Here is a 72,089-nt window from a genome sequence, read left to right as displayed (position 1 = left end):
TCTATTGGTGTACATGAGCCTTTTCCTCGCTTTCACTCATGAGTCTCTAGCATTTTTCAGTCTCTTCCTAGAGGTGTTGCGCAGCGTGGATTTTGCCATGACTCATATGGTTTTGGTCCATGTGTAAAAGGCTTTGAGTCTTAGTGCTTTGGCGGACTATGTTTTCCTCATCGTGGTACTCACCCTCAATGTACTAGACCTATTTTACCTGCACCTGCTTTTACCACTTCAGGGAGGATGACCCAATACTGAATTCCTAAGAGGTTTTTGACTAACCCCAGTACTGAGTCATCCACCTATTATTCTTCTCATATGCAGGTGGCAGGCGGAGGCCTAGAGAATAAGTGACTCATTGACTCTGGTTGTTCATGCCACATGACCAGAGATTCATCATGATTCTCCAACCTCACCCTCGTGAAGTGACACGAGTACATCATATTCAGGGATGATCAAAAAGGAAGGGTGAAAGCCAAAGATATGATAAAGATGAATGAGAATTTTACTCTCAAGGATGTAGCTTTGGTGGAGCATCTAGGATACAACCTTCTTTCTGTATCTAAATTGTTGGATGAGGACTTGGAAGTGTGTTTCAAATGTGATACTTCTTGAGTTCTTGATTCTTCTGGCGTTTTGATTTGCAAGATTCCTCGAGTTGGGAGAGTTTTTTGGAGCTGATTTTTCTGAGTGTCTTGGTTCTTCTCGTTGTTTGATTGCTCAACCTTCTTCTAAGCTTTGGATGTGATATAGGAGACTAGGGCACATGAGTTTTAATTTTCTTACTCGTTTGAGTGCCCTAGGCTTGATCCGAGGATTGCCCAAGCTCAAGTTTGAGAAGAATCTTGTTTATGCTCCTTGTCGGCATGGCAAGATGGTTGCTGTCTCCCACCCACCAGTCAATCTGGTGATGACTGAATGATCGAGAGAACTTCTCCATATAGACGCTGTTGGTCCTTCTCAGGTTTATTCTGCGGGCGGGAAGTGGTATGTTCTTATCATTGTTGATGACTTCTCTCGCTACTCTTGGGTCTTCTTTCTTGTGAGCAAGGATGAAGTATTTTCACACTTTCGGAGCTTAGCTTTGAGATTGTTCAAGAAACTCCCTGGTGCATTGAAAGCAATTCACAATGATAATGGCATTGAGTTCAAGAACTATCTATTTGATACTTTCTGTCTTGATCATGGCATTGAGCATCAATTTTCTTCCACATGCGTTCCTCAACACAATTACATGGTTGAGAGGAAGAATCACACTTTGGTTGAGATGGCTAAGATGATGCTCGATGAGCATAGGACTCCTAGGAGGTTTTGGGCTGAGGCCATTAGCATAGCATGCTGCATCTCCAATCGAATTTTCTTGCGCTCGATCTCGAATTTGACTTTTTATGAGTTGCGCTTTGGGAGGAAGCCGAAGGTTTCACATTTGAGAGTTTTCGATTATTGTTGCTTCATCCTAAAGCATGGCAATCTTTATAAGTTTGAGTCACTTTCTTCCAATGACATTTTCTTGGGGTATTCTCTTCATGGTCATTCTTATAAGATCTTTAATCTTGACACTAACACCATCATGGAGTCATGTGATGTGACCTTTGATGAATCAACCCCCTGTGCTAGTTCTATCTTTGAGTATGCAGATGATCAGGAGATGAGCGAAAGCATCTTTGTAGATGATGATCTTTCCGCTCTCGGTGAGGACGAGGATGATCCACTACTTTTCTCGACCACACCTACTTCAGAGCTGGCACCTGTTTCTTCTACTCCAGCAGAGGGTCCTGCAGCATTTACTTCCACTTCAGATGCTCTCGAGCCTGCACCATCACAGGTTGAGGGGAGCCACTATCTCCCTTAATCGACCTTACAAGAGCTTTTTTCTTCTCTCCTTCACAAAGTTCATTTTGCAACTTGCATCTTGCTTTGGTTATCAAAATTCTCCCCCTTTGTTAACAATCTCCCCAAAAGGATATATGCATATGTTGAACTTAAAGGGAAAAATATTAGAGCACATGGGAGAGAGCTTCACAAATCATGATCCAATTAAAAGGATACCAATTGTATAGATATTACTACAAATGAATGATACCAATTATAGGCTATAAAAGCACATAGATCATAATTTATAAAACTCACATAATATAGTCAAAATTCTCCCTATATGTATACATAAATATGATGAGGAAGAAACATATGCATAACTAGACAATATGTCAAGATAGGAAGTTTAAGCTATATTATGCATGGATGTAGCTTAACTAAAAGATTTGACAATGATACTAATTAAAGTATTTAAGCACTGCATACCTCTGAGGACATATTAATTGCTCTATAAGACTACAATAGATACAACTTGGAACACATATTAGTCTCAAAATCACAACCTATAGGATATACTCCACCTAAATGTGTGCTTACAAGTGCTGAATACTTATGAGATATATATATGCACTTGTTATTGATAATAATGAAGATTTATCCTATAGATTGGATCATGGCATATAAAAGATACCAAATGTAAAAACTAGTACCAAGAAATAAACCTACAACTAATAAACCATGTAGGTTGTTCATGGGTTAGAGATAAACACAAGCAACCTACCATATGAAAACCTACACTAGGCATGAATAAATTAAAATAAGCATATACAATCCTAGATGAGGCAAATAAGCTAGAAACAAAAAACAAAATGCATGAATATAAGTCTAGCTACCATTTACCTCTTTTACCTTTGGAAGGGATTTAGGTACACGATGATCATGATTTTCATCAATGCGCCCAAACTTGTATACTTGACTTCTTTGCTTGAACCTTCACTTCATCTTATCCAAGTCTCCAAATCCCCATAGCCGCTTTGGGCTTAAGTCTTCTTTGGAACCCAAACCGATTGTGACCCCTTCATGTTGGTGATGACTTCCTTGGGCACCCAAATAGGTTGGCTCCACCTCCAATCCTTTCTCCCAACCATGCGTATAACCACCTTGCCATTATCATTCTTCTTGAGCTTGTAGTTGTTGCTCTTGGTCTTGATCTTATAGATGGGCTTGGTGTAGAGGTTGGAGGTCTTGTTGAAGAGGTTCGTCATATTCTTCTTTTCATTGGTCACTTTCTTCACTTGTTTGCATTGAAAGGACTTGTGGCCTTCTTGATGGTATTTAAAACATGTCATGGTGGACCCCTCCGCAAGCTTCTTCACCATAAAAACAGGGTTATCTTGAGGAGATTGACATGTCCTTTGCCTTTTAAACTCGCCAAGTCATTCTTGAGCTTCTCCACTTCTTGCTTAAGATCATCATTCTCTTATGCAATGAGGTTGTTAGATGATTCGACAATAACATTCTCAACACAAATCTCATTGCAAAAGGGTCAACTAGATAAAGTAATTAAATTATCCTAAGAAGTAGAAGCATCTACCTTAGGATTCAAATTAAATAGAGAGGTAGATTGCTTCAAAGGGACCTTAGTTTGTGATTCAATGCACTCAAACTTAGCCTTAAGCTCATCATACTCCTTGTTTAGCAAATTAAATTTGCTTAATAATTATTCATAATTAGAAACAAAGGTAGCATGAATGTCATCAAGTGCATTGAATTTCTTAAGCTCTTGTGATTGTTTCTTAAGGGCCCTTTGTTGCTCATTGATCAAATGAAGGAGTTCATCATAGGAAGGAGAATCCTCATCAGATTCATCATCACTTACATCGCTATCCATACCTTTAGCAATAAGGCACTTGTGAGATAACTTACACGATGACGACTTGTGTGATGATGACCTTGAGGAAGAGTTTTTCTTGGAGGGGAGGATGGTGAGGCTTTCATCACTTGAGTATGACTTTTCATCGTTGCTCACCTATCTTTCTATGCTTGCAAATACTTTGGCTCTTCCTCTTATCTACCTCTTGTTCTTGGTCTTCTTCTTCACCTTCTTCTTCACCTTCTTGATATGATCAATTATGTTGACTAAGTCTTCAATGGAGATAGGATGATCAACCTTGATATTGATCCTCTTCATGTTCTTCTCTAACTTTGAGAAGAGCTTGGCCATCTTAGGATAAATTTCTTCATCACTTGATATACTTTGATCATCCTCTTCATTGCTCTCTTTATCTTGATCACCAGCATCTTCGCTTGAGCTTGACTCTTACTCTTGTCTCCTCATCCTTGCCTTCGTGTGTTGGCATTGAGCTTGCTTGCTTGTGAGAGCAAGGTTCTTGATGTTGGATGAGGAAAAAGCTTCCACCCCCATGTTCATTGTCATCTCATGGACGGTGATCTTGCCGAGCACTTTACTTGGAGTTATCTTCTTAATGTCATTGTTGTCGTAGATGATGGAGACTATCAACTTGTACTTTAGAAGTGAAGGTGATATGCCTTAGAGGCAATCATAGAGATGATTGTATCACACGTTTATGTTCATGTACTACCGAATAATGTGTTATTTCAAGAATGACTATCGTTTACATTGATTGGCAAGTATGTGACTTGTTCATGAAACTCTTTGTTTATTTTATGATGTTATTCTTAGTCGATCTTTGGTCACATATCATTGTGATGATACATAAGACTAGCACATGTATTTATTGATGATCACGTTTCATGGATCATAGGTATAGAGATACCAGGTCAATAATGTGGATATTTATGTTAGAGAATATGATGTTGGATAGACCCACCTTAAGATACTATTGGGATTGTTATTTATGATGTGCCATCAGTTGTTATCTCAAATAATCTACCTGCAGGATACTTAGACCTGAGATCGTCATTGATTCCCAGAATGTGTAGTGGTATATTTTGAGCCTGCCAAACGCTATTCCGTAACTGCGAAGTCATAAAGGTAGTTTTCGGGTTTGTCATGAAACATATCATGGGGTATGAGCGATCAAGATGGAATTTTCTACTCCTTGATAACGAGAGAGATATCTTTGGGACCCTCGAGGTAGTTGGATTGAAAAAGTGTATAGTCATGCCAATATGATTAAAGAGTTAATCATGATGAATCCACTACTTGATTGAGTGAATGGTCGAGCTATCACAAGGGTGGCACATATCTCTCTTTGAGCTTGACTGGTATCGTGAGGCGAAGGGATTGGTGCATGTGTCTATTAAAGTTCAGCCGATATGATCTTTTATGTATACTCGGGACTCAACATGTCCTGCTAGTGACCACTACTAATTTCAGTTTAGAAAGGCTTTCTGAGTCATAGCCGTTTGTACATGAACATAACGGGTCGCATACTTAATCGGTTGGACTAAAACATGCGAATTGGATTCGTATATGGGTTTTTGATTGGATTGTGATCCATGAGAAGTTAGAGTCATAAAGGGCTTCCAACGTGGGAAGCCATTGGCGAGCTCTATATAAGGAGAGGTGTGGGTAGGGCGTGCAGAGGTTGAGCCACTCCGAAACCCTAGCCGCAGCCTTCCACACGATCTACCAAAACCCTAGCTACGCGTGCGGTGCTAGCACATCGGCGTTCGGTGTTTCTACCCAGTACGTGTGGATACCGTAGAGGCGCTGCTGCTATTGCGACGCTGATCTTCTCAGAGTTGGTGGAGAAGCACGACCACCTGCTCGAAGTTGGTCGAGGAGGACGATCGCCTGCTCGGAGTTGGTTGAGGACGACGACCACCTGCTTGGAGTTGGTCGAGATGCATGACCACCTGATCAAAGTTGGTCGAGGAGGACGACCACCTACTCGGAGTTGGTCGAGAAGCACGTCCACCTGCTCAGAGTTGGTCGAGGAGCGTGACCACCTGCGTGGGGCTGGTCGCGGATCTGATCGAGAAGCTGCTCGAGGAGTTTGATGCGCAAGATGTTGGATCAGTCTACTCCAACTCTTCTTCCGCTACACTACGCGTCGAGCGGTAACGATCTATGATCTACTAGCATGATTTACTGGGTGAATGCGGTAGAAAATTTTTGTTTTAGGCTAGCGTAGCCTGCTCATTCCACAACAAAGAAGAAGAGCTTGAAGTATTCTTCTCATCACTTTATCATCTTCAATTGGTGTCAAACCTAATCCATTGATCTCATTGGCAATAATATTCAAACATGAGTACATATCATTAGCACTTTTATGGAGTAATTTCTTGATGCCATTGAGCTTAGCAACAAGCACATGATATTTCTCACTGCACACATCCTTTGTGCCTTAATGTATTTCGATGAGACTAGTACAAATATCATGTGCATTAGTGAGAGAATAAACACAATTAAATGCATCAACACATATAGATAATAAAAGGATACTATTTACCAAAGCATCTAATTGCCTCTCCTTATTGGTGATGCGAGGTCTCATCCCTTCCTCGGTGACTCTCCAAACATCTAACTACCAGGTTTGCAAATAACAAGTCATTAGAATATTCCACCAGGGGAAACTTATGTCATAGCTAGATATGTGTCCTAGCTTTGATACCAATTGAAGGGATAAGTGACATCTTAAGAGTGGGGTTAATTAGGACACTTAGAATCTATTGGGCTCCAAAAACTATACAAGATAAACATATATCAATTTTTATCTAAATATGTTCTAAGTTTATCTAGTGAGTCTACTCTACCAATCAAAGCGCTTGTAACCTATCTAAAAAGGTAAATTGCAAGAATGTAAATGTGAAAACGTAAATGAGGTAGATAGAGCAACCTCAGCATAAGGGACTTTTATCCTGTGGTATCGATGGCATGAATGTCACCCCTAGTCCACATTGGAGCTCTACAAGGCCTCCATCCGAATAAGCCACCAAAGCAAGGTCTCACCACTAGCCTCTCTTTCGGTTCCTTGCCACCATGATCACTTTGAGCTTAAGCCACTAAGGCAAGGGTCTCTGCATCCCCGTACACGATTCTCGTCGTCGCTCCACACCTAGTCGAAGGGTCAACAAGCTTATCGGTGAGTCATCAAGACTCCAAGGTGCCGACGTACCATTTGTTGCAAGGTTGGATCACTCCTTGATCCACTCTCTAGGCAGCAATCACCTAGCAATAATCTCTATAGGCATATAAGCACTAATCACTCATTAATCTTGTGCTTAATCACTCTGGATAATCAAATTAAGCACTTTGGTGGCTTGGATGTCTTCTCAAGTGTGTATGAGCTTCCTCTAGACTCCAGCAACATGCCACCACTTCGAATGACTGAGTGGAGGGGTATTTATAGCCTCAAACCTGCGCACTAGCCATTAACCCAACGACTCAGGAAAGTTGTTAACATCAGATGATCTGGTGAGAACAATAGTACTATCACCGGATCATTAGGTGAGTACACTATCACAAACTAGCCGTTAGAACCCCACTCAAGCCTCTGTGAACACCAAAATCTCTGGTGTATACTTCATCTCCATCACCGGACTATCCAGTGAGTTATCCTGAGCCATCCGAGCCAAATACATCCTCTCTGTGTAAATTGCTCCGGTGTTAGCATCCAATGCACATCACTTCATCACCGTACTATTCGATGCCTTAAACTTTGTTCTGCCTCTTTGTACTGTTCATTACCCGGTGTATTTCTTGGTGTAGCCTTGCTTCATTACTGGACCTTCTGGCGTGTTGATCTTCGATCTTCCATGGATGCAACCTTCTCTGGTGGAAATACTCCAATGTGTATCTTTCTCTGATCATCGGACTATCTTGTCGGTTGTTCCATTCTGCCTTCTGGATAGAAACACTCAGGTGTTGCCATGCTTTGATCACCGGACTATCCGGTGAGGCTTAGCCTTTATTCTTCAGTATGACACCCTTCTCTGAAAGAATTGCTTCGGTGAGTACACTTGCTAATCACCGGACCTTTCGGTGAGGTTTTCAGGCCTCTCTCTCCCTTTGCCAAATCTGCTCCGGTGAGTTCAACACCCAGAGCACCGAACCATCCGGTGAGGCAAATCTTCCTGGGACTTCTTCAATTCGACCAAACTTTATCACGGCTGCGGTGGTTTCTTCATGTACTATATCTATGATACCTACTAACATATATTCTTGATAAACATGTTAGTCCCATTGACTATATTGTCATTAATCACTAAAATCACAAGCATAGCCTAATAGGGCTATTTTCGCTACAACGGGCTTGTAAGAGACACTTGAGGTTGCTCCAGGAGTTAATCTAAGTGGACTCCGCACCGAATGATGCCTAATTCAAATGGTTGGGAATTATTGGGAAATGTTGGCAAGAGTACCCCCTTGGGTGGACCTGTGTGCTCACTCAAGCCGTATGGTCCTCGAGTCTTGTGGGTAAAGTTTGTAACCCCTGTAGGGTGTAAAAATATTTCAAAATGTCGTGCTCTCAGTCATGAGTATGCTTTTGTCCATTTGCAACAGTAGTAGAGTTTCAAGTTTGGTTTGAGGTGGTTGATGGTTTGAGATGGTTCTTTATAGATGTTATTACTATGGTTCCTTTTACGTATATTTTCAGTTGATGGTTATGGGTTAGGTAGTTATGTTGGTTAAGTCTAGATGCTCACACATATTTTTGTCAAATTTGTGCTTTTACATATAAATTTACTTAATTATGTGGCTGTTTTCTTGCTAACATCCCAATTCATAATCCTTGGAGTCGGGTTATCTATAAATACCCAAGATGGATTAAGTCTTGCGAGTACCTTCGTACTCACGTTGCTCTTTCAGGTGCTACCGACTAGGAGGAGCTGGTCTTTGGCTACTTCACGCCCACCGAGGGTGGTGGTGGGCATGAGTAGCCAACTACTCGAAGGTCATGCTTTTGTGATAGAGCCTAAGGGCATATAGCTCCATCATTTTGATGTTTATAGTTTTAGATTTCGCTGCATAGTTCTCTTTTGTCTAAGAGTTGATTAGTTTCAGTCTCCTCCTAACTCTCTTTTACTGTAAATTGTAAGAAATTATAGATACTTAAGAACTTGTAATATAATTAAATTACTCGCTCTTGGTTAAGCTTTGTTATGATGTGATATGTTAGAAAGACATGTGTTACGATCTTAGGCACAAAACACGTGCCAAGATTACCGAACTGGTATTCTGTTTAATCATTGAAGTCGTGATTAAGTAAATGATTGATTTAATGATTAATTAGAATACTGTTTAGAAAGTTCCTTACACCTATTCAGATTCTCCTTCTTTTCTTTTCTTTTTTTCGTTTTTCCTTTTTTTTACTCCGAATCAAACTCTTTCTTTTTCCATTGATATATTTATATTCCAATGAATTCTTTCTCTTTCCTTGTGCACAACATGATCAATTGAACAACAAAACACAACAAGATCAGAACAATAAAGTGTGGAGCGGTGGGTGTTGGGCATTGCGCAACGAAGATGTATGAGCGGGGAGTGATATGTTGAAGCGGTGATAATGGTGTGTGCAGCAGCTATGTGATGAAAACGTGATAAGGACTCGAAACTCTAAAGGTTAGACTCAAAGACCAGCGACTCGACATGACGATGCAACAAAAGTTCGACAATGCAAATATCAAAACGAAATTGCAAGGCACAAGGAGTTTGGACAGTGGATGATCTAATGCTATTATTTCTTTGGATTTTTCTAGACTATAGGTAAAAGAATAAACTAACTATGAGAAACAAAAATTCCTCACCGATCAACCTGGAAATCTGATGGCACTTGATATAGTTATGGGTGTACTGTAGGGGTGAAAAATAGATCAGATACAGATTAAATAGTCCACTTTCCACATTTCTATCCATGTTTTAATATTAATACAAATACAAATCTAAATATCCTCAAATGCGAATACGAATCGGATAGTTCGAATCCGGATCCACATTCAAATATCTACTCGATTGGGTTGTATGTAAATATCCTACACCTTTAACGACAAGCATTTTTATTTTGGTGTATAAAAAATTCATTAACATTTTAAATTACTGGAGTTACCAAAATTTTAGAAATTTTGTTCAAAATTAATGTCAGAAATTTAAATTGTTGGTTAAATTTGATTGAAATTTGATCAAATCTGACTAAAATTTGTTCCAATTTGATTGGGCTAGAATGTATAAATTTCATTCACCTTTGAAATTTCTAAAACATTAGCGAAATTTGGTTCCCTGGTTTGCGGATACGAATATTATCCATTTCCACATTCGAATCCAAAGCAATTCTGATATCCACATTTGAATCTGAATCTCGAAAACGAATTCAGATACATTCATTTTAGTATCTTTTTTAGAAACGAATACGGATACTAATATCCATATTCATGTTTTGACGGATATGAATATCGAATAATTAGGATACATACTATCCATTTTCCACCCCTAGTGTCCTGATCTTCCGATGAGAAACTCAAGTCATTTTGGTGGAGACAACTTTAACGATCCAGCTACACTCGTACGACGATAGAGCGAATTGGCAATCACTAAATCAACCCCAAGAGGTTATTGACCATGCCGTAGGGACAATCAGCCTGAACACAAAGTTCTTATCCCTGCAAGCAACCAAAGAACAAGAAAAAATAGTTGAAGGCAATATAAAATTGTGAATCTAGATGAACGATGTATTGATGTGGTGAAATTATGCAAAGTAGTCAACTAGTTGATCGCAAGACACAACTAAAGATAATATTGTTTGATCCTAGGCAAAACTATGCTTCAACAATACTCAATTATTTCGGCTGCACCTGGCCTCTATGTATGAGCATGCAAGCCCCCTAGACGCTATAAAATAAACTAAGGAAACAATATCCAACTCTAACTCTTTATGTTACAATGGTGACTCATTTTGAGGTTTTCAAGACGTTCATGAGGAATCTGTTGATGGGGTTAGATCTTTTGAAAAGATCACAATGTAATCTTTTCAACTTGTGGCTAAACATTTTCATTGGACTCCGTATGACAGAGATATCTTCTTTTTGTTGAATCCAAAATGAATATGGAGTCCAAGTAGTAATTGCTTTGGAATCCGACTTGTCTTGGTTTCTGACTTGTTTGGAAGTTAGGATCTGACCTTCCTACTGTATGGGAACGGGTAGGAACTAGATTTAAAGTTGACAAGCTCCTGATAATTCTTGATAAGAGTTCGACTCAAGCTGTTTCTCCTAGATTTTTTGAGTAACAAGACATCACATAAATTATTTAGTAGCATTCTATCCTCATAAGTATGGTTATGAACACTGTGGAACGAGTTCACCTTATGATTTAATTAACGTGCATAAACTCGTATCATATGATATTACAATGGCGCAGAAACATCCTATTTTGCACGATTCCTTATGGCAAAGTGTGCAAATGTGCATGGCGTTGTCCTTGTCCGAACCAAGGGGCACTTATCAATTATTAATTGGATTTCTTCGAAAAAAATATTAGTAATTGGATTACGATCTTTGATAAGAATGAAGAAACTAAAATAAAAGTGTATATAGAACGAAGGAGTGATACACAAATTTTGATTAATTTCTGGGCATCTGGTTGGGCGCGAAGTTTAGTTCATTGTTGCGACGTTGTGTGATAGGTGAAACCCTGATGCATGACTGGGATCTAATTCCTTGGGATTTAGTTCAAATTAAATTCCTAGCCCTATCCTCGCAAAAAAAAAAAAAAAATCCATGAGGACGATCCTAATTAAGGAGTAGAAGCTTGGGCAAGCTACATGCTTATCTGATTGATGGGTCCAATGCCTGGTCTCCTTTTGAAGGCCTTGGTTCAGTTTGTTTTGCTTATGTCTCCTCTTAGGAATCCAATAAAGTTTATTTGCTTATTATGTCCGTTAGATGTAAATGTTATTTTCAATTACACACCTTTTCTATGTGTCGAACATCTTTTTTAATTGCTTCAAACATAGATTTCCTATGAGTTTGTGCGAACATTCTATCTTCTTAATATATTGATGCAGACCCCCTGCGTATTATGAAAAAAGAAGTGTATAAACCTAGCTAGAGCAAGGAATCAGGAGACACTATAGGATGGTGATTAGTGATTATGTATGCTAAAAATGATAAATTGTAGTATATGTAATTATTCATAATCAACTAGTATTAGAATTGATACAATGGGTAAGACAGTGATAAGTTGTAGTCAAGCATGGCAGGTTTTTGCAAGAATTGTAACAAGAATGGTAGGTTTAAGCTTTTTTATTGGGAATTAGCATTGCTGTGAAGAACCAAAGGTTGCGCATTGGTCCCTTTGCCTGCCTGATGCCTCGGCATATTGCACTTTAGGCATGCAGCGGTGACAAAACGGGCATTTCCACTCGCATGCAGCGGTTTGCTCTGGCACTGCAGTTACTGTTGCAAGAGGTCTCACTCATTGCATATATAGTTATATAGATATGTATATACATATATATACGTATATACATGTATCCATATATATACATATATATATGTATATACGTATATATACACATATATATGTGTGTATACACATATGTATATATGGATATGTATATGCATATATATGTATACATATATTTATACATATAATATAATTTTTATTTTCGGAAAATTTTAGAAAAAAAGTGGAAAAGAATATTAGTTATATCGATAAATTGGATAAAATAATCTAAAATGTAAGAAAAATATACAAAATTCAAAAAAATATGAATTTTTTTTATTAGGTTTGTATTACTGTCATCTAAATGTTAAAATTACGTGCATACACGAAAGTACTACGGTTTTCCTATAATTAAGTGAATGTGTTAAATATCAAATTTACAAATAAATATTGAGATGTGTAAAATTGATGAGCCCAAATTTATAATTTTTTTATCATACTTCGTGAAAAAAATAGATATGATATAGATGCGTCATTCAACTAGTTTACTTATGACCGGTCAAGAAACGGAGAGTGTAAATGGCCATTTACACAGTAGGCAACAGCAAATAATTTGGTACACGTGGGCTCCACGTTAACCAGAAGTATGGACGTCATTTCATGTTTGGGGTTCTTATTTTTTTTTTCGAAATTGTTTTGGAAGAAGCTGCCAAATTCAATTTAATTTAAACTAGCAAATAAAAAACATCATGTAGCGAATATGGTCCTTTTAGTCATGCGTGTGATTTTAATAATTAATGACAACATAGTTAATAGGATTAACATGTTTCTCTAGTATATGCTTTAGCAGGTCTTATAGATGCAATACATGAAGAAGTCACCAAAGCGGAACTTAAGAAAGATTGAATTGATGAGTTCTGAAAAGATTGTTAACGCGAGATGGTCTAACGCTTAGTAAATTGCACATACCAGAGTGTTTTGAATCAGAAGAGGTATTTCTGCAGAACACACCAGATGGTCCGTCATTGAGGTGATGAACACGCCGGAACATTTTCCAGGAGTGGTGTTTCTCAGTGGTAGAAGGAGTTTGAACCCCGGATGGTCTGGTGATGAAAAGGCGTATACACCAGAGCCTTCAGTGGAGTATTTTCTAGAAGATTTTCTCTCAGCTCAGTGGAGAAAGAAATTCTACACACTGAAATTCACAGAGCTGCAACGGCTAGTGACAACTGGCAACGGAAGCTGTGATGGAGGATACATACCGGATGGTCCAGTACTGAAAATGGTGCACGCTAAAACATCCAGCATTCATGAAAAATGTAACTATTGGGGCAATAGCTAGTTCGCAGATTTAAGGCTATAAATACCCCCTTCACTCGGTCATTTGAGTGTGCTAGATTCCAGAGAAGGTCATATACACTTGAGAAGACATCTAAGTCACCAAAGTGCTAAAAGTGATCATTCAAGGAAATTAAGCATAAGATTAGGGAGTGATTAGTGCTAATATATCTAGAGATAGTTGTTGCTAGGTGTTGCTGCTTATAGAGAGGGTCAAGGAGTGATCCTACTTTGTACCAAGTGTTACACCAACACCTTGGAGTCTTGGTGACTCATCGGCATCGTGAATCTTTGTGACTCAAGCTTGTCAACCCTCTGATTTTGTGTGGAGCGCCGATAAGACTCTTGTACGTGGACACGGAGACCCTTGCCTTCATGCCTCAAGCTCCAAAGTAAAGACAGCGGCAAATAACTAGAGGCAAGGTCTCTGGTGAGACATTGTCTTGGTGGCTTGGTGGCTGTGACAGCCCAAATGGCTTGAGCATGTCATTAAGCATCATAAGCATCATTAGCTTAATGTTTAATTGTTTTGAGCAATTATTAACTTGCAATTTCAATTAAACATAAATTGTGAAAATCAATGTTAATTGGTGCATTGTTAAGCAACTCACAATATTGCTATGAAACATAAGGTTAGAAACAATTTTATAAATTAGTCCATGTTAAATGAGAAATATTAGTGATTTTTTCCAAATTTTTGGGAATTACTTTGAAGGCATAAAAATTACCACAAGTTAGAAAAGGTTGCTAGTTTAGAGAATTTTAATTTCAATTTGGCTTAGGCTTATTGGGGTCAAACAAGTTAAAATGGATTTCACATGAATTATAGAATCCAACAAAATTTATCCCACAAAATTTAGAGGTTGGGAAGACCTTCATTTGGATCAGAACAGAGGGGAGATCTTTTCACCGGTCGGCTACTGTTCACACGACCCATCTCCTCTCTCTGCTCTCTCTGGCCGCCGCTTTTGCTGACTTCGGTGGCTATCAAACCCAGCACGCCGTTGAGTCACGCACCAAGGTGCTTCCAGGGGGTTCGGCCGCCCTTATCCCCTCCCCATTCGGCCTCTTTCTCTCTCCCTCCTTTCTCCCTCTCTCTCGGCCAGTTGTTCTCCAGAGCAGAGCATGCATGGCACAACGCGGTCGCTGGCCAAATCAGCGCCGTTGAGCCCACCTCCACCCCAGCCAAGCTCCCCGAAGCATTAAAGGAGGACGCTATGCTCTCCTCCGAGCTCTCCCCGGCCGATTCGCCCTCTTCCCCGCTGGATTGAAGCCTCCCGCGCCGGCCTTCTTCCTCCACTCCGGCCGAGCTCCACCCCACTTTGACGAGCCGCTGTGTTTCCACCCCTCCAGTCGAATCCAACCCATGGTGAGCTCCCATGTGCCCCATTGGTCGTGTGCGCTCACCGTTTTTGGCTTGGCCAGCCGCCGGTGTGCCTCTCCACGGCCACCGAACACCGCCGCCCGTAGCCGCCCACCGCCAACCCTGTTCCGCCTATGCTCGCTGGCCGCGTGTACCCCCACCAAGTTCCCCGTGTCTCGCTGGTGCCGCCGGTGCCCTCTGCTGGCCACGTCGCGCCGTCAATCGCCGCCGGCGAGGCTGCCCGAGTCACCGGCGCACTGTGCTTTGGGCGCGGCCCGGTTTTGACCGGAGTCAAGGTAGCCCAGGCCCGCGGTCAGTGACTGCGTCTAGTTAGGCGCCGGTGTAAAAAGGAGTCGGTCCATTTAACTATTCGGTTTAAATCAGAAAACAGGAAATGGGTTATTCGTTGCATTATTAAAACGGCTGGTAATTGTAAAATGCATAGAAAATCGAATATAGGTCCAAAAATTATGAAACCAATTTTGTTGGCCTTGTATTATCATACTCTACACATGAAAAATACTAGGAGTTATGAAGTATATAATTAAATTTATTTAATTAATGAAATGTGTTTAATCATCAATAATTCATAAACAATTATTGGCGAGTCCAAAATTGGTAAATCCAATTTTGTTAATCTTGTTAAATTATGCCCTGTTCATTAAAATGTACTCACACTCATGTTAAATGTAGTTAACTTTCTAAGTTGTTTTAAGCTTTGATTTAAGCGTACTTAATCCATAGGAAACCATTAAATGTTTAACGATAATTTATTTAAGGAAAGTTTTGATGATTTAAAACTCAGATCCTGATGCATTGCATCTCCACTGTCGTCATACACTGTGGAGTGTCTGTCATTGCACGTCATTCATGCTCATCATTGCATGCGTTCTTCAGTAGTGAACGAAGGTCCGGAGCGTGACGCGAGTGTGATCGAGGGTGGCACAGAGGCACACCACTTCTGCGAGTTCTATTCTGGAAGTATCAGGCAAACCAAAGAGCAGAAAGGCAAGCATCTAAGCATACTGCACCCTTTGTTCAAATTAAATGGAGTCTAAAATTGATAAATTATGCTTTATATATGTTTGCATGTGTTGAATCCATTGTCGGGCTGATATAGGTAGAACCTATGTTGATGCATTATCTCTACCTTGACTTATTGATGAATCCTTATCCTTGTAGCCTTGATGATATAGTTGGTGTCTAGCTTCAAGGATTTTTCGAAATGCTTAGCAATGCTTAGGTCCTTGGTAGAAGTCGAGCGATGGTGCTGCCGTTGTTCGCGAGCCTTGGGCTTAATCACTGTTCATAGATACAAAGATGAGGTTGAGATGGATGATTGAGGTGTGAGATTGAGGCGAGATGTGGGCGGTGTTAGGGGTATCTTCTGCTCAGGAGGAGTCCTCTGGGTAGTTTGGGAGAGGAGCCCGGGTGCCATACACCGCTTGCATCATTTAAGGCCGTCCGTCGGCACAGTTGGCTCTAGCACTTTTCGTACTCACCACATGCTGATCTAATGGTAAGGTAAGCCGATTATCATATGTCGTGCCGACACTTGCCTTGCGGCTCTATGACGCGTAAGAGAAAAAGAAAAGGAGAAGCAAGGTGGTAGGGAGCCAGAGGTGTCCGGGACACGCTCGCGGTAACCCCGGTGCCATAGGGGCATTGCAAGTGGGTGGTTCTGGGTATGAGAAAGGTTGAGTCGAGTATCTCCTTGTGTGTACTTTCGTGAGTAGCACAAGCCAAGTGGTCCTCGAGTCGTGTGGGTAAAGTTGTACCCCCCTGCAAGGTGTAAGAACAATTCGAATTGCCACGCTCTTGGTCAAGAGCATGCTATTGTTTCATTTGTATCAGTTGTAGAGTTTACAAATGTGGGATAAGGTTATGGTGTGATGGTTTTGGTTGGTGGTTTGTTGATGAGATACTATGGTTACTATATATACATGTTCAAATTGTGATTTACAGGGTAGAAAGGTAGTTGTTTTTGGAGTTAAGTATAGATGCTCACACATATGTTTCTAAGTTGCTTATCGCATATGTTTTACTTAACCTTGTGGCCTACTCTTGCTAACAGCTCAATGCATAATCCTTGGAGTCAAGCTACGTATATGTGCTCTATATGGATTAAGTCTTGCGAGTACCTTCGTACTCATGCCTGTGCTTTCAGGTTCTGCTGGTGAGGGTGATGCGGTGTTTGGCTACTTCGTGCCCGCCGATGCAGGTGGTGGGCAAGAGTAGTGCATCCTACTCTGGTGAGGCGTAGCTTTTGGGGTGGAGCATAAAGGCATATGACTCCACTTTCCTTTTGTTGTTGTTAAGGTTTTAAATCTCCCGCTACGTAGTTTCTCTTGTGTAAACTGTTGCAAAGGTTGCATGCTTAAGAACTTGTAATATAACTTTAATTACTCGCTCTTTCTTAAGCTATGTTGTGATATACATGTTGGAAAGGCATGTGTTCCGATCTTGAGCACAAAACATATACCGGGACTACCGGGATGGTATTCTGATTAATCATTGAGGTTGTATTTGTGAATAATGATCCTCCTGATGATTAACTAGAATACTGTTTGGATGGTTCCTCACAGTGGCTCAACCTACTTGAGGTCTAGTTAGCTCAAGAGACATTACTGGGTGTTGTCCGAGAGCAATAACCTAGGTGGCTACTCCAACGTGGACTAGAGGTGGCGTTTATGCTATTGATACCATGTGATAAAAATCCCTTACGTTGAGTTTGCTCAAACTACCATCTTTACGTTCCACATTTACATATTTGCAATCTACATTTTGCTTGTTTACCTTCTTAAAGTAGTTTGCTAGGATTAACTATAGGTTATAAATCTTTTTGAACAGTAGAGTAGACCTACTAGATAAACCTAAAACACATTTAGATAGAAATTGATATATGTTTATCTTGTGAAGTTTTTGTAGATGATTAGTTTTAGGTGTCCCAATTCACCCCTCTCTTAGGACGTTACCGATCCCTACAGTTGGTATCAGAGCGTCATGCTCTTAATAGGCTTAACATTTGAGATAGTTGTGACGTCCGAGTAGGGATGGATATCAGTAGTGCTTCACATTTTGACGGCACTCATTTCTCCGTTGGAAAATTCTAATAACTTATCATTTGCAAGCCAAATGTTTAAATATTTGTAGATTCATCGAGGAGGGGATGAAACAACATCCTACAATCATGGAAAGACAATTCGATGTTTTAGCGAAGATTATTCTTTTATCATCTTTAAGCATTGATGCATTTAATCGAGTATATTCTCTCACCAATTCTCATAATATTTGAACTGACCTCATTGAAATACATGAAGACACAAAGAATGTGCGTAATGACAAATATCATGTGCTAGTCTTTAAGCTCAATAGCATTAAACAACTTGCCCATTAAAGTGCCAATGACATGTACTCATGTTTAAATATTCTTATCAATGAGATCAATAGGCTAGGTTTGACGCTAATTAGAGATGATCAAGTGGTGAGAAGAATACTTCAAGCCCTTCTTTCAAAGTAAAAGTTGATTGTGTCCATCATCTTCAACAATAACAACATTAGCAAGATGACTCCAAGCTAAGTTCTCGGCAAGATCACCGCCCATGACATGATCATGAACATGAAGGTTGAAGGTTTATCCTCATCCGGCGACAAAAACATTGCCCTCACAAGCAAACAAGCTCCTTGCCCACACATGAAAGAGAAGATAAGAAGGCAAGAGCGTGAGTCAAGCTCAAGCGAAGATGATGGTGGTGAAGATGAAGAGAATGATGAAAAAGATGAACAAAACACCTCAAGTGATGAAGAAATGGATCTCAAGATTACCAAGCTCATCTCAAGAATAGAGAAGGACCTCAAGAGGATCAACGCCAAGATTAATCATCTAATCTCCATGAAAGATTTGGTCAACACAATTGGTCATATAAAGAAGGAGAAGAAAACCAAGAAAAAGAACAAGAGGGAGACAAGAGGAAGATGTAAAGCATTTGCAAGCATAGGAAGATAGATGAGTGAAGATAAAGATTCAAGCTCAAGTGATAAGAGCTTCACCATCCACACCTCCAAAAGAAGGTCTCTCTCTAAAGGTTGTCATCACAAAAGTCATCATCACATAAGTGCCTTATTACCAAATGTATGGAAAATGATGTAAGTAATGATGAATCCAATGAGGATTCACCCTCTTAAGAAGAACTTTTTTAATTGATCAATGAGCAACAAAGGACCTTAAAGAAATGTAACAGCCAAAATTTTCAAAACCAAGAAAATTTTAAAACTTTTTCCAAAAAAATAAAAGAGTCTTGCAAAAACTAAATTAAATTCCTAAGTGTGTATGTGTGCCTTTATGCATATACACATATATGTGAGTATGTGTGCTATATGTATAAATACATATATACATTGAGAGTTATTTTTTTCTTATAAAAGAATATCCACATATATGTGTTGATTATATGCTTGATTGATTGCTTGATTGCTTGATTATGTGAGCTAATATAAGTATATATGTCAGATATATGATGTACATATAGACATACATGTGTATATACATGACAGAATAAAGGGAAAAAAGAAAAAGCCTTTTTGGTTGTATAGGCCAAAGCCCACCTCCTCTCTTTCTCTTTTCTCTCTGTTTTTGGCCTGATCCAATCCAACTCGTCACCATCTCCCTCTCTCCCTCTCCTCTCTTTCTCTGGGCCACAGCCCACCTCACCAGCCCAGCCACCCACTTGTCCCCTACCTCCAGCCTTTCTCCCTCTCTCCTTCGCTCTCACACCACTGAGCTGCGCCGCCGAGGAAATCTAAGCCGACCATGGGAGCAAATCGAGTCCAACGTGACTACGACCAATGACGCCATCTAGAAGCTCACTGCCAAAGGAGGACACAGATACCTCAGGCGAAGATCACTTAATCTCTAATGATATCAATTTGAATCACCGAGTCGGGATCACGACCGAATCCCTCACGAGTTCTGTCCGTCCTGAGTATAAAAGGCAACCTAGACCCCTCCTCCAGAGCATCCCAAACTTGCTAGTCAGTTTAGAGCCCTAGGACTACCGGTTTTCGCTACCATCATCGGTGCCGGTGAAGAGCGTCACCACTTTCGATCTCGGTCATCGAAGCCCAATCACCGTCGTCGAGGGGTTCTTCAGCATCGCGAGAACAGAAGGAAGTTTCCCTGAGCCTCACCGTCGTCGATCGTGCGCCGTAGAGCCTTCCCCATCGACGCCCGAGCTCTGCCACCACTATTTAACATCGCTGACCACCTTCCAACCATCGTCTGTGTCCCGAGAGCACCTCGGTGAGTTCCTCGTGGCCACTTCTTGCTCCTCCAGCTCTCGCTGACAAAATCTAAGGCCGACGATGACCTTTTTGCTCAACTCTGGCAAATCCCCACCGCAAAACTGAGTCACCACCATCCCAAGGTCGCTGTCAACGACTGAGACCCACCAGAGCAAATTCCAGCCAGCCGATCCGGACTAATGGCCTAGATTAGGTCACAACATACACCTTTGACTACCAATCAGATACCGCCATGTATCCATCATAATCCAAGTCAGCCTTTTGCCACGTCATTTCTCCGAGTCAGCCTGTCACGTTAGCAAATCTACTGATGTGTCATGCCACATCAGCAAAACAGCACAGTAAGCAAGCCCAGTTAGTGTTTATTTTCTTTTATTTGTTTTAATCGATGTAATGATGTCATAATACTTAAATATTACGCAATAAATAGTTTCTCGATCAAAAATAATTCTAGATAATAATAATAAATAGTAAATTAATTTCTAATAATGTTTATTATAGGCTTATTTAATTCTGTTATGGTTTTAAAATTCAAATAAATGTTTGTTAATTTTGTTTAATGTTTTTCCTATGGTTTAAATAATGTTTTCTAGAATAAAATAATTCCATAAATAGGATAAAATCTGAAATAGTTTTAGTACTATTTAATGATGTTTCTATAATATTATTTAATTATGTTTAATGTTCTAATAATTAGAGTAATGCTAGTAAATTCCAGAAAAAATCCTAGAAAGTCCTAGAAAATCATAGATGACTTTGAAAAATTCTAGAAACTTCTTAGAAATATAATTTTATATATAGTTAATCTTTTTAGTCCTGTTTTGATCTTTAGAAAATTGTAACTTGTTAACCATAGCTCCATTTTGACCCGTTCTTTCATCGGATTGTCTAGAAAAGTGTGGTCTTGTATGTGATGATGTTTGTTGTGTGATACTTTTTCGATCTTGGTGTTTATGTGTTGTCTTTCGCTTATTTTCGCGAGTATATGCAAATGTTTTGAAGGAGCTAGAAGGACTTCAAGAACAGGACTTCACTTAAGACCGAACAGAGTCGGGTGATGGCAAGTGGTGTTCTTGATCATTTTTATTCTAGTTTTACAAATGTTTTATTTTATAAACATGTATGCTAATAATTTATTAGGAATCCCAAGTGTTAGGCTTTATCCTAGGGTTCCCTTATCATCCTTGTTGCCATAGTATGGTTTTGGGTTATGGAAGGGTAGATCATGTTTAGCCTTACTTTGGGAACAATATCATTATTACTGAGTATGACATGTGCTCACACTTGCTATATCCAAACACTCAGTTGGAAAAGAGTTGCAAGACTTCATGGAGGATGTATTCTAGGGAGGTGTTCTACATCAATTTTCCCTGTGGAGTTATCATTGAAGATGAAGACTACGTTTAGGATGCACTGCGGAGTTTATTTGGTTCTTCGACCCTTGAAGGTCACTTTTTTAAGACGGTTAATTCGATTAAGTATGGATACTATAATGATTATCATCAATAAAGTCACTATATGTTGGGATTGATTTCTAGGCTCAGCACATAGATGAAATTAGTTGTTTCTTGAACCGGTCTCAACAAGAAACAAGCTAAAGAACTTAAGAAATTCAATACCCTTAATGACATTCATGCTTCCTTTGTTTCTAATTATAAACTATTAATGATCAAATTTGAATTACTAAAGAAGGAAATTGAAGAGCTTAAGGTAAAACTTGAGGGCATTAAATCTCAGTCTAAGGTCCCTTTGAAGCAATCTACCTCTCTCTCTTTAATTTTAATACTAAGGTAGATGCTTCCACTTCTTGTGATGATTTTGTTGATATATTTAGCTCATCCTTTTGTAACGAGACATGTGTTGAAAATATTGTTGTAGAATCATGTAATAATCTCATTGCACAAGAGGATGATGAGATCAAGCAAGAAGTGGAGAAGCTCAAGAAGGGCTTAGCAAGATTGAATGGCAAGAATTATGTCCAACCTCCTCAAGGTAATCATGACAACATGGTGAACAAGCTTATGGAGAGGTCTACCGTGACATGCTTTAAGTGTCATCAAGAAGGCCATAAGTCCTTCCAATATAAGCAAGTCAAGAAAGAGACCAAGGAGAAGAAAAAGACGACGAACCTCTCAAACAAGACCTCCAACATCTACACCAAGCCCAATTACAATATCAACACTAAGAGCAACCACTACAAGTTCAAGAAGAAGGACAATGGCAAAGCGGTTGCACACAAGGTTGGGCGAAAGGATTAGGGGTGGAACCAACCCATTTGGGTGCCTAAGGAAGTCATCACTAATATGAAAGTGCCACAATCGGTTTGGGTTCCAAAGAAAACTTGAAGTTCACAAGTTGGCTCCGGGGATTTGGAGACTTGACGCACAAAATGAAGTAAAGGTTCAAGTAAAGAAGTCAAGTGTATAAGATTGGGTGCATTGATGAAGACCTTGATCATCATATACCTAAATTCCCTATCCAAAGATAAAAGAGATAATGATAGCTAGATTTTTGTTCATGTTTTTTGTTTTGCATCTAGTAGCTTTGCATTGTCTAGGATTGCATGTGCATAGTTTATTTTCTTGCAATGCTTAGTGTAGGTTTTTCATATGGTATGTTGCTTGTGTGTCTCTCTAATCCATGAGCAACCTACATGGTTTATTAGTTTTCTATATGACATATTTCTTCAAGTGGTATACTTTATTTGCCATGAGTCCAATCTATAAGATAAGTTCCCTATTATTATCAATGACAAGTGCATATCTTTCACAAGTATTTGACACTTGTATGCACACATTTAGAGGGAGCATATCCTATGGGTTGTGATTTTGAGAATAAAATGTATTTTAAGTGATATCTTTTGTTGTCTCGTGGAGTAATCTACAAGTCTCCAGAGGTATGCAATGCTTATTCTTCAATTAATATTATTGTCAAATTATTCATTCATTTAAGCTACCTTCATTCATAATATGGCTTAAACTTTCTATCTTTTCATATTGTCTAGTTGTGCATATATTATTACATATCTATAAGTGGGTCTCATCATATGTATGCACATATATAGGAGGAGTTTAGACTATATTATGTGTTTTTAATGAATTATGATCCATGTTTTTTTATTTCAAATGTTATCCACATAACCCTATCAATTGGATTCCTACAAGTGGTATCATCTTATTAGATCATTGTTCGTGAAGATCTCTCCCGTGTGTTCTAATGTTGTCCTTGAGTTCAACATGTGTTTGTAGCCTTTTTGAGATTGTTGATAAAGGAAGAGAATTTTGACGACCAAAGCAAAATGCATGATTATTAAGCAAGATGCAAGATTGTTCCTCAGATGGGAGAACTTTTCATTGGTCACAAGGGAGATAGTGGCGATGGAGAAAGGGGGAGAATTGCCTCCATGATATTTACAACAAAAGGGGGACAAAATGAAGGTAAGAACAAGATATGATAAAGATGAGATTTTTTCCTTACAAGTAGTATCATTGGTTTTCTTACAATTAGTATCATTGGTTGTTCTTACCATGCATCTAAGCAAAGTGGTAAGGCCTTGTGCACTTTACAATTATTGTCATTCATTATTTGTGCACTTTACAAATGATATTATTTATTATTTGCCATTTACTTTGGTTGTGTTACCATCAATCACCAAAAAAGGGGAAATTGTAGCAAACATGTCCCTTTTAGGGTATGCATGTAATTTTGATGATTAATGACAACATGGTCAATGGGACTAACTTGTTTGTCTAGTATATGCTTTAGTAGGTCTCATGGATGCAATACATTAAGAAGACACCAAAGCGGAACTCAAGAAAGATTGAATTAGACGAGTTCTGAAAAGATTGTTAATGCCGGATGGACCAGCGCTCAGGAAATTGTACATGCCGGAGTGTTTTGAATCATAAGAGGTATTTCACCAGAACACACTGGATGGTCTGGCATTGAGGTAATGAACACGTTGGAGCATTTTCCAAGAGTGGTGTTTCTTGGTGGCAGAAGGAGTTTGAACACCGGATGGTCCAGCGATGAAAAGGCGTATACACCGGAGGCTTCAACGGAGTGTTTTTCAGAAGATTTTCTCTCGACTCAGTGGAGGAAGGAATTCTACATGCTGGATGGTCTGGCTCATACTGAGGAGGCTTCACTGGAGAAATTCACAGAGCTGCAACGGCTAGAGACTACTGGCAATAGAGGCTGTGAGTGGAGGATACACACCGGATGGTCCGAGGTCTGGAAGCGGTGCACGGCGGAACATTCAGCGTTCATGAAAAATGTGATCGTCGGGGCAACGGCTAGTTCGCGGTCGCAGGTTTGAAGCTATAAATCTCCCCCCTCCCACTCACTCATTTGAGTGTGCTGGAGTCCAGAGAAGGTCATATACACTTGAGAAGATATCCAAGCTACCAAAGTGCTAAAAGTGATCATCCAAGGCAATTAAGCATAAGATTATTGAGTGATTAGTGCTAATAGGCCTAGAGAGAGTTGTTGCTAGGTGTTGTTGCCTAGAGAGGGAATCAAGGAGTGATCCTATCTTGTACCAAGTGGTACGTCGACACCTTAGAGTCTTGGTGACTGTAGGAACGAGATTGGCAGCTAAAGGGGATCAATAAGAGCCTAAGCTTGCACAAATTGTTATACATCTACAACACTTAGCACAAATTCACAACTAGTACAATAAAGTACAATGGACATATAAGTGAAGCTCAACTACCATGAGTATCTTACATGATGCTACGCGATGCAAATGCAAGAAAACTAAGATAGAGTATTTACAAGAGCAACTCCCCCTCACACAATGCCATAGGGAAGATACACTCCAAGCTCTCCTCTCAAATAGACAAATATGGTGGCATCAAGAGGCTTGGTGAAAATGTCGGCTAGCTGGTGTTGGACATCAATGTATGTCAAGTTTATGTCTCCCTTCTCATTGTGGTCTCTCAGAAAGTGAAATCTCACATCTATGTGTTTGGTTCTGGAGTGTCAAACTGGGTTGTTGGCTAAGCTGATAGCACTGGTGTTGTCACACAAAAGAGACACACTCCTGAAATCCAATCCAAAATCCCTCAAGGTAGCAACCATCTACAAAATTTGTGAGCAACAGTTAGTAGCAGCTACATATTCAACTTCAGCAATAGACTGCGCAACGCTAGACTACTTGCGAGAAGACCAACACACAAGAGAAGTACCCAAGAAATGACAGGTACCAGAGGTACTCTTCCTATCAATTCTATAATCAGCAAAATCCGCATCAGAAAATCTCGAAGAGAAAGCAGAAACTAAAGTCCATACTTGAGAGTGTGCTTGAGATACATTAGAATGTGTTTCACCGCTTGGCAGTGCGACGTCCTCGGTGAAGCCTGGAAGTGAGCACACAAGCAGACGACGAAGTGGATGTCGGGTCTTGTTGCCGTCAAGTACAGAAGGGAGCTGATCATGCTCCTGTACTCCCGCTGGTCCACCTCTTCGCCATTTTTATCTGGATCAAGCATGGTAGAGGTAGCCATCAGTGTCTCCAATGGCTTTGCATCGCTCATGTCAAACTTCTTCAGTAAATCCTTGGGGTACTTCGTCTGGTGTACGAATGTACCTTACTTGCATTGCTTGATTTGCAACCCAAGGAAGAAGTTGAGCTCGCCCATCATCGACATCTCGAACTCCTTGCTCATATTTTCTGCAAACTTGGCCATAAGTGCATGAGAAGAGCCACCAAAAATAATATCATTCACGTAAATCTGAACAAGTAAGAAATTATTGCCATGCCTAAGAATGAACAAAGTTTTATTGGCTGACCTCGTCACGTACCCATGCTCTATCAAGAAAGACCTAAGCCTATCATACCAAGCTCTAGGTGCCTGCTTAAGCTCATACAGAGCCTTTTTAAGCTTGTAAACTTTATGTGGGTACTTGGGGTTCTCAAAACCTGAGGGTTGCTTGACATACACCTCTTTCTGAATGAAACTATTTAGGAAAGCACTCTTGACATCCATTTGATACAACTTGGAACCTTTGGAAGCCACGAATGCAAGAAGGATCCTAATAGCTTCTAGCCTAGCTACGGGTGCAAAGGTTTCTCCAAAGTCTATCCCCTCTACCTAAGTGAAACCCTGAGCCACTAGTCTAGCCTTGTTTCTCACTACAGACCCATCCTCCCCCTGTTGTTCTCGAAAATCCATTTTGTGCCTATGGTTCAAACATTGGGAGGTGGCTCTACTAGGATCCAAACTTGATTTCTCTCAAAAATTTCTAACTCTTTGTGCATGGCATTGACCCAACTCGAATCAGAAAGAGTATATCCAACATCATGGGGCTCAAAAGAAGCAACAAATGCAGAATCAGTAAAATAAGCATAAGAAGCGGTCTTAGACCTCATTACTCTCTCATCAAGATCTCCGATCATCATGTGTGGAAGGTGTCATCGCTGAATGTATTGAGGAGCCTCACGCCTAGAGGTGACCTCCCCTTCAACCTGTGTCGGTGGAGGCTCAAGAGAAGCTGAAGTGGAAGTAGATGCTGCAGGACTCTCTGCTAGAGTACAAGAAGTAGGAGCTAGCTCTGGAGCAAGTATGGTAGAGGGAAGTAGTGGATCATCATAATCAACACCAAGAGCTGGAAGGTCGCTATCTACAAAGATTCTCTCGCTCATCTCCTGATCACCTGAACACTCAAAAATAGAACTAGCACAGGGGGTTGACTCATCAAAAGTCGCATCACAAGATTCCACAATGGTGTTAGTATCAAGATTGTAAACCCTGTAAGCATGACTATGAAGAAAATACCCCACGAAAATTCCATCAAAAGATCGTGATTCGAACTTGTCAAGATTGCCACACTTTAGGATGAAGCACTAACACCCAAAAACTCTCAAATGCGAAACCTTCGGCTTCCTCCCAAAGTGCAACTCATAATAAGTCAAATTCAAGATCGAGCGCAACAAAATCTGATTTGAGATGTAGCACGTTGTGCCAATGGCCTTAGCCCAAAACTTTATAGGGGTCATATGCTCATCGAGCATCATCCTAGCCATCTCAACCAAAGTCCTGTTCTTTTTCTCAACCACGCCATTCTGCTGAGGAACGCGTGGTACAGAAAACTGATGCTCAATGTCATGCTCTAGATAGAAATCATCAAAGAGATAGTCCTTGAACTCGATGCCATTATCACTGCGAATTGCTTTCAATGCACCAGGGAGTTCCTTGAAAATTTCAAAGGTAAGCTCTGAAAGTGTTAGAACACTTCTTCCTTGCTCACAAGAAAGAAGACCTAATAGTAGCAAGAGAAATCATCAACAATGACAAGAACATACCACTTTTCACCCGTCGAACAAACTCGAGAAGGACCAACAGTGTCCATATAGAGAAGTTCTCCTGATCGTTCAGTCATCACTAGATTGGCTGGTGGGTGGGAGGCAGCAACCATCTTGCCATGCTGACAAGGAGAATAAACAAGATTCTTCTCAAACATGAGCTTGGGCAATCCTTAGATCAAGCCTAGGGCACTTAAATGAGTAAGCAAATCAAAAGTCATGTGCCCTAGTATCCTATGCTATATCCAAAGCTCAAAAGAAGGTTGGGCAATCAAGCAATGAGAAGAACAAAGAGACTTAGAAAATCAGCTCCAAAAACTATCCCAGCTCGAGAAATCTTGCAAATCAAAGCGTTAGAAGAATTGAGAACTCAAGAAGTATCGCGTTTGAAACGCACTTCTATGTCCTCATCCAACAACTGAGATACAGAGAGAATGTTGTATCCCAAATGATCCACCAAAGCAACATCCTTGAGAGTGAAACTTCCATTCACCCTTACCATACCTTTGGCTTTCACCCTTCCTTTTCGATCACCCCAAATGTGATGTACTTGTGTCACTTCACAGGGTTGAGGCTGGAGAACCATGATGGATCTCCGGTCATGTGGCGTGAACAACTGGAGCAATGGGCCATTTGTTCTCCAGGCCTCCGCCTGCCATCTACATATGAGAAGAATAATAAGTGGATGACTCAGTACTGGGGTTAGTCAAAAACCTCTTGGGAATCCAGTACTGGGTCATCCGCCCTGAAGTGGTATAGGCAGGTGCAGGTAAAACAGGTCTAGTACGCTGAGGGCGAGTGGCATGATGAGGAAAACATGGTCCGCCAAAGTGTTGAGACTTAAAACCTCTTATACGTGAACCAAAACAATATGAGTCATGACAAAATCCACGCTGGGCAACATCTCTAAGAAGAGACTGAAAAGCACTAGGGATTCATGAGTGGAAGCGAGGAAAAGGCTCATGTACACCAATAGAGGGGTGGTACATATCCCGTGTGCTCCACTCCCACTCACACCGCTCATCTCTCTTACAGCGGAAGCAAAACCCAACCAAATGACCCTCTCTCTAGCAGTAGGTGCAGTTGTAGCGTTTCTCAGAAACTCGACTGCCGGTCACTTGAGGCTCTCTCATCTTAGGTTGTGGAGCTCTCTTGAGTTATAGTACAGGTTTCTTCTTTGTGGGTTGAGGAATGCGTTTTTTGATGGGTTGTGTTGTGACATTGATTTTGGTCTTTTCAGCTTCTAGGGTAGTAGGTGTGGTGAACACAATCTTACTCTCCCCACTGTAAGCCACTCTCTCAAAATCCAACCCAAGAGCCAAACCCACTTTATCAGTACACATCTTGGTCTTGGCTAAGATCAAATTCATTTTCCCTTTTCCCTCTGAGCACTTCTTCACCAGAGAAAGGAGATACTCATTCTCAGTCAAAAGCTTTTTGCCCTCTAACCTAGCAGAGTTTGTTCTAACAGATGGTGCAGATAGAAAAATTTGGCTGCACATCCTTAGAACTCCCAGCACTCTCCAATCTAGACTCTAGCTCCTTCAGACTCTTGTCTTTCAGTTCAACATCCTTTGCAAGCAAAGGGTAATTCTTACAAGCACCTAAGAGAGTAGACCTAGACCCCTCCTCAAGGAGTTTCTTCTCGGCACTCTTAAGACGACTGACGACTTGAACATGCACATTACGATGCTTAGCAAGTTCAGCCATGACAATTAGGGAACTCTCACACTCCTCAACATCGGGCTTAGAACTAAGTAATGCAAGTTCAATAGAGACACACTCATACTTAGACCTAAGATCCTTCAACTCATGCATAGCTTTCTTAAGTAACCTATCTTGGCTAACGAGAGCATCATTCAAGGTATTGACTTGGATGGAAAGCTGATCGTAGGAAGGCAATACCTCGGAAGGATCCAGCTAGGGGTCGCTGTCGTCGTTGTTGTCGTCCTCCATGAAGCAGAGGCTAGTGAAGTCCTTGGCCTTCTTCTTGTTCTTTGCTTGCGGTTCATTGAAAGTGCATCTAGCCCCTATGTGTGGTTTTGGTAATTAATGACAATACCTATGGACTAACAATGGTGTTGAGTTTGTTAGTAGGTTGTTCCATAGGTGATGCATGGATGAGAGATATGCATGAGCTCTAGGTTATTCCATAGGAGATGCATAAATGATGAAGCATGGATTCTTTGAGAAATGTCATGAGTTCAAAGAATTGCATCAAAAGTCATTAAGACTTTAGTGATGCTCATAAGAAGAAGAAGAAGCTCAATAAGATTAGCAATAATCTTGAAGGCTAAGTTGCTTGTGAAGATCAAGTAACTAAAGGTATGATTTGTTAATAGAGTTTTATGGACTAACCCGTGTGCTATGTGTTTAAGAATGAGTGGGGTTAGGTTCTGTATGAAGATTGACAATATGCATGAAGGCTAATAAGTTACTTGTGGCGATCAAGTAACTTAAGGTATAAAAGTTATCATTTAGGTTTTATGGACTAACCCATGCGCTTTGTGCTTAAGAGTGAGTTGGGGTTAGGATCTATAAGAAGGCATAAGTTGAATTGAAATCACATATGCCAAGAATGAAGAACAAAAGTGGACTCCATATATGAAAAAGTGAATTCCTTGAAGATGTCGAATATAAAGTGGTTTTCTATGGCAAGACGGTGAAGGGCAAGCAAGACTTGGCTGGACCATCCGTGGTGAAGGGCAAGCAAATGGCTTGGCGCCGAAGGACCAAGGCGGTGGTGAAGAGCGAGTAAAGGCTTTGCGCCGATGGACCGTGCGAGGCCATGGGAAGCTATGGATGATTCACATCAATCATATGAAGAATCAAGAAGAGATGGAGTGAAGAATATATGGAAGTTGGCAACCCTCGAGGTTTGAAAGAAAAAGAAGCGGTACTTGAAAGTTTTCCAAATGCTCAAAGTGGTTCAAACGAGTTTTATATTTGAATTTGAGTATAGGTATGTCGCACTATTAAGAGGGATGCAACGTGAGCTAATTGTCGCATCTCAGTGCTCAAGAGTTCCCAACCAAACCCAAAGTGAGAGTTTCTTGTTAAGAGTCCGGAGCGAAAAGTGTGGAAGTGTCTAAAATAGGTTTTGGAGTGTTTCTAGTTTGATCCTATGTATTTTAGGTCATGAATTCAGTTGGTATGTATAGCCCTCTGAATAAGCTTTCCATAGAGTCCAAAATCGTCGAAATTGGACTCCGGGATCAAAAGTAATCACCGTTTTTCAGAGGTCAACTGTGCTGTACTCGGAGACTCCGGTGAAGACCGGATTCTCCGGTACCTGGAGTGGCCGGAGACTCTGGTGAAGTCCGTATACTCCGGTACCTGAAGTGGTCGGAGACTCCAGAAAGTCTCCGGGGCTGTTTTCTGTGTTAAGTGCCAACCGGAGACTCCGGTGTAGGCCGGATACTCCGGTAAAGTACAGAAAAGAGCATAACGGCTAGTTCTGATACGTTCTGTGACAGTTCTGACGCCGTTTTTGGAATTGAGACCGGATACTCCGGTGTTCACCGGATACTCCGGGGTAGGTGTGTCAGGACAGTAACGGCTATTTATACCCCACTCACCCCATCCTTTGGGGCTGCTGCAAGGGGCACGAAAGAACACATTTTTAGAGCCAAAAGAACCTCTCCCACTCCATTCTAGTGTGTGATTTGAGAAGAAAAGTGAGTTAGGTTGAGAGATTGGAAGATTGAGTGCAAGCGAGCTAAAATCCAATCTTGAGCACTTGAGTTCTCGGCAAGACGTTCGTCGTTGTGTTTGTTACTCTTCGAGGTGAAGCCTCCTAGGCGGCTAGGCGTCGCCGACGAGCACCCAAGGTTGTGGGTTGCCACGGAAGTTTGTGAAGGGCTCGATTTTGCCTCTGTAAGGGAAGAAATCAAGAGTGGACCGAGGAAAGCGGTTGAAAGAGACCTGGCTCGTTGGAGCTTCTCAACGGAGACGTAGGATTCACGATGGTGAACCTGAACTTCGGGAAACAAATCTTTGTGTCTCCTCTCTTGTTTCCTTACTTTTAAGTTCTTGCTCAAATCTTTGTGCATATTGCTCGATCTACTTGTTTGTGTGTATTTGAGTGTAGGTTCTTTGTGAATCTACGTGGAATCATCCCCGGGAACACACGAGATTACTTGGTTTGAGCTAGAACTCTCTACACATTAATTTTATTCAGTTTCGGGCTCTGTTCTGTACAGAAACCGGAGAATCCGGACTTCACCGGAGTTTCCGGACCTGTACAACCCAGAGACTCCGGTCTTCACTGGAGTATCCGGTGAATAGTAATTTCAGGCATATGAAAAGTATTTTCAGCCTTTTTCAATTTAAGTTTTATTGCATATCTCTCGCTAGATTAGAGTAATTTTTGTCACTTTAGGATTGTAATTTCCACACTTATTTAGGGTGATTGTGCACTAGTTGAGCCTAGCATATTTAGGTTTTTCACTTATGAAAAACCCGTTAGTTTATATTTCGCTGCAAGTTTAGGCCAACGATAAAAGGGTTGAATTTTTGTAAAAACGCATATTCACCCCCCTCTCGGTGACATCATTGTCCTTTCATTCATCCTCCTACGAGCTCTCCTCATTGCTGGAAGAAGTGTTGATGTCGCTGAGAGCCGCCATGAATGCCCTAGAAGCCGCCTTGGCCGTCTTCTTAACTATATTGTCATGGTTCTTCTAAAAGAAGGGCTTCTTGTTCTTCTTCTTGTGCTTATTGTAGTTGTGGTCACCGTCCTCCCTCTTCTTAAGCTTGGGGCAGTTCACCTTGAAGTGGGTAGTGTCATCGCACTCAAAGCAGGCATGAGAACCACCCCTCCTCTGGTTTTGGTGATTGTTGTAGAAGCAGGTGAACTTCTTCACGATCAATGCAAGGTCTTCATCATCCAACACGTTCACCTGCTCCTTTGTGATAGAAACCAAGACAAAGCAAATCTACTCCAAGAAGTGTTAGCACAAGAAAAGCCAGCTGCAGACTGATTGCCACCACCAGGTCCAGAAACCAACGCCATGTTCTGAGACAGGAGATTTTCGATACCGATCCGAGCCGTCTTGGCTATCTCGGTGGATTTGAGCTTGCTGAAGAGCTCATCACAAGTCAACAAGTTGTAACTTGGAGACTCTTCACAATGCTTGAGATCTTCACATCCCATATGTTACGATCAAGAGCATAGAGAAGGTTGATTGCTCTCTCGTAGTTCGAATAGGGCAAAACACCAGTTGATCAAAGATTGCTAACAATCACATCAAAGCGAGCAAACATCGCATCCAAAGACTCTCTAGGGTCTTGCACAAACATTTGGTATTCTTGGTTGTATGTGCTTTGACGTTTGGCCTTAATTTGATTAGTACCTTCATGAAAAACACTCAGAGTATTCCAGATCTCCCGGGTAGTACGGAGGTGCTGGACCCTGTCAAACTCATTCTGACTCAGACTAGTGAACAAAATATTTCTGGTCTTGTTTTTGGCCTCATATTGTTTGATTTGAACCTTAGTCGTGCGAGGCAGCAGGGATCTCGTAGTTGGAATCAACTACTTCCCATATCGCACTTCCTTGGCTTAAAAGATAAGCTTTCATGCTCACCTTCCAGCACGAAACATCACAGCCATCAAACAGCCGAATCTTCCCACTTTTCTCCATGTCGCCTATGGATGACAAAGCCGGTTAAGCTCAATAAGTAAACAAACCTGCTATGATACCAATTGTAGGAACAAGATTGGCGACTAGAGGGGAGTGAATAAGCGTCTCAACAAATTTCTTGCGAAATCGATAGCCTTCTCCTATTTAGATCACCTAACGCACCTCAAACTCAAGTGAAAGCAAAAAAAGAGAGAATTTTTAATAGGAGAAAATCGAGGCAACACGACTCCACGGATGGTATATGAACCATATGTTCCATTTAAGATCAATCCATGTGTCTTAGCACACAAAAGATCACAACTTGCAAAGAAACAAGAAAAGATGAGCACCGAGCAATGAAACTCTCTAAGTTGATTGTCTAGAGGCAAGAGAATTTAAGACCCCATCACATAAGTGTGTGTATGCAAATTTTATGCCTCTAGCAACAAGAACAATGACCTCACAGGTGCTGAAATTTCAGCCTAAAAGCCAAAACAATAAACCAAAAAACTTGCAAACTTGCAAGAGAACCAATAGAGGGAAACTAGAAGGATAGAAATTCAAACATATGCAAAAATATAAACTTCATTACTCAAAAAGGTCAACCCTATTTTAGGCGGATTACAAAGATTTATCTCTCAAAACTCTCACCTATTACATAGGCTAAGCACTCATCTTCCTCTCCTCTAAAACCCTAGCACAAGACTCTCATGTAGATGGCATAAGGGACTCCTCCCCAACTAGCCATACCCCTCTATTTACAGGCTAGGAAACTTGACCCCTAAGTTTCCTTACCTGTTCCAAAAATACCCCTCTCTTGTAGTACATTCCTACCTACCACTGAGGGTATTTTGGTCCATTTTCTCCTCCATTCATCAGACGATCGTTATGCATTCATGACTTAGCTTTGCCTTGACGCAAGCTTCATGATGATACCGCATGCACTCCATTCGCCTGTGGTTTTGTAGCTAAATCGGGAAACCGATTCACACGCTTCCCAAGGCGTGACTCACAGCTACTTGCTTTGACCTCAAGCAAGTTTTTTGATATTGACGTGTGTCCTCAGTCTTGCAATCTTGACCGTCAACAAGTCTCTCCCACTCCTGATCCCTCAGGCCGCCTTGTGAATTGCACCGGCATCCCCTTCGTTTGACTTTGTCAACATGTCATATTTATCCTTCACCTCATGCTTTTCTTGACCTTCATGTGTACAGCTAGAATCACCCTTAACTCCGCCGGCCTCCATGATTGTCTAGCACCAAGCACCCCGCTTCGCCCCGATCACCCGTCATTGATCGCCAAGTTGCATCCAACACCTACACATCATTAGACAAGCAAAGATGCATCTCCAGAACCATATAACATCATCACACGTTAGCCTAAATCAAAATCAAGTTGAAAAAGATCAGATGTAACAAAAATATGAACATCGGATGGTCCAGCATTCACACCAGTGCAACACCGGACCATCCACTGAGTACAATGCTACTGAAGCCCGGTTTGCATTCCTCTTTGGAAAAATTAGTCCGGTGACCACTTCCGGTGCTCACACTACTAACACCGGACCATCCGACGCCTTCAACTTGCCCAATTTCCGGTGTTCAACATTGCACACATTGGACCATCTGGTGAGCACAACTGCTCCTGGTACACACATTTCAACTCTTCTGGAAACATTAGTCCGGTGTGCACCCATTGCCAACACTAGACCATCCGGCGCTCTCTCCAAATTTAGTGTCAACAATCCTTCTCTGCAAGAATTAGTCTGGTGCTCACTCTCACACCGGACCTTCCGGTGATTGAATTTTTCTCTGCCTCTACGCCGAAAAAACTCCGGTGCTTACAACTACCACACACTGAACTATCTAGTGAGGTCAAACACCCTCACACCGGATTGTCCGGTGGGTGTAAACTTCCTACACTGACACAATGATAAAATCTCCAATTCTTTGCTACTTTGGTTAGACAAAATCAATCATTGCATATATAATTATGCATTTGAATTCGGATGGACACCCAACCAAAGCCACACATTGTCAATCACTCATCATAAACGATAAACCAAGGCACATCTCAACTTGGTTTCTCAGTGACTCATCAGTATCGTGAGTCTTTGTGACTCAAGCTTGTCAACCCTCTGACTTGGTGTGGAGCAGCGGCAAGACTCTTGTATGGGGACGCAAAGACCCTTACCTTGATGGCTCAAGCTCCAAAGTAAAGATGACGGTAAGTGACCGAAAGAGAGGTTTGTGATGAGGCCTTGGTTTGGTGGCTTGGTGGCTCAACCTACTTGAGGCCTAGGTGGTTCAAGGGTCGTGACCAGGTGCCATCCGGGAGAAATAGCCTAAGTGGCTCCTCCAACATGGACTAGGTGTGATGTTTATACCATCGATACCATGAGATAAAAATCTCTTCTACTGAGTTTGCTCTCTCTACCATCTTTACATTTCCACATTTACATATTTGTAATCTACCTTTTGCTTGTTTACCTTTCTGGAGTAATTTGCTAGGATTGGCTGTAGGTTGCAAACCCTTTTGAACGGTAGAGTAGACACATTAGATGAATCTAGAGCACTTTTAGATATAAATTGATATAAATTTATCTTGTGAAGTTTTTAGAGTCAATTAGTTTTAGGTGTCATAATTCACCCCCTTCTTATAACGTCACTGATCCATACATATTAGCTCAAAGTTTTCAATCAAGATACATAGCTTTCATGCCTCCTAGTAGCATTAGCAAGGCTGTTGACAGCAAACCCCTCATTGTTGGTGGAGGCCATGTGCATGGTATCTTGCAAATCGATTCAGGACAAAGGGAGAGATGTAGCATTTTAGCGCTTCCCTAGTGCCATTCGGTGGAGGCAGTGTGCATGGTACCTTGCAAATCAATTCGGGACAAAAGAGGAGATGTAGCATTTTGGCGCTTCCCTAGTGCCATTCGGTGTAGGCGGTGTGCATGGTACCTTGCAAATCGATTCGGGACAAAGGAGGAGATGTAACATTTTGGTCCCTAGTGCCATTCGGAGGAGGCGGTGCGTAATCATGGAAATCGATTCGGGGAAAAGGAGAAGATGTAGCATTTTAGCCCTTCCCTAGACCCGTGCGGGATCGTGATTTAGCCAAACGTGATTTTGAATCGCGTTGCTTCTTTGGTGGCTAGCAATTTCACTTTGGCAGATGGTTACTGGAGCCATGGAATTCCTACTCAAAAGGAAGGAAAAAAAAGATCTCATCGGCAAAACTAAAGGTGTGCATGTGGAGGGAGTATGTGGTGGCACGATTGCTCAAGCACACAGGCAAACACCAAATAGACATATCCTTCATGATAAATAGAGAAAAATCTTTATTTGTCATCAAATGATAGAGTGTTTTCCTTTGTGGCACTGGAAAACTTGTCCTCCCTTCATTGCGATCGATTTTGATAGTGTTTCCCTCTATGTCACTGGAAAATGTGTCATCCTTTCACTGCCATTGGTTTTATTTTTTACTCCTTCATTGCCACTTACGTCAAGAGTACATCAAGTGAAGCTAGAAAAGACATTTTTGCCCTCAATCTAGTCCCACACGTCATCCTCGTACTTCTCTCTTTTCTCTCACCCACCTTGCTGTGGCGAATTTGGGAATTTAGACAACATACGCGGCCGTATTTGTAAAATTAGACAACAGATGAGCATATTTGTAAATTTAGCACATGTATTCGGAACCTCAAAATCCGAAATCTTGTTTTCGGTTACTCAAATATCGAAAAAACGTTGGCCCCACAGTTTTCGGAAACTGAGGTGCCGAATACGGTGCACAGTGCCGTATTCGGCACCTCAGTTTCCGAAAGCCGCTGGGCCTGCCGCATGCGTCACCTCTGCGTCTTGTCACGTCGCGTCGTGTCGATGCTTTCGGTGTATACGTGACATGTGCGGGGTCTGTGATGCTTTTGTGCCTAATAAAATATGCTGGCTGGCAGAGGAGATAAGAGCAGCAGCAGAGGAAAGAAGGGAGAAGAGAAGAGAGCAGCAGTGGAGAGAAGAGAGCAGCAGTGGAGCAACGCTAGGAGAAACAGCTTGAGCAGAGGGGGCAGCCGGAGAGGATCAACGCGAGCAGCAGCCGCGCTCAATTTCCTTCAGGTAAGTTCTTAGATTACGTAGTTAATTAGTAATAGTAATTAGATTTTTCTTAGTCCATTCAGAAGTATATTAGTCCCTTCGTAAGTAGATTGTTAAATTCATTCAAGTACATTTGATTAATTATATTATTTTGATAAATTAGAGTATTTAGATTATTTGTTTAGTTGGATTATATGAATTTTATTAGTAAGTGTGATTAGATTCTTTACTTAATTTAATAACATGAATTTACGTAATTTAATCAAGGTAATTAGTTTTATTAAAGTAATTTGATTATTTCAATTAACTTGATTAATTAGTTTAATCACTTAGGTTTAGTAGAACCGTAGAAGATAGTGTCCAGTAGCAACAAAGATGCATATTAGTTGTATATTAGTACTTATTCACAATAGTTGTATATTAGTACTTACGTATTGTTTAATTAATATTTTAGTTCGATCTTTAATATTTGTTCTTTCATTTAAATTCAATATTGATGATTTAATTAGCATAGTTACTTACTTAAATATTTAGTATTGTTAAGTATTGCACTATTTAATTAGTATTATTTTTTTACTTATTATTTATTACATGTACATTTGTTTAGGAGATACGGTATGATTTTCCATATTTATTATGGAAAACATTCCACAGTTTTGCACGGGAGACTCGTAACAATTCAGAACTGCCAGCACATAGAGAGTTCGGTTGAGATACCTATTGATCTAGATGGCCTGAAATCGCATGTTATGCGCCTTTTGCGTGTGAACCAGCAGTCCCATACTGTTGTCCTAGAGGGTGTGTGGCCACGGCTTGTTCCAAACAGCTCGATCGTTGTCCATACGTTGTTCGAGATGAGTAGGAACAACGCATGGGCTTTATACTCACGCAAGGTATTGGAGGAGAACTTTGATATGGGGGTGTACGTAAACATAGTGTCACGACTGGTGCAAGGTGATGCAGTGACTACCGTGGAAGGCTCAGGCCAGCAAGTGATGCATGAAGAGGATAGAGGGCATGTCGGGGAGGGCAGTTCTAGTAGAGAGGGAGCTAGAGTGGACCCTTCTGAGGTCGATGCAGGATGCATGGATAATGAAGCTGGTGGTAGCGGGGATGAAGAAGCTGCTGACAATGATGACCCGGTGCCGGCGATCCAGTACTTTCGTGGTACTGGGCTGCTGGATTGTGTCGTCGTTGAGTATAACACCTTATCTAACTAGGGATACCAGAATAGCGACATTCAGGTCGGGCAACAGTTTCGTAACAGAGGGGAGGTCATCCACTTTATTAGCAACTATGCTGTAATAACAAGAAGGGACCACAAGTGCGCCCGGTCTAACCCTACAGAGTATGAGGTAAGGTGTACCAAGCACCCGAATTGCCCTTACTTCGTACGAGCACATCAGCCGAAATATGAGAACTATTTTGTGATCAGTAGACATACCCCACATACATGCAGCGAAGAGGCTATTAGGAATGTGAGCCACGCCGTTGATGCGAGGTTCATAGCCCAACTCCTCATCACCCTTATTGGCACGGAAATTTGTTTGTCGCTAAAATCGATTATGGGGGAGGTGCACACTAAGACTGGCATGCTTATCAATTACCACACCGCGTGGCGAGCGAAGCGGAAGGCGATGAAGATGCTGTTTGGAAGCTTCTAAGAGTCATACAACTATGCTCCGAGGCTGCTGCAGAAGATTACCATGATGAATCCAGGGACTCAGTGGGCCATGGCGGATGAGCCGATCAGGCTAGATGATGGGTCATATAGCACCACTGACCGATACCTCATTAGGTTATTCTGGTCCTTTGGACAATGCATCGAAGCATTCAGGCATTGCAGGCCGGTTGTATGCGTGGATACCACATTTCTGAGCGGCAAGTTCCATGGTACCCTTATGACAGCAATGGCGGCGGATGCAAATAATCAGATCATTCCTCTCGCCTTTGCAATGGTTGAGAGTGAAAACAATGATAGCTGGCTGTGGTTCCTCACCTTGGTGAGGACACGTGTCGTGGGAAATAGGGAACGAGTTTGCGTCATCTCAGACCGCAACAAGGGCCTTCTGCATGCGTTGGACGTGCTACATGATAGCACAAACTGCTCTATTGCATGGCCTGATGTGGAGAGAAGATGGTGCATGCGACACTTGGGCGCGAACCTGTACACAAGGTACCGTAGCAAGTCGCTTGTAAAGATATTCAAAGGGCTATGTCTTCAGAACCAGCATACGAAGTTCAACGAGATATGGAGAGAGTTAAATGAGACCACTCGCAAGATGATGGTAGACCAGCAAGCAGGGGAGGATCATCTGTGGACGCAAATGGTTGGGGGCCAAACTATCGTTAGTCGTTCACGTGGTATGTTTAGCCAGTGGATAGCGGGAAAGTCGGCGGAGCATTGGGCCCTAATCCATGACACTCACGGTGCCAGGTTAGCGCATAGAATTGTAATGATCATATTGTATCGATTCTTATGCAAATAGTCATTCTAAAATTATTGTATCCCATGTTAGGTACACCATCATGACAACGAACATATCGGAGGCGTTCAACAATGTCCTAAAGGGAGTATGGGGCCTCCCGTTGTGTGCCATTATTAAGCTCACATTCTACAGAACGGCGAACTACTTTCGAGACCGTGGTAATGCTGCTATTAAGTGCAGCACGCGGTTCGCACCTAAGGTGGAGCAAATCATATCCAGAAGGAGGAGCAAGGCACACTTTCATCGGTCGAGGATCTACGACCTGGCCAACAATGACTTTGAGGTCATGTGCCACCGTAGTTATGCTTCAGGGTATAGCGCAGGGGACACCATGCAGCAATGTCAACTTGGGCCTAACAAGGTGAAGTGCACATGCAATAAGCCAAAACTGCACCATATCCCGTGTTCACATGTCTTAACCGCTTGCAGGGACATAGGTGGTAATGACGGATCATAATACGTATCACCGTACTTCACAATCGATGCATTGAGGAGCACATGGCTTTCAAAGATGCGGTCCTTTAATATCGGAACCAACTACAAAGCGATCGAGGGGCCTAAGTGGGTACCTTATCCACGAGCACGACGCACAGATCCTGGAAGGCCTAGATCTACGAGGCTGCAAGGTGACATGGATGAAGCATATGCTGTTGACGGCTTACGCAGGTGCAAACTTTGCAAACAACCTGGCCATGACAGGAGGACTTGCCCGACCCGTCAGTAAACTATCAGGCCACTATCGAACTGAACTGTATTAGAGTCTTTGCATTTTATTTTGTTCTTAGAAGCTATTCACAGACATGGTTTGTATTGTAAAATGTTATTCACCTGTTAGTTGTACTACTTATTTTGTATTATGTGGTTGGCACTGTACCCCTTTAGACAATAAGTGACCACACAGCTCTGCTTTAACTATGAAATGACAACACCTCTAGCAACAACCATTGTATTGTTAATGTAATTTTTTTATTTATTTTCTGTTTCTTAAATATTCATGGATCCATGTTTTGATGCAGAGACAGAGCGTTACAATCAGTGATCAATAAATCTATGGCGGGATCCTCTAGTACAGGCTTTCCATGGACACCTTCAACGATCGCTATAGCACTTAATGCCTCCTTACAGGTTGTGCGTGAAGGAAACGATGATCCCTTAAAGGAGAACAACATAATCCAAGCCGTGGCCAAATTGCATGCAAGACCCATATGTTCTAGGTTAACTGCTCCGCTCCAACGTGTAACCACCGAGGACCTTAGGGCCCTCTTGCATCAGCAGTGTCAAATGTATCTCAGGGTGCGCGAACTGGCCGACCATCCTTCTGTGATAGGTTTCTCTATGAGGCACATAATGATACTGATGTCACCGGACCAGTATGCATCCCATATTCAGGTTTGTCATTTTCTATTTGGTCACCCTACTTATCTTATTTCCATTGATTCGAATGCTCCTCTTCTACGTCAGGCGTTCCCGGAAGATGAACAGTTGATCAACAAAGAAATCTCACACTTCTTGGCGATGTATATGCTCTTCGGCGGGGGTGTGATGCCTGGTTCACGTAGAAGACGACGACAGTCAGCGAACCTAAGGGGTACAGTGGCGACCTCTACGAATCATCCAGATAATGACGAGGACGAAGACGATGACGATTTCATGCCCCCAATGCCTTGACGTTCCAACAACAATACAGGAGAAGGTTCTAGGAACACTGCAAGAGGACGTTCATGCACAACATCGAGATGCCGTACAACCGACAGGGAAATAGGACGTGGTACTACCGTGATACCTCAAGATGATGACGACGACGACAATTTCATGCCACAACGACCCCGCCCTCCGAGGCTTCCATCTCCGGAGGACACTAATGACCCTAAAAATGATGATGGATTTGCTCGTACTCATTTTTACAACTTCCCAGAACCACCTCGGAGACGACAACCATCTTACCCGGATAGCTTTGACCATCACACCTGGAATTCTTACGCTAATTTGCGTCGTCACTTTCCTTCGCCCTGAGCATCTATTGTAACCCTGTATATTTTCTTTCCTTAAGGCATGTTACGTTTAGCAGCGGCATGTTATTATGTTCTTTAGGCGTATCGTACATGCTAATGTTTGTTGTTGTCCGCTCTTTATGTGTAAGGTCTATTCGCGCTAAGACGAAAAACCCCATGTTACATGTAATCTTCATCATCGTATGTAACCTCTGTACCGGGTTCCATGCTACTTATGCTTTACAACTACTATTGTTACCTCTGTACTGAGAATTTATTACATTAACAATACAGTGAATAAGACATAATAGGGATGACCTCGACATTAAAGTCAATAATACATGTGTCATGAAAAATTGCACTGGCTACTCAACGGCGACGACGCCTCACGCAATCCCAAGGAGTGTAAGCATCTAGCGGGTGTGTGGCTCTCATCCCAGCAACCTGCGCAGGCCCCTGCCTCGCGTGCCCTTGCTCGTCATCATCATCTTCCTGCCCTGTGGGACCCCCACCGAACGTGTATCCCGCCCCGCTAACTCGGCCCTGCATGTACCATACCGAAGGATCCTCATGCGGAAGTGTGGATGGCCCTAGAACGTGCTCCGATGGAGTCCAGTGTGCTGAAGGCTCGCCATGCTGGTACCAATGTGAACTTCCAGGTTCATCGAGATCTTGGGAGGACTGTCCGTCGAGTAGATCAATGAAGGTGGCGGTCGCATGCATTGCAGCAGCCCAGTCAAAAGCATTAGTGTCGCTCCAGCAAGGGGTCTGCTGCGTGCAGTCAACGACGTCCTCCTGATGAGTAGATGCTGCAGCTGGAGGTGTCATCGTAGCTGAAGGTGCCAGTGAACCCAGCGTAAACTGCTCGAGCGCAGGAGGCTGCGTGCACTCCTCGGCCTCAACACCGGAACATGAGACATGACGCGCCGAAGCTAAAGATGCATGTCGTGACTGTGCCCGGATGGGTTCCTCACGGGCACTGGATGAGCGCCTGCTGTGGGAGGCACGAGACGGGTCCATGGCAGGTTGGTCGTACCCCCTCCATTGCGGGGCACACCCACCTAGACCACGTATAGCGTTTAGGAAGCGGGATCCTCTCGTCCTCATGTACTCCCGGAGAGGGTTACGATCCCTCCGTGATGATGACCCACTTGGTTCCCCACAAGCTTGATCCGCCTGCGTATGCATCTCATACGCCTCTTCAGTCTGTATAAGATGAGGGACATGTCAGTAATACAGAGATTTTCCAAAGAAAACCATTATAAGTAACGCATTAATTACCACAACATGAAGTAGGCAGGCACGATCCTCGGGGAAGGGTCTGGGGCCCGGCTGTACAGGTCTGCTGAGTAAGGTGGCACGCGTGCGCAGACGGTACCAAGCAAGGTAGTCCTAGTACGTGACTTCGTCGTATTGTCCAGCAGTAACGATGACATCCACCGCGGCTGACTCCGTCCACCTCCGTATGTAGTCGGCATTCTTGGATGCCCAGTTCTGCGTGCCTCTACCCCCCTGTGAGCTCCTCCTATACGTGACATAAACAGTTATAATTTGTTAACATGGATAACCAATGTACTAAGGCAACATACAATAACACACTTACTCGTGCGCCCGTCTGGCGTCTCGTGGTGGTGGTACTGGCACCACCTGTCGGTACCCGAACTGCCTCTGTACACGTTCTGGAGAATATACTTCCACGCAGTTCATGTACAACAAGAAGCATGTGGTCAACCATAAGTCTGCATCACGGCTACAAGAGGATGCGAGGAGTCCACCATCTGCAATTTCTTTCACTCGTGCCATACGCCATGGATCCCACTCCACGAGATCAACGCTGAGGACGTCCAGGTCACTGATCACCCGGGAGTAGTTACCATGATCTTGCTGCTGACTCCATCTCAGCCTGGCATGAATCCACCGATACCCCATCGTCGGCCTTATGTCATCTGCAATGCCATCGGAGATGTGGACTGGGTAGTAGCACTTGAGCACCCAAGGTCTGCAAACCGGGAGGTACTCCCAACTCCATAGCTGTAAGAGGTGTAGGCACCCTGTAATAGTTGCCTTCCTCTTTATTCGCTGGGTTGCATCACACAATCCTCTGTAGGTTGCAGCCAACACTGCAGATCTCCAACTGTAAGATGTAGGCTCATAAGGATGTGACGCGAGATGGGACGCTAACCATACAATATGGGGGACGACATAATCGCCTGCCGTGTTGTAGAACTTGATGCCTCCGAGCAGAACGTACAAGTACACCTCATAGTGCTGCATAAGTGTAGCCTCGTCCGCATCCAATGGGCATGGACTGAACTGTTGCAGCCCATGAACCCAGGACATGGAGAGGCCAGCATCCTTCCCGTTGTATTGCACACCAAACCTACAAAATGCAGATGGTCAATGAAGCTTTAATAGCACTATAATATTTGAAGTGCATTACATAACAAATAATTACCTATCCGCAACATAACCCTTCCACTGCTCCCTTGCGGGTCGTGAAACTATTAACGGGGCGCCCCTGATTGGCAGCCCGGTCAGCATGGCCACGTCCCTCAATGTTACAGCCATCTCGCCAAAAGGAAAGTGGAACATGTGCGTCTCAGGACGCCATCGGTCGACGAGACCTGTGAGCAGTGCCTCATCAATCGCCGGCAGAGGTGTCCTGCCATCGCCCGCCATGGGAGCTCCAGCCATCATGAGAGCGAAAGGTAGTAGTCCTGCCCGTGCGAGTGGCTCGTGGAATCGAGGGTCTAACTCCTTAATCTTGTGAACACTCCGGGCTCGCAACGGACCCAACTGCAAGAGGTATCCAATACATGTACAGAGTTAGTTCGAAATTATCGTGGCAATAAAATAGCACATATAAACGTGGTACCTGCTGCCCTATGAAAATCATCCTTCCCATATGGTTCTCGTCGTACCGCTGCTGAAGAAGCTCGAGAAGACCACTATGAGCCATGATAATGATTTAAAGCTTAATGGTTCAACAAATAGGTGAACAACAAATTAGAATATATTACAAGATTTATGATATTGTATCTGCTAAACAAAGGTACACGTAATTTTTTCTAATTTTACCGGATAATGACATTCATATAATTATACTAAGGACATAATCTAATTACAATGCTGAAAGAAATTCATGATATCAAACTAATTAAATAATCTAATTATATAGACTAATCAAATTCATATAATCAAACTAAGCATTGTAATTAATTAATCTAAGTACTCTAATTTATCAAATAATCTAATTCATATAATCTAATTAAATAAACTAAGTGCTCTAAGTACTCTAATTAAATAATCTAAGTAATCTAATAACGTAATTAAATAATCTAATTTTTATAATATAAGTACTCTAATTAAATAAACTAAGTACTCTAATTAAATAATCTAAGTACTCTAATAACGTAATTAAATAATCTAATTCATATAATCAAAGTACTCTAATTTATCAAATTAATATAATTAAACAAATGTAATTGAACGGATTAAACAATCTACTTCCGAAAGAACTAATCTACTTCGGAACGGACTAACCAAATAAGCTAATTACTCTAAATACTATTACTAACCTAAGTATTAACTAGGTAATCTAAGAACTAACCGGTACGAAAGTGAGCGCTCTCGAAGTGTTAAACTGGCGCTGCTGCTGCTCGCGTTGCTCCTCTTCTGCTGCTTCCTATACTCGAGCTGCTGCTCCTCTGCTGATGCTCCTCGCGTTCCTCCTCTGTTGCTCCCTTCTCTTCTCCCTTCTCTGCTCTGCTGCTGCTCCCTCTGGTGCTCCCTTCTCCTTTAGCGACCTCATTTTATGCAGCAGCACCGACACCTCTACGCGTGCGGCGCCAAAGCAAAGATGAGACATGTTTTGGAATGAGCACATGCATGAAAAAATCACCAGCCAAAAGCATCACGGGTGGTAAAGCAAAAAATAATTGACGTGACGCGGCCAAAAGAGTGGACGGGACGTCGACCGGCTGATTTCGGCAACTCAGGTGCCGAATACGGCACTGTTCACCGTATTCAGCACCTCAGTTGCCGAATACGGGGAGATTTCGGCAACTGAGGTGCCGAATACGGTGAACAGAGTGCCGTATTCAGCACCTGAGTTGCCGAAAGCTGTGAAGCCGGGGTGTTTTCGGAATTTGAGTTACCGCAAGCCAAATTTCGGATTTTGAGTTACCAGTGCTAGATTTACAAATACGTCGACATGTTGTCTAATTTCGCAAATACGGCCGCGTATATTGTCTAAATTCCCAAACTTGCCCCTTGCTGCTGTTGTTGGATAAACCATGTGTAAATGTGGCATACTTTTTTTTTACTTCCACATCTCCCGTGCCAAACTATTTTGATTCTACTTTGTTCATAAATTTCCTCCTTCGAAAATTGATTCTTCCTCACTTTGCCTTGCTTCTCTTTACTGAATGTCTTTTAGACCTGGTTCTATGGAAATGTTCTGTGTCTTTCTTATTCAATGCTACCTGTTCCAGTGCAGTTAACAATATGCCAATGGGGTATCCAGTACTTCGACAAATCTGGAATGGCTCCTCCAGGTCAGCCTCTCATGTTAGTTCAATGGCTTGTAGTCCACCAGGCAGTTATGTAGTAAATGGAATTCCCGCACCAGGCGGTTATCATCCCATTTGCATCAACTCAGGAAATGGGTAAGTACATCTTTTATCTCGTTTCTTTTTGTTTTCATGCGTTTCCAAATTTAGTTGAAGTTAAGCATAGTATGGTAAGTTGGAAATGAGGACAAAAACTGGAAAATGAGAACAGAAACTTTTATCTTGTAAATAGTGCTATCGTGTTCTTTTTTGGGATCAACAAGGATTCCTAAGCAAATTGGCAGCTGCTACTATCCAAACCATCTAGTTATTACCTTTTCTGTATGTTGGATTGTTGGTTAATGGTTAACCCATCAGTTCAGGAATCCATAAAGAGCAATATATGAAACTGCTAATAGTGATTGGTGAGTGCCCCATACATAGCCAATGCCCGCCCATGTTCATAGTTGCAATCAAAGTTTTATCGCAATCTTCTTAGCACAAATGACATTCATTGGATTTTGCCTATGCATCCAAAAAGAAATATATTATACTTTCTGCAATATGGGAACAAGTTGATGGCTGTGTCTGTCTGATCATGCGAAGTTCACTATACCAGTACTCTAAATGATGCGGAAAATGTTAGATTACAACAGAAGTGTTTTATTTTTTTAGCCATTTTTCTTGTACGATAAAATTTTGTAGTAAATAAACATAACTTATAAGGTGATTGAAAAGCAACCTATAATCTAGTATCAGTTAGATTCACTTCCCGTACCTTTAATTTGTAGTTCATTTAGTGACTTGACGTTTGCTTTCTGTTGTTGAAGCATGATGGAAAATGAAACACATGAAATTGCACATGCTACAACAGCTTGCAGTGCTATGTCATCTGAGATGGCTGTAAGTCCATCATCCGCGATGTCAAGCAACCATGCATCTTTCACTCTATCTGAGATATCAGGGATGTGTGTGGATGAAACAGCTACCAATGCTACCTTTGGAGCTGATGTCGATAACGGGGGGTCTCTGCAAATAGGACCTGATGGAGCCGATGGCTCTTCCTTAGGCCAGCACAGCAGATCTAGGATTTCAGTCTTTCCGATCTGTCAGCAGATTTGACAAATTTGGGAGGTATTGTTCTATATTTGGACATCTTATCATGCATAGCATTTCCATCTCTAATAAGTTCTTCCAGATACATTAGAAACCATTATTCATTAGATTTGGAGGTATGACATATATAATGCGCAATATTTCTTTTTCGTACAATAGCATTTGTGATTTATGCTGGAAGTTAGCAAAGTACATTCAAGTAGATACAGCTGCAGTACATATAAAATCACCTGATTTAGATCATCTGTTCATATCTTAATTGCAGAAGAGCAAGGTTCAGATATAGTTTTATGTTTTCCCTATGGGAAAAAATAAAGGAGTTTTACTCTTGGAAAAACGTGTTATTCTCCATGACGTGTTCACGCTTCTGCTAGGGTGGTTTTAGCCTGAAATAAACCGTTCCATATTTTCGTCATCAGACTATTATGTCAAATTAGTATTTTCTAGGGGTAATTATATTGTCTCAGAAAAAGAACTGATTACCACTCAGCTGAATCAAGTTGGTTTCAGTATTGTCATAGTTTAATGCTTAACTATGGTTGTTATTGACTTTTCAAACCTGTCAGCTCTTGAGAACTACTCAGGCAACCCTTTCATGCCTTCAGAGTTCAGACTCAGATCTTTTGCTTTGCTCCCCGGACCATGATGACATTGGTAATTTTTACCGCCTCTCGATGTTTCAATAGTAAGTTGAGTTTCAAAACTTATTCCCCGTACTATTGAAGTCTGATAATGCGTGTTGATGTGCTTCCAGTGGAGTATTTCGCTGATGCCTTCACAATCGGACGAAGAGAAGCCATAGACAGATGCTCAAAGCATAACCCATGCTAGAGTCCAGGTGTCACGGGCTCTACTTCCCTGGGCTTTGGGCTTGGGCTTCAGGTGGCAAGGCCCATCTTGGACAACGACGGGGGCCTTAAAAAGGAGTCAAGACGCCAGAAACAAAGGGGATCGAAGAACAGAATAGATGGAACGACACCTTCTTCCTTGAGCTCTGATCCTCCCCCATGCTGGCTTCTCCATTCCTCAATCCCTTGTTTCTCCTCAGTCTATTGCTAATTCTCCAGTTCCTGATTCCATTCCTCCTCAATTTGTATCCCTAGAACTTGTATTCAGATCTTGGACTTGCAATATACATATCGGTGTGGGTGTTGATTTGGCTTACCTTTTGTGGTTTTGTGCTGATTTGTAGATTATCGAGCGGGATTGTTACACCAAGCTGCCACTTCTGTTAGTTTTTGAGAAGCTTCACTTCTGTATCAAATTCAACTGTCTGTTTACCTTGAAAAGCAACTTTCTGTTTGGCTCAAGCTGCCTTCAGCTGTGTGTAAACAGCGTACATTACTAAAGAATTTTGTAGTGAATAGTCTCAATTCTTTCAATAAATAGCGGAATAGCTTCCTCCACTCACCAGATCTGATGGTCAATTAACTTCAGGCAAACACGAAAGTAATGCCGGGCCTGTGTTGTCATAGTTTGAGAAGCCCCTTTTGTGATCTCAGATCGTAGTCGTAGTCATGGTTGCTGCAAAATGATGAAAGTTAAAACATGTCACCGTTTTATAATCCCAAATTGAACATTGTTCTCTCTATCCCTCTGGATTTGACCTATTGCCTGTTTGAGGGTTGGGGCCGTACAGTTCTGTCTATAGCAAACTTTACTGCGTTGGGATGCTCTGACTTCATGAGGGAGTGAAGTCACGGTGACTTTACTCCACCGTGAACCGTTGGATTCCAGTTAGATGAATATAATTTGATGCTAAAAAATTTTATGATGTGTGTCAAGTCAAAAGATTTGGATTCGAGGTTACTATGTGCACACGCCTTACATCTTTGACTTGTGATGTGTGTCCCTTCGAATAGCTAGACACCGTTTCCTGCCGAAATTGGGGTTTTGCTAGTACTAATGTGAGAATGGTTGTTTATTAAGTTGAGATGTGTTTGCAAATGATGTCAGAAAGCAGCAACAGTTTTCTCCGTTCTCATTTTTACATGCAACCGAACACCATTCATATAATGAAATAAAACAATTATCTAAAAGATGTTCAATTGAACATCTGCTGTCTTGCAGTTTTTTTTTTTTTTACCTGTGCTATGCCATTTTTACTGCAGTTGTACCTTGAAATCTCTAAACTGATTAAAATCCTTTCTAGGTTGTTGGAAAATAAGGCATATTTAAGTTTAATTTAATTCATAAATAATTTATGAGCAGAAACTGATAAACTGATATGATCATATTATCAGAGCATAATCTAGACATGTATACGAACGCACAACATATGACTAGATCTACTATACTCAAAATTAGGAATCGCAGGAAATAAAGTACTAGTAACATGATTTTTACGTACTGGTCATGTATTGTGGAGCTTGTTGAAGATACTGGTTGCATTGTATTGACGGCACGATCGATCCTGCTGATGACGCGCCGAATTTGTTGACGATGACAGTGGGCAGCACCCAAGCGACTAGTAAGACGAACCGTGGTGAAGAACTTGAACAGTCGTGCGGAGCGCTTCCCAAAAACCTTATTCGCCCTCTCCCGTGCAAGATCTCAAGAGCGAGGGTTTCAGAGACCTACTCTCCCGTTCGTTGGTACATACCGACACCGAGATGGAATAGACTATAGCGGCAGCACAACCAAGAGAGAAAGAAGCAACACACTAACTCTTATATAGACTCACGTAATGAGAGCGTTCCCAATTTTAGGATACTCTCAATTAGCAGTCTATGTTGTATATGTACCTAATAAGGTGCGGGTCATTGCATATATATAGCGAGAAACCCATCATCTCTACCTCCATTAGCAATATGGTACTAATACATGGTGGGCCTCAACATGGGCTACCTCTCCACAATATGGGCCTTTGAGATTTATTAAGAATTATTACATGGGCCGGCCCCAATAATTCTAATAATCCCCCACCAGATCTCAAAGTCCCATAGAGAATTACCAGTTTCCCACTATTATTTGATATACCAATGTTTCAGTGGAGACTGTTAAGTTAAACATCCACCTAGAATATCAAGCTACACTTATTCACAACTTGAACAATAGACTATGCCTTAAATTGCAAGTTTTGTGCAAACAAGTTTTACTTAAAATCATAATTTATACTTAGCTACTAGTAGGCTACCCCGCGGGTGGAGCATATAGGTCATACTCCATGGTCTCTTCATGAGTTTACTAGAGATCACTCAAATTCCATAGACTGCGACCAACAGTCAGACTCATATAGGTGTGTTCTTTCAAGAATGCCCTGTAGGTTAGCATCTTTGCTACTTAAATTCAACATAACACATTAAGGCAATAGCCAACTTGCCTTACAAATCTCTGAGAGTATTGCATTTTCACTCAAGTGGGTCAAACAACAAAGGTACTCTCCTCCAGTTAGGCCAATAGCTTGTTCTTCCCAGGTTCTAATTCACAGGATCTCCGATCACATAGGTTGAGTTACTACTATGGTATAACTCACATGGGTCTCATACCCATCTCCTTCGATGTATTATCTATCACACTCCGTGATAGTCCCTTTGTAAAGGGACTTATCAGGTTCTTAGCTGTTTGGATATAATCCAAGGTTATCACTCTAGAGTTTCTCAATTTCCTGACAGACTTCAATCATCTCTTTACGTGCCTTGAGGACTTGTCATTAGCCTTAGAACTATTTACTTTGATAATAACCGTCTGATTATCACAGTTCATAAGGATAGACGGTACCAATTTCTCAACCACAGGTAAGTCCATCAACAACTCATGCAGTCATTCTACCTCAACAGTGGCTATGTCTAATGCAGTGAGTTCTGCTTCCATAGTAGACCTCGTCAAGATGGTCTGTTTACAAGACCCCCACGACACAGTAGCACCACCTAGAGTGAATACATATCCACTTGTGGCGTAAATCTCATTAGCATCAGATATCCAGTTTGAGTCACTATAACCTCCAGTACCGATGGGTACCCGGAATAGTGAAGATCATAACTCATAGTATCAAGCAAATAGCGCATGACTCGCTCAAGCGCATGCCAAAATTCATCACCCGGGTTAGAAGTAAAGTGACTCAATTTGCTCACAACAAATTAGATGTCAGGTCTTGTAGCACCAGCTAGGTACATGAGTGATCCAATAATCTGAGAGTATCTCAGTTGGTTCCTGCCACTTTTCTTATTCTTTCGAAGTATAACACTAGGATCATAAGGTGTTGGAAAAGGCTTACTGTCCTGGTAGCTAAAGCAGCTCAAGACCTTCTCAACATAATGAGATTGTGTAAGAGTAATCTCATTCTCTCCTTTGATTAACTTGATGTTTAAGATTACACTAACCTCACCTAGATCTTTCATATCAAAGCTTTAAGATAAGAAAGACTTGACCTCATTAACCACGTCAAGGTTTGTCCCAAATATCAGTATGTCATCAACATACAAGCACAATATAACTCCCTCACCCCCACCATAGTGATAGTACACTCATTTATCTGTCTCATTGACCGAAAAGTCTGCAGATGTTAAAGTTCTATTGAACTTCTCATACCATTGTTTAGGAGCTTGTTTAAGGCCATACAAGGACTTCAACAACTTACACATCATGCCTTCTTGACCTTTTACTATAAACCCATCAGGCTGTTCCATATAAATTTTCTTGTCCAACTCTCTATTAAGGAAAGCTATCTTAACGTCCATTTGATGAACGATGAGACTATGTGAGGCAGAGGAAAGTGGCACTTGGATAGTAGTCAATCTCGCAACAGGTGAATAAGTGTCAATGATGTTTTCACCTTCCTTTTGGGTATAACCCTTGGCCACAAGCTGAGCCTTGTACTTTTCAATAGTACCGTCGACCCTAAGCTTCTTCTTGAACACTCACTTGCAACCCACAGGTTTGCAACCATATGGTCGTTCTGTGACCTCCCAAGTCCCATTTGCGAGGATGGAATCTATTTCGCTCCGAACAGCTTCCTTCCAGTAGTCTGCATCTGGAGATGCAAACGCTTCTGAAATAGACTTGAGAGTGTCATCCACAAGGTACACAATGAAATCATCACCAAAAGACTTTGCAGTCCTTTGTCTCTTACTCCTCCTAAGAGCATCACTGTCATCCTCCTCGGGATCTTGCTCATGTGTTTGTTTAATAAACTCAAGAGGTGGAGTAGGTTCAGAAATTATCTCAGAAGATAGTCTAGACATGCTATGTAAATCTTTCATAGGAAATATGTGCTCAAAAAATATTGCATCATGAGACTCCATCATTGTATCAACATGCACGTCAGGTACCTCAGATTTAACCACTAAAAACCTATAAGCAATGCTCCGATGAGCATATCCCAGAAAGACACAATCCACTGTTTTAGGTCCGAGCTTACGCTTTTTAGTTATTGGTACATTGACTTTCGCCAAGCATCCCCAAGTGTACAAATAAGAAAGTGATGGATTTCTCCCTTCCCATTTTTCAGATAGGGTTTTCTCCTTATCCTTGAGATGAACTCTATTCAGGACATCACATGAAATCAACATAGCCTCCCCCACCATGCCTTAAATAATCCCGCAGTGTTGAACATGGCATTAACCAAGTTAGTCAATGTGCGGTTCTTTCTTTCGGTAACCCCGTTTGATTAGGGTGAATAGGGAGGCATCTTCTCATGAATAATCCCATATTTCTCACAGAATAAGTCAAAATCACTAGAGAAATACTCTCCATCACAATCCGACCTAATTCTTTTGATCTTTCTCTCTAGTTGATTCTCAACTTCTACCTTATAAATTTTAAAGTAATCTAAATCCTCATCTTTCGTTTTCAACAAATAAACATAGCAATATCTATTGGCATCATCGATCAAAGTCATGAAATATCCTTTTTCCAGCCTTCGTTAACACTCCATTCATTTCACACAGATATGAATGTATGAGTTCTAGAGGTGCCAAAATTCTCTCCTCGGCTGGCTTGTGGGGCTTATGAGGTTGTTTTTATTGCACATAACTATAGCACTTAGAACCTTTGACCAAGAAAAATTTTGGAATTAAACTCATGCTGGAAAGTCGAGTCATAGAACCAAAATTCAAATGACATAGCCGCGACTGCCAAAAACTAGCATCATCATTTACATTACCACAAATATGGTTCACAGACTTATTGCTGAAATTAGAAAGGGAAAAACAGAGCAGGTCTCAGCACTCATAGTCTTTACCAATAAATTATCCATGCTTTGACACTACTACTTTATTAGACTCTAACACCATATTAAACTCGTCTCTACAAAGAAGGGAGCCACTAACTAGATTCTTGTTCATTATAGGGACATGCTGCACGTTCCTCAGCTGCACGATCTTTTCCGAAGTAAACTTCAGATCTACTATGCTAACACCACGAACAGAAGCATATGACGCATTCCCCATTAGGACGGAAAAATCATAGACGACCTGATAAGAAAAAAACATTGAGATATCAGCACACATATGAACATTGGCCCCTGTATCAATCTACCAATTAGTAGACTGAAAATACTGAAGGTAAATTTTCATACCCTGCAGCTCCATTTCCAGCTTCGCCAATGGTCACCACATTAGTATTCTTTGAGTTCTGGTTTAGTGGAGCCTTTCTTCCCTTGCGGTCTGGACAATCCTTGGCGAAATGTCCAATCTCACCGCACACAAAACAAGACAGTTTTGCTGTGTCCATCTTCTTCTTCTTGAAGGTGGTAGTTTTGTTTGGCTTATTATATTTCCCTTTGTTCTTATTGTGGAAAGGTTTTTGCACCATATTGGCGCTAGTCTATCCCTCATCTCCTTTTAGACTCACACCCTTAGCTCGAGCTTTCTCCTCAACATCAAGAGATGCGATCAAACTCTCAACAGTAATCTCTTGTCTCTTGTGCTTCAGAACAGTGGCAAAGTTTCTCCACGAAGGAGGTAACTTGGCAACGATGCCACCAACCACAAATTTGTCGGGTACATTGTTCTTGAGGAGTTCGAGTTCCTTCATGATGCACTGAACTTCATAAGCCTACTCGACTACAGAGTAATTTTCAACTATCTTGTAGTCATGATACTGCTCCATAATATACACTTCACTTCCTGCATCTGATACACCAAATTTAGCATTCAGTGTATCCCACAGCTCCTTCACGCTTTGTATGTGCATGTACACATCACAAAGACGGTCACCAAGAATGGTAAGAATGCATCTTACAAAGAGTGTATTGGCATTCATGAACGTCTTATCCTACTCACCAGTAAGGATTCCTTCTGGTTTGCTATTAACCATCTAGTAGACATTCATAGCCGTCAACCACAGAGTGACCTTACTCGCCATCTTTTAAAGTGCACACCAGAAAACTTATCTGGCCTCAGTGCATCGATAAAACCAGCCATTGATAAACCTAAGTGCCTACTATAAGGTTTTTGGATTGTTGGAAAATAAGGCTCATTTAGGTTTAATTTAATCTATAAATAATTTATGAGCAGAAACTGATAAACAAATATGATCATATCATCATAGCATAATCTAGACATATGTACGAAAGCACAACATATGACTAGATCTACTATACTCAAAATTAGGAATCGCAGGAAATAAAGTACGAGTAACATGGTTTTTACATACTGGTCCTACATTGTCGAGGTTGCTGAAGATGCTGGTTGCACTGTGTTGATGGCATGATCGATCCTACTGATGATGCGCCGAATTTGTTGACGATGACAGCGAGCAGTGCCCAAGCGACTAGGGAGACGAGCTGTGGTGAAGAACTTGAGCATTCGTGCAGAGCGCTTCCAAAAAATCTTATTCGCCCTCTCCCGGTGCAAAATCTCAAGAACAAGGGTTTCGGAGACCTGCTCTCCCGTTCGCCGGTGCACACCGACGTCAGGATAGAATAGATTACATCGGCAGCACAACCGAGAGAGAAAGTGGTAAAACCCTAACTCCTATATAGACTCACGTAACGAGAGCGTTTCTAATTTTAGGCTACTCTCAGTTAGCAATCTATATTGTACATATACCCAATGAGGTTGGATTCTTGCATATATATAGGGAGAAAATCCCCACCTCTATCTCTATTAGCAATATGGTACTAATAGAGTGCGAGCGTCAATATGGATCACCTCTCCATAATATAGGTTTTTAAAATTTATTAGAAATTATTATATAGGTCGGTAACAATAATTCTAACATAGGTTACGGGATTTTCTTTTTCGTTTCTTGTGACATATTTCGAAGGGTCATGCAGCGGATTTTTCGGAACTTTTCAGGTTGATGATCAGTAATGACCAGTCATTCTCGCACAGAAAAGATTTATTCCCAATCCTCTCGAGAGAAAAAAACAATGTATTGCCCAATCCGAATTTTTTAAAGCTTCCACTAAATTTATATTTTGCAGTAGATGTGTGCCCGATGTGCTGGAGCAGAACATGTTCGAAAATTAAGTCGATGTGTTTGGCATTGTTGTGGCTCTTCAAAACAGTTTTTTTTTGTTATAACAATTAGTCAAAATCAGCTTTTGATCCATAACAAAAAATATTTTCAGAATTTGTAAAGATCTGTAACTTGTTTTTCGAGGCAAAGATTTCCGTAAGGGCATGTACAATGGGTGGTGTTAGCCATATAGAAGAAATGACAACTACGATCTTTTTTTACGTGGAGGAAAAATAAATAAGAAAAAAAATCATCTTTTAATTAGCAAACAATCTATATCATGAGAGAAATCCTCATGTAGAGAGCATTTTCCCCGGTGTATGGATGTTTGACAGTGTGCTAACTAGTCTTGCTATAACACTTGATGCTCCTTGCTATGCCATGTGGTATGCTAACATATTAATGATACTATGCCTTCTCTTTTCGAACTGTTGGAAATTAAATTGTAATATAACAAATGAACAATAGATTCGAACTTGTTTACTCATTGATTGATGTTCTGTTTATATACATAGTGAAAAGATGTCCATTGAGAAGACATCTCTCTCAAACAAACATATGATACGGGCAACTATAACCGCCGGCAGTTGGTCACATTAGCTTCTAACACGAACCAAAGGTCGTGTTCCCCTCAGATAAGCCAAAAGGGGCAAAAGACACCTATGATTCCGGCTTTAATCGCTCTCGGGATATGGAACCATGGGAACAGGCGAGTGTTCTCTACGGCTGAGACCTCTTTGGTCCAAGTATTCGAGCATAGATCTGCCTCTGCCTGCACTTTTGACCTGACTAACGCCGGAAATGAAGCTCAAAAAGCCATTGATCGTGTTGATGCAACGAGGTCGCCGAAAGAACGGGCAGCCTTGCTCGTTCTACTGTGTTCTCCTTTCAATTATTGTATACGTTGCAGAAGTGTACCGACTCCGGCCATAAGCCCATAAGTACATACTGTATCATTATGGACACATACATATTCATACTTCTGATGCTTCGACCATCAATTTTTTTTTTCATTTATCGTGTAAAGTAGTTTTGATTGGATTTTATAATATTTATACCAGGGTTATGGTCAAACTGAGAGATCGACAAAAACTCGAGTCCTCTCCTTTCATATATACGTGAGTTCTCGTTCGTGTGTTAGCATATAAGTGAAGTTAGATGCCCAACTAAAGCTGAGCTGAATTAACTGAAATTACTCCAAGCTCAAGCTTATGTTGTCGTAAGTTTGTGGGAAAATTTAAGCTTAAACCTCAGCCTAAGTTTGATAGGGCTCAGCTCGGCCTTTTGGATCTTTTGCTTTGGTTCTCTGTAACTTTTTTTCTGTTTATGCTTTTTTTTTAGAGTTCATTTTTTCTGTTTATGCTTTGTCCCAGCCCCAACGATCATGGTGTACTTAATCATGCCGTCCCACACTAATGAACAAAAGGATTGTACTACTATTCAGGTATTTACATGTTGTGCCACTGAGGTCATTATAAATTACTGTTTGCTTTTTGAGAGACACCAACATTACCAGCTACCACTAGTTTTCGGGGTTGACTCATCGGCAAGAAAAATTGAGAACACGGAATGTTTCCATGAGCAAAATTTTTCTACCACCGGATTATCCGATGATCACTGCACAATGACCCACTTTTGCCAACACTCTACTGTGGGCAAAGGACACCCTCACCAGCATAAAATCTGTAGGTAAAAGTTTTACCGACAGTTTATAAACAGTCACCCTAGAAGTAGTCGGTGAATGCTTTGCCGACCGTTAACTTGTAGCTCAATACCGGACATTTGCCTACAGTTAATATCTTTGCTGACTGTTACATTAAGGTGTGGCCCAACCACGTTCCCAGCTTACTGAGGAAGATGCCCTTCCATGACAAATAAACTGTCGGGAATATAGCAGCACACATTTTAAATATTAATGCAATATCGAAATTGAACAAAAATCATATAAAACATGGGCCATCACATACAAACTTCACACATGTACTTGCACATACAGATAATGCCACACTACTTGGATGATTCCATAGATGCATATCCATCACAAGTCACAACTTGGAGTACACATACACATCTATGGTTCACAATTTATAATTATAGCATACATGCATGTCCAAAATATGTTAGCACCTCCAAATAGATAAAAGGTGATCATAGATGAGTGACTTGCATGCTAGCATATCCCAATGCTAATGGTCATGAGCTGAATTTTTAGATTAAGTAATATATCATAGCTAAACTACAAAAGGCAGTACTTATGCTTTGCTGCACAAATTTTTAGCATTCCAGAACACTTAAAACTCCCATGCTTGCTACACCAAAAGGTCGCCAGTCCAGCAATTATGCTTTGCTGCACAAATGTTTGGCACTCCAGAACACTTAACTCCCATGCTTCCTGCACAAAAGCTTGCCACTCCAAAATACTTGGAACACCTTGTAGCTAAGTACTAACAAAGAAAAAAGGTGAATTATCAGTACAAGGTGAACTAAAATTAAATTTGTTAGATTTGGGCAAAATGAAATTACAGACCCCAATATTTTGCACTGAAGTCTAAGAGAACATGGTCCATCAGGTTATCACACTTATAATCACTGTTACAGAACTGGTAGTCCTAGCATCAATAGCCAACAAGTGATTCTTTTAAATGCTTTTATTTACATGCCGCTTCAAAGTTCACACGAGCTGAAAAATCACATGCATATGAAAATGCCCAAAACATTTCAGTCAATGGTCATTCGATTATTCAGAATTTTAAGAGCAGCATATGCAATTGGTCCTATCATAAGTACATTGCATTGTAGCTGGTTCAGATCAAAGTAATAACTCTAGTATATCAAATGAACAAACTCATTACTCAGTCCCCATAATTGTACAGAACCTGTTTGCATGCATGGCATCGCAACAACCGGAAATAATGAAACGACCTGATTATCATGAACTATACCTGTGGTCACATAGCCATTTCTGGCACAAGGGTTCCACTCCAAAACACTTGAAACATCTTGTAGCTAAGTACCTAACAAAGAAAAAAATGAATTATCAGAAATAGGTGAAATAATCTGAAACACATAAGCAGCAAAATACACTTTGGAGGAAGCCAGGTTGCTAGAAAGAAGTAGTTTGCTTAAATATGCCCGGCAATATGAAAGGGACAAACATTGCTCTCAAAAAGTTCATTATCAGCAAAAGGTTATCTGCTTGAGTCTACTCTCTCAGCGCATCAAGCAACACCCTTCCTTGAGGACAAGAGTCTCCGAGAATCAAAGCAAGCAGCTCGAGTTGGGGTACACAACCTGCTAGGTATTCTCAAGTACCCTGAACTTGACTTCAGTGTTCACGTCTGACGAAGCTGAAGTTACGAGTCCAGCGCGCCTACTGCTGATGCCTTCCTTGAGAACCTGTCCTTTGAGTCGGAGTGATTCATTCAGCCACCGATTTGGCTTGTAATATCTTTTATAAAGTTGATGTAATAACTCTCCAAACATCCTTATGTCTTGATCATGAATGACTTATGGTCAACTAGAAATTATCTGACTTCTTTGTTTTTCCTTCAGGTCTGAGTAGAAATTGAATTCGATCATGGAACGCATCCTGCTACTCGAAGTTGATCGGTTTTGTATTTACTCATAACTAGTCAATGAATCTATCGTAAATTCATGAGATCTCTTGTGAGATTTAGATTCCTTACACTGTAAAAAGCTTTCAGGGCATGAGACAACTTTGCTCCCTGAGTTAATGCACAACGACTGAAAGGACTTGATCATTGACACTTGGATAAACGTGTGGTATTATCATCTGCACTTCATTAAAAAACGTGCTAGAAGTTGTGCAAGCGTAGCAAACCGAGGGGTTATGGGTTTAATGACTGTGTAAACAGTAAAGATTCCTCTCCCCTCTATAAATATATATTCCTCGTCAACTAGCCCCCAACTCTGCTTAGAATCGTGCAGGCAGTCAAGAGACCATCTTGAGCAAAAATCTCAGGGCAGGCCAAGAGGCATACTCGACTAGAGGTAATTTTCCTATTAAGGAATTTCTCCTAATTGAGGGATTCCTTGTATAGGGAAATCTCATAAGACAGCTTTGAACCTTATCAAAATACGGATAAGAATTGAGAATCCACCTCTGGAAGATTCCTTTCTATTTGGTTATATCGCAATTACCAAGTGCAATTTCTAAGGAGAGTTTTGTCATGATGATGCTTCAGAAATTAACGTGAGCGATGCTAGGGAAAAAAACTATTCTTGGCCCTAAAGCGATAGAGGGATGTGAACCACCGGGAGTAATGTTATCGAAAATGGAATAGTGAATACCTCAACTCCCCCCTATAAATAGAGGGGAAAACTCGCATCCAAGTCGTGCCTTCAACTCTTTCACAAGTCTCTTCTTCTTTAGCATTCCTCCATTCATGGTGAGCGCACCTCCTCCATCTCCAACTCTCCACCTCTATCACCAATGCCTTTAGATATAGAACTCATAGTGATAGAGATCTCATCCTCTAAAGAGGGGAATGAAAATACCTCCAACGATGAAGCCATAGCCGGTGTCTTACAAGAAGAGTTCAATGCTAAGGCTGACAACAACCTCGACACCGATAAGGCTATTGAAGAGATCTTTCATGAAGATGAAGAAGATGGCAGAGACGAGGCCTAGAAAGAGGAGCACATCATAGAGTGGATGGATGATGAAGTCCTGTGTTGCTGCACGCTATGAACGGCCTTCATGGAAGGAGAATAAGATGAAGCTCAAGAAAGAGGGCTCCAACGAGGACTCCACACCAGCTTCCTCCTCGTCCGCCTCTGGTAGCTTTGCTGCTTCTAGGGAAAGGGAAGAAGAAGAAATGGCAGGGGTGGATTTAGACAACGAGATCTGGCTTGCCCACTCTTCTTCCTCCAGCTCTGACGACGATGGAGCAAGAGGCCCCTGAGCCATCAGCACGCAGAAAGAGGTGGTGACAAGAACCAAAGGTGTAGATTGATATAGGTCCTAATATGTATATTATGACCATTACAATCTTCGATTTTGTGGAATTTTCTATGTTTTTGTCATTCTCTCGAGTAGATCTTTGAGAGAACCTTCTAAGCTATGAATATGGGAACTTAGATTGAGTCTTTTATCCAACATTTTTCTATAGCTTTTTCTTGTTTCATGATTGTTCTAAAAAATATTATTGAGTCGATATGTCACAAATTAGGGCTAGCATTTGGTTGCGCGAGAAGTATATTTCACATAATTTACAATTCTTTCGAATACATTATGTGACTGGAATCATAGTAAATCAATTAACAAGATTAAATTTCACCCTCAATCGAATAGCATTTCCCTTGTCAAATTTTCTCACTTATGTATCGATCTTGACCGAACCTAACTTTGACTAGTCGAGAAAATACTTTGACTGAAAAGAGTTGTAACATAGTTGAGATATTCATGATAAGCTTGAAATCAAGGAAAGTACCTACTTGAGATTTTTCTCTAGAATAGGACAAGAGAAGTAGTTAGATCACAACGATTACCTCTCCTCTTTTTCTGCATGTAGAAATAATTTTAATTGGAAGTCGTGTGGTCATGCCACACTCAAAAGACAATTTTGAATTTCATGACGTTGTCTACCCTATTAATGGGGGCATTAAATTCAGTGTCTCACTCAGAGAGGTTATTAAAGAGTCCACTCATTTGTATAAATAAGGTGAGGTAACGGCGTCGATCCCTTACCTCATTCTTGAGCTCTCCAACTCTGTTGGACTTATGTCCTCCTCTTGCTAGTGAGATCCAATCCCAAACCTACTCTGAAACCCTTTCTTCTTCTGGCCATGGGCTCTGTGTGGGTGATATCGAAGTCTTCCACTAGAAGCTAGAGACGGAGGGGTTGATCACTCTGGTGCATCTCATCGCCTAGGAACATGCAAAAAATCATGAAGTCCTGAGCCCAAACACTAATTGGATCATAGTGTTTGAAGAGTTTTTCTACTGTGGCCTTCACCTTCTATTTTTGGTATTCTTGAAGGACATCCTCATCTTCTATGACATCGATCTAGTCAACCTCAACCTCAACTCTATCACCATGCTGAGCATCTTCATAGGGGTGTTGTTGATGGTGCTGCTCTTCTGGTGTTTCTACAAGATGAAGCAATCATCGAAGGCTGGCATCATGGGATCTGTGGGATTCCAACTTCGAGAAGGCTCAGCCAGCGAGTACATTGATAATGCACATGAAATCCTCATGGGGAGGCTAGAACAAGGATTGGTTCTACTGACAGTATGTCTACAGGAGGCACCTCGACTACAACGGCGTTTGCACCGTACCAAAGTCCAGCTGGCAGGAAGAGGTCTAGAAGACTCTAGAGCTTAACATGGTGATGAAGTGCATTAAGGGTTGAAGAACAAGGGCCTCACAACCTGGGACATGGCAGAGGACTTCATCAAGTGCTGACTCAATCCCTTGAAGAAGCACCAACATCCAGTGCCCGTGTACATGCGTTAAAATGACCCGACAATGGACAACCCTATGGATAATAGCAATTCATTAATACCCTTATCGAGACTAGTTGTATCAAAAACAATATTGTCGTTCATAGAGCTTTTCTAGAAGAAAATTTCCCATAGGGTGAAGACCCTATTCAAGAAGTCCACTTCATGGCATATGAACAGTCTTTCGATGGCATTTTGTGAGTTCACTACCAGCTAATGGCTGGAAAATTTAGAGGTAAGAATTCTTGATCTTTTGATAGCATTGTTCCTCTTATTAGCTATCTGTTTCATAGATATTATCACAAAGCATCTATGCAAAAATAAGGCCTATCGGTGCCCCAAGATTGTCCCACAAGGCCAGACCGGTGACAAGCACTAGTGGTACCGCTGGCACCGCTAGCTCGAAATCTCGAGGCCAAAAGAGGAGAAGATCTTCTAGCTTGCCTACAAGTCCGAGCGATGATCTAGGACTCGGAGATGGTTCCTGATGCTGGGGTGGTTGCTAACCTGGTGGACCCTTCCTCCAGTTCTCCAGCTACTGAGAGGGAGGCCATCGCATCTGGCCATATGGACAGCTGTAAGTTACTAGTTGGCAGGAAGTCATCGACAAGTTCGACAAGGCTCTTGAGCCCACCCTTGAAGGAGAGGATGTTTCAGATGTCATCAAGGTAAGTTTTACCTTACTCAGAAATATTTTCTAGAAGGAATGTACTTTAGATGTTTTTGAATTGTTTATTTTGTAGGCCACAGTAAACTGTGTAGCTTCCATAAAGAAGCTATTCAATCGATGCACCTACCTTGAGGCTAAGGCCTCATACTTTTTCACCAGCGAGCTTCACTGACTGCATCAAGATTTGGCAGAAGTGAAGGACAAGGTCACCAGCCTCGAGAAGAAGATCACTAGCAAGGACACAACTTAGGTAGTCGAGTTGGTGACAACAAGAGAGTGCCTAGTCAGTCAGTTCTCGACTAAATCCAACACCAGGTACCTTCTCGAGACTTGTTTATTTAAATTGAGTTTTCTTTTTCCCCAGCCATTACCAGGGAGAGTGAGGAGCTGATAGCCACTATGAGAGCAGCTCAAGAGGAAGCCATAGAGGCTAAAGCTGAAGTTGAAAAGTTCGATCTGTGATATGCACAATGTTTAAATTGTTCAATGATGCGATGGGACTGATGAAGCAGCAAGTCAGCCCTCCTCTTGAGTTCACTCCAGAAGGGTACAACTTTCAGCTCGAACAGCTTGGTGGGAAGCATAGCATCGAGAAGATGAAGGACTCGACACTTGATTGTGTTTCTTCAGTGCTTGGGTGTATCCAAAGCCACTTCCCAGAAGTCAATCGCTCCCTTATTAAGGATGGCTTCAATATTGAAGAGACTGGCGCCCAAAAGATAATCCAAGAATTCAAACCGCTAGCAGATGATATAGATGACACTAAATTTGAAGAAAACATTTGAAATACATTATTATAATATGTTCTCCACACTCTTCTTTTGGTTTTCCTTAATTATGCTCAACCCTGAATAATCTTAGTGAACACAAGTAATCAAAGCCAAAATAAGAGATTATTTACTACCCCTTAAGTAAGAACCGAAAACTTGATCCATGCAAGGAAATAATACTCATTATTGTGAGATGATTCTTAAAAAGCATATGTTCGATCTCTTAGTAAAGAAGAAATTTTAGCGTGTAGCTCCAAGTACTCGGATAGGTTATGTATCACTATCTTTAAGCATTACAGACAACGAATGTTCGTGTGTTGCTCGAGTATCCAGATTTAACTATGTACTAAGTACCCGAGAGATATATGCAAAAAAAAAAATTACATCAAAACTAATAAGATGTTTGTCAAGAAACATCTAAAAAAACAAGTATTACCTCTTCCCTACACTATGTGAAAAAAGCCTTAGGTGACGGGTCATAACTGTTATTAGTGATGGGTCCTGCACCCATCAACCCGAACATGTCACTAATGAGTCATCATTGGAGACGGGTTAAGATCCGTCACTAGTGAGGTTCTTAGTGACGGGTCGTAACCGTGACCTGTCACCTATGACTAAATATAAGTGATGGATCATAATGGTGACCTATCACTTATGATTGATGAACGTTTTTAGTATTTTTTGGGCCAAAAAAAGTCATATATATATATATATATATATATATATATATATATATATATGTATATATATATATTCACCCGAGCCATCCTAACACAAGGGCCCATCACATATACCCCACAAGCCACGTTATTTTTCAAATGGTTTTTTAGTATGGGTTCCGTGGGCCTCGAACCAGCGACCTCCCCTCGCGCGCATAGCTCCAACTGTGATAGAAATCGGATATTTTATTCTTTTAAGTTTCTATGCCAAAAGTCATAGGTGACGAGTTATAACCCTAACCTATCACTAATGACTTATTAGTGATAGTTCAGAACTATGACCCACCACTATTGACTAAACATTAATGACAGGTCATAATCTTGATGTCTTGATCCATCACTAATAACTGATTTTGCCAAATTTTGCAATTTGATAGGTGGCCCGAAGTGCCTTTGGTAAAACAGGTATAACTTTTGCATACATACTCCGATTTCGACGTTTTTTTTACTCTACAGACATCTACAGAAAAAGTTACATCCATTTTTTCCCACTAAATTGGGTTCAGCAATTCTTTCGAGGCCAAATTCGGCCTAGAGATTGAGTTCTCACCCCCTGAAGTTTCTGCACCATTTTTGGAATACGCGTTTGGGTCCATAGTCATCACCCCTTACATCAAACTTGAGCAGAAATATACAATGGTTCCTATTTTAGGGCTGCTAAGGTGAGAAAAAATAAGAGAAAAATAAAAGAAAAATAAAAATATTATGTTTTGGTTCTCTTTTCTCATCTGCACATTCAACTTGGCATTGACATCAATGTTTTGGTTTGTTTACATCAACTCAAGCTTCCAGAGGCATCTAACTGTAGTAGATGGATACCATTGCCAACAATGAAAACACCTTTTTGGTGATGACTCAACTACCATATCCATAGCATACATCCATTTCTTCCAAGTCCACGAAACCAATATAATACTCCCTCCATTTCGCAATGTTTGTCCATGGCCTCGGGAGTATCTGTCTCAAATTGTTTGTCCATTACGGTAACCAAGGATGCTTTATGGTCTATTTTCCTGTTATGCCCTTGAGTGCATGCATGCATTTACTCCAAAGCTGATGAGTTACTTGCTCTCATCCTTGCATTGATTAAGGGTAGCATGGTCATCTCACTGTATTTTTTACTTGATTTCAGTATTTCTTGGTTTGTACACAATGGTGGGCGTGGACAAACATTGCGAAACGGAGGTAGTATCAATTACTACGAAACCAATTGGCATCTAACTGTAATAGATGGATACCATTGCCAATTATGAAAACACATTTATGGTGATGACTCAACTACCATATCCATAGCATACATGCATTTCTTCCAAGTCCATGAAACCAATATAATATCAATTACTATGAAACTAAATTACTAAAAGATATGTGAAGCACGAGTCTATTCATAACATCTTTTATACACTAAGTAGTGTTGCTGAGGTGAGAAAAAATAAGAAAAAAATAAAAGAAAAAATAAAAATGTAAAAAGGTCATTAGTGACGGGTCACAACTTGACCCATCTTTGTTGCCCAGAAAAACCTTTTGATTTTGAATGTCACTGATGACTGGCCTAGGATAACCCATCACTGATGAGTCATTATTAGTGATGGGTCATAACTTGACCTGTCACTAAAGATTGGCCTAGGATAACCCGTCACTGGTGAGTCATTATTAGTGACAGGTCACAACTATGACTCATCACTATTATCATCAGTGACGAGTCATGTTACGATCCGTCACTAATTTCGTATCTCCTTTATCTGTTTTTCACATAGTGCTAACCCTGACTATTTAATTGGGAAGAACTCGAGTAAATAGTCAAGACCAAGGTACAACATTAGAATACATGTCTCCCTCGACTGTCCCATTGAGATGGAAACTCAAAGAGGCAGTCGAAGCCAAAATAGTGCTAACCCTGACTGTACACTTGGAGGAAGCTAAGTGAACAGTTAGAGTCAAAGTAGTGTTAAAAATATGTATAAAATGATAAAGTACAAAGTCAAAATAGTGTAGCCCCGATTGTTTACTCGAGAAGAACTCGAGTAGACCATCCAAGATTAACTTGTTCAGAGTCAAAATAGTGTAGCCCCCCGACTGCACGCTGGAAGGAAGCTAAGTAAACAGTCAAAAGCAAATTTTTAACTAGCCCCTCGCTATATTCAAGATGAGAATAACCAAGTGTATAGTACTCATATAATCTCGACTTTGAATTTGGGACATGATCTTGGCCAAAAAATGTGAACAATGCTCAATTTTTTTACAACCATATATTATATTGACTCTAACATAGTACATTGATATAATGACTCTATACTTATATGTATAACTTATGAAGCTGGTCAATGTTTCAGGAGTTATTGATGACTACATTCTCCATTGCCAACCAGATCGATCCTGGATGGGTGATCTCAACAACTATGTAGATGCCCTCCCATTTGGGGGTAGCTTATTAAGCCCAGCCTTATGCTGGATTTTCTTCATAACCAAATCTCCAAAGATGAGTTATCGGTCCCAATCGTTATAGTCATAATATTGGCACAACCGATTGAAGGTACTTGGCTACTCATACCAGAGTATGATCCCTCCTTTCATCAAGAAAATCTATACATCCAGCATATGGCATTCCTGCTCCTCTTGTGAAAAGTCCTGTACTCAAGGAGACCCTAAATTTATCTCTAGGGGGTAGGACTGCTTCAGCCTCGTAAACTAGAAAGAAAGGTGTCTCGCCCGTAGCTCTACTAGATATATTGCGAATGGCCTAATGTATTGTAGGCAGTTCCATGACCCATCTACCATATTTCTAATGAAGTCGCTTGTAGACTCGACTCTTGACACCCTGTATCACTATGCCATTGGCCCTTTCAACTTGGTAGTTGCTCTGTGGATGAGCTACAGAAGCAAAGAATATCTTGGTTCCCAGCTCTTCACATTAATCCTGGAATTCCTATGCGGTGAACTTGTGTCGTTGTATGTGATAATTTGGTTTGGAACCCTAAATCGAGTCACTACAATCTTCATGATGAATTTCTTGGCTATGCATGCATTGATCATGGCTAATAGTTTTGCTTTGATCAATTTTGTGAATATATCGATCGCGACCAACAAATGTGTGAAACCTCCAGGCGCTTTCGAAAAAGGCCTTAGAAGGTACAGACTCCACATTGCGAAAGGCCAAGACAAAGGGATTGTTTGCAGTGGTTAAGCTGGTCAATGAATTTGTTGGCCATGAAATTGGCACTGGACACACTTCTTGACCAATTCTCTTGCATCATGGAGGGTTGTGGGCCAGTAAAACCCTTGCTTGAAGGTTTTTTCTGACTAGAGTTTGGAAAGAAGCATGAGCACCACATTTCCCTCCATGGATCCCATTGAGTAAATTTTTACCTTGCTACTAAGTGATGCACTTCATCAATACTCCACTAGCACCCCATGGATGAACATTCTAGCTTTGCAGGCAATTCTTTCTAAGTTGGCACCATCCCCACAAATAACTTGATCCTAAAGATAAGCCGGATGGGATCCATCCATGAATCTTCATATTCTAGTGATACTATCACATCTCAAGAGTCATGCATTTCCTCATGTGCCTTCTCATTATTTGGGTCAGTGGCTTCTTCATCGTTTGTGATCATTTGGGTCGTAGATGGCTTTGAGAGTTTTTCCAAGAAAACCCCAGAAGGAAGAGGTGACCAAGATTAAGCTAATCGGGCTAACATATCAGCTTGGGAATTGTCATTACTTGGGACAAATTGTACTGCTAGCCCCAAATAGGGTGAAGAATCACTCCTACTTTTCGACCTCTGCAAGGTATGCATCCATGATTGGGTCCAAGCAATTGTACTTTTTTTTACCTGATTCACGACAAGCTGCGAATTGCCTATCATGAGTAGTCATCAAATCCTGAGCGAAGTTGTTATCCAAAGACATGATAGCAATCCTTTTTACTCTGCTACATTATTTGTTGCAGTAAAATTTATTTCAATGGCGTACTGCAAAGTTTCTGTTGTCATCGAAATTATTAGAATTCCAGCCTCTAAGCTCTAAAGTGTAAATGTACCAACAAAATACATGGTCCAGAATTTTTGGACCTCTAACTCTTGCTTACTTTCAAGCTCCGGGGCTACCCATTCGACTAGGATGTTGACTATAGCCTAGGATTTATGGTTGTTCGAGGAACAAAGTAGATCTCAAGCTCCCCAAGTTCTACTGCCCACTTAGTGATTCTCCCAATCACATCACAATTATGTAAAACATCTCCTAATGGAAAAGTAGAAGGAGCAACAATCTTATGTGTTTGAAAGTAATAATGGAGTTTACAGTATGTAACAAGGATAGTATAGAGTAATTTTGTGCCTACCCCATGTAATACTTCACTTGTGTAATACACTGGTCTATGTTCCTTCTTGTGCTTGTCCTCCCTTTCTCTCTCAGCTACGAGTACCGTGCTAACAGCTTGTAGCGTGGTCACGACATATAAGAGCAGCTCTTCTCTTGTTTCTGGGACAATTAAAATAAGTCATGGAGAGGTATCTCTTCAGACTTTGGAATGTTGATTCTTCTTTCTCCGACCACTTGAAATTGTCATGCTATTTAAGAGATTAAAGAAGGGTAATCCCTTTTCTCCTAGCCGAGAAATAAAGCAGCTTAGAGCTGCCATGCATCCGGTAAGCTTTTGGACCTCTTTTACAAAGCTTAAAGATCGCATGTCCTCTATGGCTTTTATCTTCTTGAGGTTGCCTCAATATCACGGCTAGATACTAAGGACCTGAGTAGCTTAGCTGAGGGCACTCCAAATACACACTTCTCTGGGTTAGGCATCATGCAATTCCCCCTAGGGTTGCCCAATATTTCTCCTATATCGTCGAGTAGATTTTCTTTTTTCTTACTCTTCACAACTATGTCATCAGCATAAGCCTCTAGGTTTTTGTTGATTTGAGAATCGAATGTATCCTTAATAGTCCATTGGAAAGTAGCACCAGCACTCTTTAAGCTAAAAGACATCTTTACATAGTAATATACACTAGATGAAGTGATGAAGGTAGTTTTCTCTTCATCATCCTTACACATACTAATCTGATGATAACTAGAATAAGCATATATGAAACAAACCAACTCGCACCCCGAAGTGGAGTCGACCAATTAGTCACTTTGGGGTAGCAAAAAGATCATTTGGATAGGCCTTGTTTAGTCTGTGAAGTCTACGCACATTCTCCACTTTCCATTGGCTTTCTTGACAATCACAAGGTTTGCTAACCACTCGAGATGGAATACTTGTAGTAGTATGCCTGCTTTCAGGAGTTTGCTTATCTCTTCCTAAATAGCTTCCTTATGATCTGCCACGAAGCGACGTAATTTTTGTTTAACGAGCTTATCTCCAGGCAAAACCTCTAGCTTATGCGTGATCACCTCCTTGGGGATTTTTGGCATATCAAATGATTGCCATGCGAACACATCCGAGTTGCACTGGAGGACGTATGCGAGTTCTTATTTGGAATCTAGCATAGAGCCTATCTGAATGCACTTGAATGCCTCAGCTAGGTTGTGTGGTACACTTTCAATGTCATCGTTTGGAGTTGCTGCCACCTTCAGCCTTGAGTGCTTAGGAGAGTGCTGGAGTAGAGTAGTATCAACTTCACTCGATGTTGTAATTTCTAGCATGTCCAAACTCTTTTTGTCACTTGATCGACATTGTATTATATCCTTGAATAGTGATCACCCCATTAGTTCTTGTCATCTTCAAGCATTGGTATGCATAATGAGCAACTGCCATGAACTTGGCCAATGCAGGATGACCGAGGATAGCATTGTAGGGGGTCTTGAAGTCTGTGACATTAAATATAATCTTCTCTATACAGAAGCTAGTGGCGGTTCCAAACGTGACTGACAACGCTACTTGGCCAATAGGAGAGGCCAGAGAGATTGGGATGATCCCATAAAAGGATTTCTTTACTGTTTCGATCTTGGTCCTAGGAATTTGCATAGCATACAGAGCACCAATAAACAAAATGTTAAGGGAACTACCTCCATGGATGAGAATGTGATTTACCTTGCAATTATTGATGGTAGGATCCACTACTATCTGAATATCTTCTAGGACGTGAAATCAAGTTTGGAAAATCATTTTGATCAAAGGTAATTAGGATGTCCACCCATTTTGTCACTTTGGGCATCATCGGAAGTGTAGCACAGACTTCTTGCTCCACTTTCTTGTACTATTGATTGGAGTCGTATGTCGATGATCCCCGATAGATGTGGTTCACCGTGTGTTCTCTTTCCTGAAAAGTGAGATCATCATCTCTCGAGACTTCATCTTGTCATCGAGGCTTGGATCTGGCTGGCTTATTGGCATTCAACTATTTAGCTTTCTTCTTGATTTCCATCTAGAAGACTCAGCAGGTAGATAAGTCATGGGAGTTAGTTTGATGGTAGGTGCAGTATTTCTAGCCCACTCGCCCTGATTGAGAGTTTTCTTGCTTGTCAGGATACTACTGAGGATCAGTTTGGTCAACAGCCATTATCTCTGAACCTCCAGACTTCTTGTTGTTGGACTTCTTGTCCTTCGGGTTGAATTTCTACTTCTCGGTCATGTTGGTGGACTCTGGGTCTGCTCTGGATTGATAGATTTTTCCTCCCTTATCGAGAGTTTCACCAACCTGGGTGCAACCATTGGCTAACTTGAAGAGTTCTCAAGTAGTCCATTGTTGCTTCATTGATATGTCCTCTGTCATGCAGCGATCACGTACAGCTTCAGTAAAAGCCTTGATCACGGTGAAATCAAAGATATCAGGATCGTATTACGTAGGTTGTTGAACATATTGATGAACTTGTGCAGACTTTCATCTTCTCCCTGTTAGATTCGCCTCAAAACATTAGTTTTTTTGGTTGTTCAAATCTCCGGTGCAAATTTTTGATTAATTTGCTACATAATCATTCCAAAGAGTTGATTGAGCCTCTACGCAAGTTGGCTAACCATGTATGGGCTGCTCTTGAGAGAACCGTAGGAATATAGTTGGCCATGACCTTCTTTCCTCCCACAGATGCTCGGATGGCGATAATGTAGACTTGAAGGAACTTCATTGGATCAATATTACCATTGTACTTCTCTTGTATGCTTTGTCAGAACTTAGATGGCAAATGAACGTCTTTGTGCCTTGATGTAAATGCTCGATATTTGGTAATGATCGCAACACTCTTCTGTCATTGCGGGGAAGGACTCCTGCTATAGGAAGAGGCATTGTAATCCTTGGAATCAGAGTCTGAGGGAGATCAGGAACAACTCCATCTCTCTCAATGCTTAAGATGACTCTCGATTTGTCATCGTAGGTCAGGATTGTTTCCTTTATCATGTTGGTGATCTCGATGTAATTTGCTAGAGCTTTGAATCTGAGTAGCAACCTTGGTATCCTAGAGAGTGGCTTCATGCTTCTAACTGCCACCAATGGAAGTATTAACGTTGCCAAGCCACCACTCGAGTTGTGGCATCATTACCAGGTCAGCAGGTGGTGTAGCTAGCAAAATATTAGCCTCATGGAACCATTTAATGGTAGGTGACAGGAACTCGGGTCTTGGCTCATGGGAAGCCCCCCGAGTTAAATAATCTTCGAGATGGAGCACCAGCAACATCTTTTTTGTTATTTCTGACACGGTTTATGTGATCCACAATACATATAGCAGTCAAAGGAGGACTTTGACGATTGCAGTGCCACAAGCCTTGGATTGGGTGAGGT

General features: G+C 41.2%; 1 pseudogene; it reads left to right on the top strand.

The window, feature by feature from the left end:
* Positions 1–46,198: 46,198 nt before the first annotated feature.
* Positions 46,199–48,154, top strand: LOC133883989 (uncharacterized; annotated as a pseudogene).
* Positions 48,155–72,089: the final 23,935 nt, after the last annotated feature.

This window comes from Phragmites australis, chromosome 11 (genome assembly GCF_958298935.1).
Source record: "Phragmites australis chromosome 11, lpPhrAust1.1, whole genome shotgun sequence".
NCBI classification, from domain to species: domain Eukaryota; kingdom Viridiplantae; phylum Streptophyta; class Magnoliopsida; order Poales; family Poaceae; genus Phragmites; species Phragmites australis.
This window is presented reverse-complemented; position numbering and strand designations above follow the sequence as displayed.